The sequence below is a fragment of the Garra rufa genome, chromosome 4 (assembly GCF_049309525.1).
Source record: "Garra rufa chromosome 4, GarRuf1.0, whole genome shotgun sequence".
Taxonomy (NCBI): Eukaryota; Metazoa; Chordata; class Actinopteri; order Cypriniformes; family Cyprinidae; genus Garra; species Garra rufa.
The window spans coordinates 45,664,709-45,736,797 of record NC_133364.1 but is presented as its reverse complement, the minus strand read 5'-3'; the positions used below and the strand labels follow the sequence as shown (position 1 = coordinate 45,736,797).

The following is a 72,089-nucleotide window of genomic DNA, read 5'->3' as shown; positions in this document are numbered from 1 at the left end:
ACTGAGAATGAGTTGCTCTGGTGTGGTGGTATTTTACTGGACCTTGCTGATGAAAAATTACCCATGTTGCTTACCATTGAAGAGTACATTATGAAACCAAATGAGTAAAAGAGCTCAGGTGAGAACACAACACTCTCTAGTCATCTGTAAGTATTTGGCTTCTGTTACATTTCCTCCTATATTCCTGTGTTCACACTTTGGACCCCAGTTATTACTCCACACCTCCATATTTTATTTCCTATTTGATTGCAACTTAGAATCATCATGGCACAGCAAAGGCTTCTCTCTGGTGTTATTATGACTATGTCATACTGCTAACATAAAAATACAGATCTCTCATGTGTGAAACCTCATGTGGTATTTAAGTGCTGCTTTATTTATGAAACTCTTTCCGCAGTGACCACATTTAAACGGCTTCTCTCCAGTGTGAACCCTCATGTGTCTGTTAAGGTTTCCTTTTCGGTTGAAACTTCTTCCACATTGCTGGCAGGTGAAAGGCTTCTCTCCTGTGTGAACTCTCTTGTGGTCTTCAAAGTTTTGTTTATGATTAAACCCCTTTCCGCACTGAGGGCATGTGTAGGGTTGCTCTCCAGAGTGAATTCTCATGTGGTCTTCAAAGTGCCGTTTTTGACTAAAACTCTTTCCACACTCAGAGCATGTTTCTCTCTATGAGTTCTCATGTGGACTTCAAGGTTTTCATGTTGATCAAAAGTCTTTCCACACTGATCACACGTGTAAGACTGATCTCCATTGTGAATTCTCATGTGTCTGGTAAAGCTTTCTTTTTGAGTGAATCTTACTCCACACTGTTGGCAGGTGAAAAGGCTCTCTCCAGTGTGAACTGTCATGTGGCAATGAAGGTTTTCCTTCTGGTTAAAACCTCTTCCACACTGTTGGCAGGTGTAGGGCTTTTCTCCAGAGTGAACACTCATGTGTCTGTCAAGGTTTCCTTTTTGGTTAAAACTTCTTCCACATTGTTTGCAGGTGAAAGGTTTTTCTCCAGTGTGAATTCTTAAGTGTTCTCCAAAGCGTCCTTTATGATTAAACCTCTTCCCGCAGTGAGGGCATGAGTACACTGTAAAAAATTTCGTTTTTGAAAAATTGTGGAAACTGACAAATAAATATTGACTCAATTAATTCCCAGTCAGCAAATTTCCTCTGGGCCGGATCTGGCCCATACCAACAGCTAAAGTGTGGCCCAGATAAGTTTAGGTTCCCCAGCCCAAAACTGGTCCACATCTTTTTACCCAGAACCGAACCAAAACAGTGCCATAACCCAACCTAAAATGAGCCAAATCATGAAAACAGATGTGGCTGTTATATGGATCTTATGTGTTATTCTTATATGGCTGAGTTCTGTAAAGGGCAATGGCCCCTATGTGGACCACATGTGGCTGATAGATCAAAAGCCATAATTTAACCATATTTATGCCACACCTATTATTTATTTAAAATACACAGTAAATCTTAAACACGTATTAAACACAAAATTGATTCACAGACATTTTTAATATAATACAATTTTAATAACAGTCGTACAATACAGAACATAAAATGTGGTGTAAATGTCAAATGAGTAAATAAATGTACAATAATGGATACTTTTAGTAAGTCTCACCAGCCTTTCTTTCACAATCTGTCAGGAAAAAGGAGAGAAAAAAGATTATTAGCATATCATAATTAGTATTAGATATTATTTGAATATTAAAACAAGCCATGACATGAGTGCTCGCTGGTGGTAAAGGTAATCCTGTTTTATTAGCATTTTTCGACGGTATTCAAACTAATTGAGATTATGTGAGACGAAAGATACGTTAGTTTTTAAATCACGTTATAACTTGTAGAAAGGAGAAAGGATGATCGCATTCATGCGCTCTCCGCTTGTAACATTACTTACAGCTGTCTGTCACGTAACATCAAAGCGCGTCAAAAAGGCATTTATCGTTTAAATTTTCTGATATAATAGGCATAATTTTAAAGATGAGACTTATCGAAAATAACAAAACCCAAATCTTATCATGATTTCTGGACAGCAGGTATGTATAGTGACGTTTTATTCACGCATATGAATTCAGCACATGATCGTGGTCAAAACGAAACTGTGTTTGTTCGGTACACATACCTAAGCACACATTTTTTTTCTGTACGAATAAGCGTACCATTACATCCCTAGAAAACATTTAAAACACCAAAACTGCACTTACCTGAATAAGAGTGTGTCTGGGCAAAGGCTGTTGTAGACTCAGGAGCAGAGCGGGAAATAACGGACATATATTTTCAAATTTTCAGTAATCCACCAATAGGAATACAGGAAGAATGAATGAATGGGCTGACATTTGGACTGCCACAAACCAGCCACACATGACTATAGCAGGTTATGTGTGTTTTTCCAAGTAAAAGCCAAATGTTAACCATAAGTTAACATATTTCAGGATGTGCCATAGCCTAGCCAAATATGGCTCTTGTCTGTGTACTGTCATATGGGCCATATACCTTAATACAAAAAGTCACCCAAATGAAAATTCCCTCCAATTCTAAAGCCATTGCAAAACATATATGGTACAAGTTTGGCCCATATGTGCTCAGCCATGCCATACCTAGGCCAAACGTGACAGCTTTCAGCCACATTTGGCCCAAACGTTCTTGCTATCTGGGTTGCTTCCCAATAATTATCCCCAAACAAAATAATGCATTGAAGTAGAGGTCTGCGCGGGACTGCTTTTCTAGTCCCGCTCCCGCCCGCTCCCGCGAGGTTTTATTCCGCACCCACCCGCTCCCGCTATATATTCAGGCTTTGTTCACCCGCTGCCCGCTTAGAATAATTTTCTTCCCGACCCGACCGTTCCCGCTAAATTTAGTTCTCGTTTCCAGAATCTCACATTTAACCATTAGGAAACAATACCGGGTATATAAAACTTTTTTCGCAATACATCCATTATATTTCCATTTTCCACTTTTAAGACGTGGCTATTATAGCCCTTCATTTCAGCCAGTCATAGATCAAATGCGTTCTAAAATGATATTTCAGACATTCAATGGTGATAAAAAATGCAGTGCTGGTGGAAACACCAGACCAGGCTACCATGACTACCATGAACATGATCAAGAGCGGCTCGGACGGTCCTGTCTGCAGCATTGAGCGCATCTTCAGGGTTACGCGTTCAAGTGCACGCAATAGGATAAAGCTTGCCACAAAGCACCGGCAAAAATAATTACCATGACTGTGAAATATAGTAAGGAGATATTTTAATAATTTATAAACTGTTTTCTGAGTCAGTGATGATGAAGTTAACGATGCTCATTGCTCCTCATCCATCTCCTCATTGGACGCGTCTTTAAAGAAAAATGCATCTTTACAGATTAGCTACATAATAAAAGAGTTTTTGTTTTCGATTTGTTTTATTTCGTTAAGTACTAATTTAAAGCTTTCTACAAATATATTTATCATGTCTGACAAAAACAAAACAAAACAAAAAAACGGTTAAATAGTTTATACCTAAAAAGCGTTTTGGTTTTCACTCTCTGGAAATGCGCCTAATAGCGAACATTATTATTAGGCTATTATTTCAATATTATTTAAATCTATAGATTTTATTTTAGCCAATTCGTGATTTGAGAAGGCAAATTCAAACATAGAGTAGGTCAATTTACTGTCTCCCGCCGCCGCTTGAGTTACTTTAAGAAACTAAAAGCTTACATTTAACGAACAAAAAAATGCTCCAAACGTTTTTTTTTTTCCTTAATTAACTTAATAAAAAAGAAACAAAATTATAACCACTTTGTCATTTCATGCAAAACTGAACTATTTTAATTGCCATAACAGTAGTATAAGTTGTTTTAGCAAAGGGGAAAAAAGATGGGCTCGGGTCAGGAGTTAACAACCACACTGTTTGCGAAAAATCAGTCAGCATAACCTTATGAAGATTTTGGCAGTCCAAACATGGCTTTGCGCTCTGGAGTAATGTGATAAACTGATAAACAGTTGCCCACAGAAAAAACACCAGTAGTACCCTCACTTTCCGCGCCTATGAGACATTGCCAGTAAAATGCATGATTCTGAAAGCACCGGTCCATGAGTGTATAGCGAGTGCATAACAGTTTTGAGCGCAGAATGTAGCAGGTGCTCGATAAGAATGAGTAAAGCGCAGATTTGCTGTTCAGAAAAGACGTCGGGAACGGGATATTGTTACCGCCCGCTCCCGTTCAAATTACACCAGAGTTACCGACCGCAACCGCTTTTATTTGGAAATTTATTCCCGCGTCGCAAGAAATCTGGTCGGGTCCCGCGGTTCCCGCGGGAGAGCCGCGGTAATGCAGACCTCTAGCCCAAGGTTTTCGTAGGGCCGAAAAACCCGGGCCACTGGCCCCGAGGAAGCACCGACGAGGCACGATCAGGCCCCGGAAGTGACAGTGGAAACGCGACTGGCTCTGGAATGCACTAGCACGCCCGCTTTTGGCCCGACAGTGGAAACGCGGCTAATGACCCGAGAAGGAAGAGGAGAGGAGGAGGAGGAGGTGGAGGTGGCTGATACAGTGGGCTTTCTCATGTGATGAACATATAGCAGATGGTTATGTAGAGATGTTGTGTTGTAATGTTTTGCATCTCTACCTCTGCTTATCTTGGACTTGCAAAGCTTGCAAATGGCTTTGGATGGATCATTTTCAGAAACAGTGAAAGAGTTCCATACTGCAGAAGTGCTCTTGATCTTTAGTGGAGGAGGTCCTCCAACTCCAGATGCAATATTGGTCTCAGTAGGGGAAAGGTGGGTGCTACTGCCACTGTTTTCATTGTCACTGATTTGACCCTCACTGTCCTGCAAGGTTAAGCAAACTCTGACCGGTGGTGCAGTGTCAGCTGAAATACTCTCTGTATCACTCATTATTCTGTATCACTGATCATGAGAGAGAGAAGGGTGTGTGTGTGTGTGTAGCTTAATTTGTAATATTATTTATTCCACAACTACCTTTATTTTATTTTTGTATAAAATACAGCAAGAAAGTGTCACTCAGTGCGTGAAGCCAAAAAAACTGGTTTAAGCCAGCAGACGGTTTAAAAAAAAAAAAAAACTCAGATGAACGGCAGAGAGAGGGAGAGAGTGTGTGCGTGACTAATTAATTTGTAATACCACTACTTCCTTTATTTATTTATTTATGAAATACAGAAAGAAAGTGTCAGACACTCAGTGCATGAAGTAAAAAGAAATGGTCAGAGCCAGGCCAGCTGACGGTTTAAAAAAGAAAAAAAAAATTCCGACAGGCAGAGAGTCGCTTTTACCAAGCACCACGTCTGAACAAACCCCACTTTTACCAAAACTCTACTGGTTAAAAAGTAAGTACTACAAACAAACCATAACCAAAGTAAAAAACAAACCTGAAGCTGAAAGAAACCCTGAACGTTAACAGAAAAAAAACCTGCAAACCTGAGTGACTGAGGGAGAGAACGAGAGAGAGCGCGCTGTTCTCTTCTCTTCTCTACAAAAAAAAGCACAGAGCAAATTATTTTGACCTGTTTTATATTGACATACTGTCAGTTGCTCATAAAGTGACACCAAGACAATAATTTTACATAAACAAATAACAAGCAACATTCAGAAAAACTAAATAATTTTGAAATGGTCTCTTATTTTGTGACTTTGTGTATAATCAACACAAAGTAGTACATATGCATGAGTAGATATGTTACATAAACATGTTAAAACAATCATTACAAGATTACATTGGCATGGAAATAGATTATATAAAACACAGAACTCGTCAAAGATGTGTTTATTGTATCACAAAACCATTTATACATATAGAGTACATAATAGACCTATAAAGAAGCCAATCATTTATTCTATACAATCGTTTTGCTTTTTTATTGATCATATCTTTAAGTGTCAAATTAGTTGTTAGTTATGTAATGCAATATGACGTTTATTATTTGTATCTTGGTTTTGTAGTCAGCTATAGGACATTTTTCAAATATAAGCAGTTCAGTGTAGTGAAGCCTCTCACAGCATCCATTAAAAAAACAAACAAAAAAACAACAGCCTCTGGTTGACCAGTTTTTTTTCCAAGTTTTAACTCTTATACAATAAGAATATATATTTACCATATTGCCTAATCTTCATTTCCATCATTAATGTTTTGTTTGAATATCAGATATTCAATATAAAGATTGATTACATGAGATGTTGTTAACTTTGTTTTACTGTTGGGTAAATATCATATTCATGTATGTAAATGGGAAAAAAATGTAAGCCCTTCTTAAATGTAAGTTTGTAAAAATGTTTCAGAGTTTTAAGTATTTAAAAAATCTAAATAGAGAGTCTGAAACTCTTTGCCTCTCTGTCTCCAAATATTTATTATTGTAATATATCTTATTAGATATTTTTCTGTTGATTCCTGCTCTTTGTGTTTTTTTTCTTTTCCCTTATTCTTGCTTTAATGTTGTGTGTGTGTGTGTGTGTGTGAGATATATATATATATATATATATATATATATATAGTTGATTATTTATAGTATCAGTGATGGTTGTGCCTTAAGTTTTGTTCCCTGTCTTATGTACACTTTCGCAATAATAATAATAATAATAATAATAATAATAAAAGATTGATTACATACAGGAACTTTTTTTAAGAAAACACACGCAGCACACGTTGTGCTTGTCGTCACATATTCTGACCAATGAGAATAAAGTGTGTCGTCATCAAGGCTTTCGCAGACGATTTTAAGCAGCTGCAGCGCCTGACCTCTGCGACTGCTCTCGTTTTGCTCTCACGGTATTTTGATGGCACACGTGATCGAAAGGCAGCTGCAGCGCCGATCAAAGTCGGACAAATGATCTTACCAGAATGCATTGTTTTGTAAGGCGGCAGCCGATTTCTTGCGGCGCCGCATGAAGTCGAACGCACCTATACGCCTTATTCAGCCCGCCGCCATTTTGAATCGAAAACGAGGCTGTGAGGGATAGCAGTCCAGCAGCGCCCACTGTGGCATATTGTTGCGTACCGGGACGTAGATTGTTTAGTCATAAAAATAAAGAGAAAATATAATTTCACTAATTTCCACAGGACAAAGAACTTCAGAAAATGTGTATTATTAAAGTTCGACAGGACATAGGACCTAACTTTCAGGTAACAACATTGCATTTATTTAAGAAAATGACTGTGGAAACTAGACGGTTGGCTAATTGCTAATTTATAATGTGAGCATGTTTATCTTCCTTTAAAAGTTTATGCAGAGCTAAAATGTTATGTTTTACTACAACACCTAAACTAAATATCTACATTTTGTATAGATTACAAAGAACACAAGAGTGTGCTCCTAACATTTTACTCAGGATTGTTTTTCAAAAACACTGACTGGAATTAGGAAGCTTAAGGAGGGTTCAGCTCCGTCTGTGTTTACCTGAACTCAAAGACCTCACGAAAAGAAAACCTTGCGATCGTAAATGAAAAAGATATTATTTTTATGATGTTTTAAAAATTAACATGCTTAATAGTTTGTGTTAAGAGCCTGCAGTTAGATCGTAAGCCTCTTTCAGAGAACATGTTAAGTCATACAAAATACAGTGGGTAGAAAGTTTATTTTTATGCAAAGCGATCAAAAGATAACATTTATTAATTAGTTTGCCGTGTAGAGTTTGGGGTCAACCCCTTTTAAAATCGCAAAAAGATATTCAGAACATTATTTTTTGTTTCTGTTTTGCTTTAGACAAGGAAAACATCATGTTTATCGTAATTTCATAATAAAGGTCAGGAAGACGCTTATGACCTAGCTGCAGACTCTTAACACAAACCATTAAGCATTTTAATCTATATAACGTCATTTGACAAACTCTGTATAAGCGTTTAAAGGAAGATAAACATGCTCACATTAGAAATTAGCAGTCTTTCCACAGTAATTTTCTTAAATAAATGCAATATTGTTACCTGAAAGTTAGGTTATATGTCCTGTCGAACAATCCACGTTTTCTGGAGTTCTTTGTCCTGTGGAAAAATGTGAAATGACGTATTATTTTACGGTTATACAATCTACATACCGGTACGCAACAATACGCCACAGTGGGCACTGCTGGACTGCTATCCCTCACAGCCTCGTTTTCGATTCAAAATGGCGGCTGGCTGAATAAGGCGTATTGACTCGTATTACTCGTATGATAATCGTACTCGGCAAAAGTGCTTTATCCGTGCCGGATACTCGGCTGAAACGGCTCAACTCTACTAAAAAGCCTCAAACAGCATCTCAATGGCTTGTTGAAACTATGTTTTTTCTTAAATTGTGCATGAACAAAAGTAAATGCCAGCTAAATTAAATTGCTTTCTCATCACTTTATTGTGCACTTTTTGCACAACAATTTGCTTATTTTTACTGTGCGGACATTGTAAATAAAGCATGTGTTTTTCAAGGGTTTCTTGATTGCCACTTTGAAGAAAAAATTAACGAAGCATATTTTCAGACTCCCTTGAAAGAATTTTCCCGGTTTTGTTTCATATTCCTGTTTAATTGATCAAATCTTTTTTTTTTTTTAAGTATTGAAAATTGTCCTCGTTAAACTTGATTGACATGACAATAAAATTCTATCACATTATTTAGGCAGTTCAAATTTCGGGCTGGTATTTGTTGAAGTGGGTGGGTTTTGGTGAGCTTTTGGGCTGGAAATCATCAACCCGATCTGGAAACACTGATCTCAATCAGCCCCTAGTTCAGTGACAAAAGAGTTAATGGCCTGATTATTGTTCAAAACTCAAATTTGACCAATAAATATCTGTACAGAAAATAACAGTAGAGAAACATTTAATTATTATATTGCGTTTAATATCTTACATTTAGACACAGAAAACTGCTATTGTTAGTAAAAGTTCAGTATACACGTTTGTTTCTGTTGTTGTCGTTGTATTTCCAATGTTTTGAGCAGCAGATGTCGTCAGTGTGCGTTGATTCAAGCGATTCAAAACAGTGAATCATTTGTGAACTGGAGTTTTGAAAAGATCCGTGTTTATCATCTGATTCACCAAAGACGGACCGAAATGAGAATCACCTCTTCTGTTATTCGTGTAACCGAACGATCAATTACCTTTACAATGTTTGTATAAACTATAAAGTAGACTGACCGCGTCGTATCTGTTTAAACACTGTAAATGATTAAAACCACTAACCTTTTTTTTTATTAGCTCAAACAGACGCAGGAGCGCGGCGAGGGTCTATGACGTCACGGCACCAGATAAAATAAAAGTCCTGTTCACACGCCGCTGGCTGTGTCCAAATTCAGGGTCTGCATCCTCTTTAGGATCCTTCCTACCAGGTTGAAGGAGGAGGGGTCCTCCGAAGACCGCAAAACCTGGAAGTAGGTGTCAGTGAATTTGGACAGCCTACACTTCTTTCAGTTCCCTCCCTTCCCCATTGCTCATATCCTGTCGCCTAGCAACCATGACAGCGCTAAGCAAGAAGTAAGGTTATCTGTACGGCACAAAACAAAATAACTACTCTTTCATCCCTAAAAGCGTTAAAAACAGCTTCAATCACTAACAAGAAATTAGCTGTGTGTAAGGGGATATTCACACAGGCAGTAAAGAAGCTAGTTTACGAAAGTGATGTTTTTTAACATATATACATACAAATGTAAAAAAAAAAAAAAAACTTAATGCTAAAACCAAAGGCCTAACTAGACCACTGCTGTAAAAAAATATATTTTTGAAACGCCAGTTTTTTTTAAAACTTCCATCATTACTACCGCTTGCTTCGTCCGCCATTATTTGAAAATTCTGGAAGCGCTCTGCCGAAAGGAATTGTGGGATAGGTAGGACGGGAAAGGATCCACCAGACCCATCCTTCAAATTCGGGGAAAAGAAGGACGTATTTGTGGGCCGCATTTGAAGGATCCTATGAATTTGGACAGCCTTCGTTGCGGCGCTGTGACGTAACATCCTTCAAATGAGTCCTCCGAAGGATGTAGACCCTGAATTTGGACACAGCCGCTGTCTAATAAGTGCATAGATATGTACAAAAAACATTCAAGTAATAAAACTTCTCAGAGAATAATAGAAATACATATTCAATTTACTTTTTTCATCAGCATAACAGTACAGTGAGCAATAGTGGCTGACCTCATAAAGAAAAAAAAATACAACTTCTTTTTTGATATTTATTACTTAAAACATAGCAACGCTAAAAAAAAAAAAAAAAAAAAAAAATAAAAAAAACTACAGATATGTTGTTAGGGAAGCAGACTGACAAACAGGTGAGTGTAACAACAGGAAATGTTTATTAGTTTTAAGCGGAGCGGATGAAGATGACGTGCAGGACCGGGTAAGTTTTACTGTCCAGAATGTAGATGAGGTAGAGGATGACGATGAATGGGTGACGTGGGTTTTGTGTTTGTTTCCAGGAACGATCGTCGGAGGATGTCGAAGAGGCAGACTGGGTGAAGACTTATGGCACACACACACTGGATGCAGGTACTTGACTGACGAGACAGACTGACTGGAATGCAAGACAAGACAGGTAAGTAATTCACAGGTAAGTATTTTGTAGATCACCTCTAGAATCCACGAAGGAGTGTAGAGTAGTTCGCTTTCGCAGCAACGAGCCCGGACAATGGTGACTGTGTGTGTGTGCATTATGAAGGTGCCGTGATTGATGAAGTGCAGGTGCTGGTGATTAGAACTCAGGTGAATGTGATCGTTGGGTGAGTGAGGTGGAAGAACCTGGCCAATCCGTGACAAATGTCTTGCTTAACTAATATAAATTTCAAACATTAAAGACAAGTAAACGGACAGTAATACAATAAGAAATTATTAAATAAAATAGAAATTAAATAAAGAGTTTGTTTTTTTTAAATACAGGATTCAGGTACAAAAAAAGGATTAAACGTAAAAATAACATAAACTAGGGACAAAAAATACACCAACTGCACACCAATGATGTCTTGCTCCCTTCTCTCTTCCTATATTCGTTCATACTTCCTCTGGTCTTCTAGTTCAGAACTGCTTTATGTGCCTAGGTTTTGCTAATCTTCAATGGATGGCGGGTTTTTCTGTCACGGCACCCAAACTTTGGAACTCGCTTCCCTTGGCCCTCAGAACAGTTACCTCTTTCAGTGAATTTAAATCTAAACTTAAAACACACTTGTTTAATCAACACTATCACTAAATAGCATTGTGTATTTGTGTTATATGCAGTTGCATTATTTGTGACTGTATTGGGCGACTGTCCAAAGCCCATTTAATTGTTACTTTTTAATTGAATTGGTGTACCTTGGAAAGCTCCTTGAGCCTGAGAAAGGCATTGTATAAAATAAACAATTACTATCATTATTATAAGTGTGGGAGCCATTCATTACTTTTTGTTGTAGTGGTGGTGGTTCACGCTAGGTGGCAGTATTTTTATAAAGCCACAGGTGGTTGGGCGTGAGAAGGTGGATAGGGTGGTGGAGATCATACGATTTTTACTGCTAAACGCTAGTTTGCTGGTGGTGGACGAGCTCAAATACAATCCAAGTTCATGTATCATCTCATCTGAAATTTATATTAAACGGGAACTTCACCCATAAGACCATTGCGTGTTGTGGACATTATGATTCTTTGGAAATGGACAAACTAGTGAGTTATAATCAAGATCTAGCACCACCCACCCTGCCGATTGACTGAAAGAGGAACAGGCAATACAAAGGTAAAAATCGGATCTCGTTTGGAAATCGGATCTCGTTTGGATATCAGCGGACATATTTCGTTTGAATACTTTGGAAGTTGGATTGGAAACGGAGCTCGTGTGGATCCTTTGGAAGTTCATTAACAGGTGCACACGCTGTGAGTTGGATGGGCGAACTGTTTGGCATGTGCGAGGAGCCGCAGCAGTCAAAGCCGTCTAAAATCCTTGTGATAAGGTAGGAGAAATCTTTTTTATCTACTGGCAAAAGGCTTGGACGTTTCCTGATAAGCAGGCTACGATAACAGATGCCAGGAATGTTATTATAAAAGACGGAAAATTCAGTACGGCTCAATAACTTACTGCGAGCTCCAGTGAAATATAAATCTGCGTAAAACGACATGAACGCAATAAACGCTAAACTTGTGAGTATTATCTCTTAAAGCAAAAACGTTGAAAATGAGCGACGGACATAATAATGAAAACAAATCCATCGAGTCACAACGTGAATGTAACGAAAAAAGACCCAAAAAACCTACAGCTAAAGGAATCGCTCTGATAATTGAAAGACTTCAAAAGGAAAGGAGTGCAAGTTTTAAAAAGGCCAGCAAAATTAAGTCTGAAATTGTTATATATCTATCTTCTTTCGAAAATGCTTCTGAAAATGTGGATAATGTTCAACAAAACTTAAAAAGGTTCAAATCTCTGTGTCAAAATGCCTTTGATCTCCATAATACATTGCTCAATGAGTACTTTCTGCCTGAAGAGGAGCAGAAAAGACAGGAAACATGGTTTCAGTTAAAACGATCTGCTAATGATTCGTTTGTTGAAGAAGTGTACAAATGGTTGAGAGAACAAGGAGCTTCTTGTGATTGTGACGAGAAAGGTGATGATGGTGTTGCTTCTGTTGTTAAAAGTGATGTTGCTGCTAATGGGAGTAATGGCAATGTGGCACAGTCTACATGTCAAGATGACATTAAACCGGATGACAGCATTTCTAATGTGCCAAGTAAAAGATCAAGTAAAAGGAGCTATGTCAGTTCAAGTACATCTTCAGCTCGTTTAAAGGCAAAGGCTGAAAAGGCAGCTTTGATGGAACAGGCTGCTGCTCTGCAAAGAAAGCATCAGCTGGAAGAACAAGAGGAGAAACTCAGAATGGAAAGAGTTAAGCTTAGGAAAAGGAAGGAACAACTGGAACTTGATGCACAAATTGCTATGGCTGCTGCAAGGCTCTCAGTGCTAGAAGGCAGTGATGTGGGAAATGTTCCATTAGATGGAATGAATTCATATGCAAGCATGGCGCATGAGAGACAAAGTTCTAAACTTAATCCAAATGCTAATAAACATGTTCCTCAAAGCAGCGTTCAGCAATCTTCAAGTGCGCTACCCGTTTCCTCTGCATATGATGATAGCCTTTCTGCCAATATTCAGCGTTCAGAGGATCAAGTACAACATCATGGAACAACATCAATAAGAGATATCGCTTTAAATTTGCAGCCACAACCAATCAATGGAACAGACACTGCTATACCACATCGTCAGTCAACAAATGTTCTTGCATCTTCATCAGTATTGCCTGCTGGTTCAGTAGCAGCACAGGAACAGCAACTGCGTATATTTCAGCCTGTACAAAACACTTCAACAATGCAAAATAATGTTAACCAGGATGCTATGTGTGGAATTTTCCAGAAGCAAAATGAGATTACAGCGATGCTTGTGCAACAGCAAATGTCATCAAACCTGCCACAGAGAGATATGGACATTTTTGCTGGAGACCCATTGCAATTTCTTTCATTCATCAAAGCTTTTGAACATCATATTGAGGAAAAAACCAACAGTTACCAGGACTGTTTGTACTTTTTAGAGCAGTACACCAAAGGACAGCCTAAAGAGCTGGTACGAAGTTGTTTGCATATGGTGCCACAACAAGGATATCAAAGAGCAAAACGTCTTCTTAAAGAGCATTTTGGTAGTGAACAAAAAATTGCATCAGCTTATATGGACACAATTTTTGGATGGCCTGTTATTAAAACTGAAGATGTCCAGGCATTGCAAGAATTTGCTCTGTTCTTGAGAGGATGCTGTAACGTTATGGCTGAAATACAGTATATGGAGGAGTTGAATATCCCCTCAAACATGAAGCATGTGATAATGCGATGGCCTTATAAGTTAAGGGAAAGATGGAGGTCAACAGCCTGTGAACTTCAAGAGCGACGAGGCTTGAGAGCAACTTTTCCAGATATGGTGAACTTCTTGGAGAAGCAGGTTAAGATTTTGTCTCATCCACTTTTTGGCGATATTACAGACACACAACTGACTACTTCAAAGACCATTAATAAGAACAAACCACCGACAAGGAATACCATCAAAGGTAGTAGCTTTGCAACTTACACCTCAGCCACCATTCCTAATGAAGCTCTCAAGGCTACAATATGCAAGACATCTGGGCAGGTGGGTGCTTACAAGGAGTCAGGCTTGGATCTTTGTCTCTACTGTAAAAAGTCTCATCTGTTAGTTCAGTGTCCAGAGCTGATTAAAGTTTCTCAACGAGAAAAGATCGATTTCCTGGGAGGGAAGGGAGTTTGCTTTGGATGCTTGAAGGTGGGTCATATGAGCAAAGAATGTAGAAATCGTCTAACCTGTAATGAATGCAAATTAAAACATCCAACTATTCTGCATATTTACAGCAAGGAAATGGTAACTAAACCTCAAGAAAGGGAAATTAGTAATGCACTAGTGTCTTCACAGGCTTGTGGGTTTACTGGGGCCGGAGATCAGTGTTGTGCTCTCTCCATTGTACCTGTGCAAGTGAAATCCAAGAAAGGAGATAAAGTACTTAAGACATATGCCTTCTTGGACTCTGGAAGTACAGCAACATTTTGTACCAGTAGTCTTGTGAAGAAGTTGAATCTTCAAGGTAAGAAGACCAATATTTTACTACGTACTATGGGTCAAGAAAATGTTGTTGAAAGTCAAGTTGTTGCAGGATTGGAGTTGGCTAAGTTGGACGGCAGCCAGTTCTTTGCGTTACCAGAGGTGTATACACAAGAAGAAATTCCTGTGTCATTAAGTAACATTCCAGTCCAGCAAGATCTTGAAAATTGGGACTATTTGAGAGGTATTAAGATTCCTGAATTGGACGCCAATGTCGAAATCTTGATTGGAACTAATGCACCAAATTTAATTGAGCCCTGGGAGATTATTAACAGTCAAGGTGGTGGACCTTATGCCGTGAGGACCCTTTTGGGTTGGGTCGTTAACGGTCCATTAAGAAGCAAAGGTGGGTGTTGCAAGAGAAGCTGCTCAACCATTTATGCTAACAGGATATCTATCGCCAGATTGGAGGAACTGTTAATTTCTCAGTACAACCAAGACTTTAATGAGAAGTCGTTGGAGGAGAAACAGGAGATGTCAAGGGATGATTTGAGATTTATGGACATTCTTGAAAGGTCCACGCACTTACAAGAAGGACATTATTGCATGGATTTACCCTTCAAGACTGATAACGTCACCCTGCCAAATAATCGGTGCATAGTCGAACAGCGTCTTAATTGCCTGAAAAGGAAGTTTGAAAGAAACAAGTCCTATCAGGAAGAGTATACAATGTTTATCTCACATATGATTGACAGCAAATATGCTGAAGTGGTGCCTAAAGAACAGCTGGAATGTGAAAAAGGACATGTGTGGTACTTACCGCATCACGGGGTGTATCACCCGCGAAAGAAAACCTTGAGGGTAGTTTTCGATTGTGGAGCTGGATTTAAAGGAACATCTCTGAATTGTAATTTGTTACAAGGTCCTGACCTAACCAATTCACTTTTTGGTGTCTTAACAAGATTCAGACTGGAAAACATTGCTTTGATGACGGATGTCCAAGCTATGTTTCATCAAGTAAGAGTGTCAGAAAGACATGTGAATTTTCTTCGCTTTCTCTGGTGGCCGGAGGGAGATGTGACACAAAGCCCATTGGAACACAGAATGAAGGTACACCTCTTTGGAGCTGTCTCGTCTCCGAGTTGTGCAAGCTATGCTTTAAGGAAAACTGCAACAGATAATAAGGATGACTTTCAAGTTGAAGTGATTGAGACCATCTACAACAACTTTTACGTGGATGATTGTCTGAAGTCCTTGCCTTCAGAAGAGGAAGCTATGAAATTGGTTACAGAGCTGACCGAAGTATGCTCAAAAGGAGGTTTTCAGTTGCTCAAATGGACAAGCAACAGTCGGGCTGTGTTATCATCTATTCCTGAAACCAAGCGATCGAAACCAACTAGACAGCTGCACTTGGAACAGGATAGCTTACCCTTGGAGATGGCACTTGGATTGAATTGGTGTGTTGAAAGTGACACTTTCACATTTAAACATGCAGTGGAAAGGCGTCCACATACCAGACGTGGAATTCTATCAGTTGTCAGTTCCATCTACGATCCGTTGGGGTTCTTATCACCAGTCACCTTGCAGCCAAAGTTGCTTTTGCAAGAAATGTGTAAAAGAAAGATGTCTTGGGATGAGCCTATACCCCATACATTCATGCAACAATGGACTGGATGGCTGTTGGAGTTGGAGAAAGTATCACAGATTAAAGTAAGCCGCTGTATCAAGCCAGAAGGGTTTGGAAGACTGGCCAGTGCGCAACTTCATTTTGCAGATGCCAGTAGCTATGGTTATGGCACAGTATCCTATTTAAGGCTGACAAATCAAGATGATGAGGTGCATGTGACATTCATGTTGGGCAAGGCCAGGGTTGCACCGTTAAAACAAACTACCATCCCGCGTCTTGAACTTACAGCTGCTGTGCTGGCTGTTAAAGTTGACAGGATGTTGAGGAAGGAGCTGTCATTGCACTTGGAGGAGTCATGCTTCTGGACAGACAGTCAAACTGTGTTGAGATATATCAACAATGAGACGAAACGATTCCATACTTTCGTTGCTAACAGAGTGGCTGCAGTAAGGGAAGCAACAAATCTCAGTCAATGGAGGTACATCAGCTCTAAGAATAATCCTGCTGATGAAGCCTCCAGAGGCTTGAGTGTGGATGGGTTTTTTGCATGCAAGAGGTGGTTGGAGGGTCCTGACTTTTTGCAAAGACCAGAAATGTATTGGCCAAGATCGCTTGAGACACAGTCCATCTCTTTGGATGACCCAGAGGTCAAAAGAGACATCTTGGTGAATGTCATTTCACATGTTGAAGATGCAACCACTAAGCTAATGAATTATTTTTCTGAGTGGTCTAAGCTCAAGATCTCTGTTGCTTGGTTCCTGAAGTTCAAATCCATTCTGTTGGAACTGAGTAAAAAGAGGAAGGAGGTTATGGTTTCCTTAGGCCTATCTGTGGATCTGAAGAAGGTGGAAGCGAAGATGAGAGAAATTAGAACTGTAATTGTTAAGCAACCACTTTCTGTAAGTGATCTCCACAGGGCTGAAGATGCCATTGTCTGTTTTAGTCAGCAAGAAACATATAAAGAAGAGGTTTCAATGTTGAGAGCTGGAGCATCTGGTGTAAAGAAAGCAAGTAACATTTATAGATTGGATCCTGTATTGAAGGACGGTTTGTTGAGAGTAGGTGGAAGGCTCAGTCGTGCAGCTATGCCTGAGGAGCTTAAACATCCTGTGATTCTCTCTAAAGGTCAACATGTATCCAGTCTTATTTTGCGGTCCATACACCAACAGCTTGGACATGCTGGGAGAAATCACATGCTTTCAACCTTGCGAAGAAAGTATTGGATTACGAATGCCAATTCTGCTTGTCGGAGGATAATATCTGAGTGTGTGGTCTGTAGAAGGCATCGCAGACAGCCGAATGAACAAAAAATGGCGGACATGCCCAAAGAAAGAGTATCTCCAGATCTGCCGCCTTTTACAAATGTGGGGGTGGATTATTTTGGACCTATTGAGGTCAAGAGAGGACGTGCTATGGCCAAAAGGTATGGGGTTATCTTTACCTGTATGGCTAGTAGAGCCGTGCATTTGGAGGTGGCATATTCTTTAAGCACAGATTCTTGTATAAATGCTATTAGAAGATTTGTTTGTCGCAGAGGTCAAATTCAAAGCCTAAGATCAGACAATGGTACAAATTTCGTTGGAGCAGCACGAGAGTTGAAAGAAACCTTGGCGGCCATTGATCACAGTAAGATTCATGGTGTTCTTCTTAAAGCAGGCATTGACTGGATCTTTAACACTCCAGGTGCTTCACATCATGGTGGCGTTTGGGAACGTCTCATCAAGATGGTTAAACGAGTTCTGCATTCAGTTTTACAGCAACAGTCATTGGATGATGAAAGCCTTCTTACCATCTTATGTGAGATTGAAGCCATTCTTAATGACCGGCCTATAACCAAGGTATCTGATGACATTAATGATCTGGAAGCTCTTACTCCCAATCACATCCTTTTATTGAAAGGAAAACCTGTTCTAGCCCCTGGACTTTTTCAAGAAAGTGATCTTTACGTTAGAAGACGATGGAGGCAAGTTCAATATCTTTCGGATTTGTTCTGGAAAAGGTGGATCAGGGAGTACCTACCGCTGTTACAAGAACGGCAAAAGTGGACGAAGCCTAGAAGAAGTTTTGTGACAGGAGACATTGTCATTGTCATGGATCACAATACTCTTCGAGGATCATGGGTCATGGGAAGAGTAATAAGGACTTACCCAGACAAGAAAGGATTTGTACGTTCCGTACAGTTGAAGACTAAGACAGGGCAGGTGGAGCGCCCTATCTCCAAGCTTTTCCTGTTACAAGAAGCTGTGTGAAGTTCATAACTCAGTGTTGGTTAACACTGATCTAAAAAAAAGAAGAAGAATTGAAGAAATTAGTTTCATTTTGCTCCCTGTTTTCTTGTAGTTTAATTGGGCACACTCTCCCAATTAGGGGCCGGTGTGTGGGAGCCATTCATTACTTTTTGTTGTAGTGGTGGTGGTTCACGCTAGGTGGCAGTATTTTTATAAAGCCACAGGTGGTTGGGCGTGAGAAGGTGGATAGGGTGGTGGAGATCATACGATTTTTACTGCTAAACGCTAGTTTGCTGGTGGTGGACGAGCTCAAATACAATCCAAGTTCATGTATCATCTCATCTGAAATTTATATTAAACGGGAACTTCACCCATAAGACCATTGCGTGTTGTGGACATTATGATTCTTTGGAAATGGACAAACTAGTGAGTTATAATCAAGATCTAGCACCACCCACCCTGCCGATTGACTGAAAGAGGAACAGGCAATACAATAAGTCACATAGAGCAGGGATTCTCAACCGGTGGGCCTCAGAGATCCTCCAGGTGGGCCGCAAGATGGCTTAAAATTAATTAAAATTTTATCCTAAAATGGTCAAAGCGTGGCGTCTCTCATGTTCTGTTATTAATTGCTTTGGACTCGGCGCAGCAAGCCTCATCGCACTGTTAAATACAGACTGAACGGCGGCTCAAAACTTACAACCGCGGCATGCAAACGTCATCAAAGACCTGCAAGGGACGGATTTTTTAGTCCCGCTCCTGCAGAAATGTATGTTATTTTGTCCCACTCCCGCAAAAGCCCACATAAAAGTAACCTATACCAGGAAAAACGGGTCTCTACTTCATCTCTTTGCTGCATGAAACAAACCCTCGTCTTAATGTGAAGGTAAAGAAGATCAGAGTAATAGTAACAAACTTGCGCGTAATGTATGACACTCTTGTATATTGGAGTCTAGGCATGCAAAAGTCCGCTGTTAATTCACAAAGTAGTCATGCTTTCGGGGCTCTGATCCAAAGTATTTTTGTGTGAAAATTCTAAATATTTGCATAGTTGTCAAAATGAATGTCCTGTGAGTGTTTTATAAAGGATGCTCACCCATAGAGGTGGATCTTGTAAGGGTCAGAGGTGTTCATGCACATATGAGCTCTAGCATCAACAGATTTAGAATGTATTTGCTGTATTTTTCATTTGTATGTTTATTTTATAAAGGATACAAACAGTAGATATTCGGTCAGTCCAGTTCAGATGGACAGGTTCAGTGGTATTTTGGCATCTCCCTGTTGTTCTGTTTGGCAGGTTCACTTAATTAAAGGTGCAATGTGTAATATTTAAGAGGATCTCTAGACAGAAATTCAATATAGTATACATAACTATGTTTTCAGGGATGTATAAAGACCTTACTTAATGAACCATTATGTTATTATTACCCTAGAAATATCAGTGTTTATCTACATACACCGCGGGTCCCCTCACATGAAAGCCGACATTATGTTTCTACAGTAGCCCTAAGCGGACAAACTGCTCTACAGATCGCGTTTCATCACTGTTGTTCTAGCGGAAAAACACTGACACAATGATGAACACGTAACTGTAATATTCACAATAACATCGTCTTATTTAATTATTCAGTAAATATAATTACTTAATTTACGTTTTAAAAGAAACCTCATTACTCTTTGCTGTCTAAAACGACGACATCTTAATCCCGTGTGGGCCACCGTAGCTTCTGTAAAGGGAGGGGTGAGCGGTGGACGGGAGCCGTTGGTTGCAATCCACAACCTTGCCACTAGATGCCGCAAAAATCTACACACTGCACCTTTAAGAAAAAGTACTCTGTAGTTTAGAATGTCTGAATTAAAGAATTCAGGAGCTTTAAATCTGTATGTATGGATGGATATATATATATATATATATATATATATATATATGTGTGTGTGTGTGTGTGTGTGTGTGTGTGTGTGTTAAAAAAGTTAGAACTCAGCAGAGGGTTTTCTTTTAAATTCAGCTTTAATTTGAACTTTTTTAATTTTTTTTTTATAACATGCAGTAGAAGAATAAAAAGGCAAAAAAAATGTTTTGGTTAATCAAAAAGGTTTAAAAGTAAACACTTTTAGAGGAAATGTCAGGCATAGGGGGGCCTTGCAAAATTGACTTGAGAAAGAGGAGGGCCCCAGTGTAAAAAAGGTTGAGAACCCCTGAGCATAGATTAACATGGCAGAGGTAAAGCAGCTGCATCCTCCACCAAGTAATTACATCATATTATTATTACATAGTATAACATCATATTTGTTTCATTGCATCATACTGCATCGAATCGAAATCGGATTGCACTGCATCGTATTTAAACTTCATGTATATTTAATGTATCGTATCGTTGGCTATGCATCGAGATGCATATCGCATCGGCCTCAGTTATGGAGATGCACATCCCTAATAAACATGTGCAATATGTCTTCGTACAGATATTTTAAGGTTGATTATTATTATTTTTTTCAGACTTGTTGGAGTCACGGTCATTGTTTCTTGTCAAGATCAGTAATTTCCCAGCACCCGCTTCATTCTTTCCAATAGGGTTCCAGTTCATATTCAGCTGCAAAAACACACACTTTGAATGATTCTGTCTATGGCTTCGGCAGCAAGGGACGCACATGGCTGGTCACATCATTGAAGGAGAGCGGAATATAGCTGGGGACTTCTTCCCCATGGAAACACACAAGCTGGGCACCCTGACGATTGACTTTCTCGTAGAGGACCCAGACACCACCTTTCACTTTGTGGGAGGAAGCGACGTCGCTGAAATCGATGCTGTGAAGATTGGTTTCTTTCTGCAGGGTCACTTTCCTTCCTTGATAGTTGACGTGCTCAAACAACGTGATCTCATGGTTTCCCAGGTCATCTGTGATCATCCTGAGAGAAGAAAACCTTCCTTTGTCTTCAAGGGTGGCGTACTCTCCTTCCTCAAACACCCGCTGCTTTCCAGTGAAATTCTTCCCATAATATGCTACCCATGGTGCGCCGATGACTTTCATGGACGAGATGGCATTATTAAAGCCCTTTTCTTCTAAGTTGTGGACATCATTCTTGAATTCAGCTGTTCTGCCCCCAAAGGCTTCTTCATTAAAAACAATGATCTTGTTCATTTTGAATGATGACTGGAGGAGAGAGAGGCTGGAGAAGACAAGTGTTTCTGAAGGAGCTTCCTCAATCTACAAAGAAAATTGGGTCAGTATTTCATCACCCAAGATAAAAGCACAGTCATTTACAAGTATGTTGCCATTGAAAAAATATATAATATAATAATATATGAACACATATTTTCTCCACGCAAGTACATTGTATTTGTAATTCATTTCAAATGTATCACATTTTAAAGTTAGATTAAATGCAATAAGTCAAAATTAAAATTAAATATTCCCCTTTATACATTTTTAGTTGGGTTTTGATAAAAAGCGACTGCTAAATGAATAAATGTTAATGTAGAAAAATCAAACCTGAACAGATCTGGAAGCTGAAGATTTCTGCAAGATGATGTATCACAGGTGTGTCTTGTTCTCTTGAATTATTTTGCTGTAATCTTCTGTCACACTGCATTGCATTTAAATAGTGTAAGTGATATGCGAATGACAATAGACTTTGGTGATGTCAGATGTTTGCTCTTTTTCCAGTATATCACATGATTGTAAAGAAAGGAGAGGCTGTGGGGAGGGGGATATTCCTACACAATACTCAAAAGAGCGATCTGCTGAGTAGGCTAATGGGTGTATGCCCAAATAAGCGCTCACTCTTCAACTATGCTGGGCAAATTTATGCAGACTTACAACAAATCGAGGGCCTGACAGGAAATAATTATATGGAATCCAAATATATTAATGTGACCAAAGGTGGCATATCATTTTTGCGCATCATGTTTCGATTTGGCAACCACATGCACTTTGTATAAAGAGAACAATGGCTTGACAGAAAGCGTGGTAGCATTGGAAAAGCATGTTTTACTCCATTTACCCCATAAACAGCTTTGGTGCGATGGACTGATGAAAGGTCGAATGAAAATGCATTTGATATGATATTTCATATCAAGAGTGGAAATTACTGATAGACCATGTTGAAGGATTATGCTGCTAAACAGACAATGAGCTCATTAACAAATATCTTGTAAGATGTGTTCTCTTTATACAAAGTGCATGTGGTCGCCAAATCGAAACCTGATGCGCAAAAATGATATGCCACCATTAATATATTTGGATTTCATATAAATATTTCCTGTCAGGCCCTCGATATGCTGTAAGTCTGCATAAATTTGCCCAGCATAATTGAAGAGTGAGTGCTTATTTGGGCATACACCCATTAGCCTACTCAGCAGATCACTCTTTTGAGTATTGTGTAGGAATATCCCCCTCCCCACAGCCTCTCCTTTCTTTACAATCATGTGATATACAGGAAAAAGAGCAAACATCTGACATCACCAAAGTCTATTGTCAGTCGCATATCTTGCATAGCATTACTTACACTATTTAAATGCAATGCAGTGTGATATAAAAAATAATTACAAGAGAACAAGACACACCTGTTATACATCATCTTGCAGAAATCTTCAGCTTCCGGATCTGTTCAGGTTTGATTTTTCTACATTAACATTTATTCATTTAGCAGATGAGCACAAGATGCCAGATCTATACGGTAATCATTTTCATTCCCTAGAAATCCTTTTTATCCCATATATTGTGAATAATAAATACAAACAAAACTTTTTTGGAATAACCCACTTCCACTTTACAGGTGGATAGTTACTCGAGTTAAATGGATAGCGAAAATAAGATTAATCTGGCTAAACATCCCAACAACGATTTGCAGATCATGCAGGCTATATTGCGTTAGGACCATATCTGTACGTCTATACGATCTCTATATGTAGATAATATGCAGTTCAAAATTGAAATAAGAGGTTCAGGAAATCGACATAAGAACCTTACATGTAACCTTCATTTCATATTCATTTCATATTAGGGATGTCACAATACTCAATATAATATTGAACCGTTCGGTACGACATCCACGGTTCAATACGCGCTTGTGAATTGCGGTTTTTCGGTTTTGCATCTAAATATCTTCCTTTTTTTTCTCTTGGAATTTGCTGTATGTTTGCCTACGATTTCATGTGCTGAAATGAGAAAACGCGTCCCCTCTTTGAAAAAAAATAACGCAACACGCAGAGCATCTTCCATTCTAATGACATGCAATGATAAGCCTTTCTAAACCTGTTGTCCAACAAAAGTTATAAAAACAAGTCACAAAAACATTATAACTTGTTTTTAATTCACAACATCAGTCGAGTGTTTGAAATAACTTCCTTATGTTGTGATCTGATGTGGATTCTCATCACAGAATGAGGCAGATGCTAAATTCTAAACTCATATTCAATGTATGTCGAATAGCAATGGCTTATGAAAATACCCGAGATGGCTTGAAGAACACAGATAAACCATATATTATTGCAGACGAGTGTTTATTGTCCTTAGATTTCATCATTCAAAACGTTTACCGTTATTTCTTGTTTTTAATAAGTTACAGCAATAGCGATGCTTTTATCCATATTAGAGAAGCTGGAACGGAACGTTATTAGCGCTACTTCTTTGATGCATATCACATGTTTTTTTTATGCACAAGGGCGCCCTCTGGCATCCAGTATGAATGAAACCCATTCTATTTTGCGTAAAAATCAAAAAAATTATACCTCTCTCAAAAGAAAAATTAAACTGACACATACTAAACCACACTTTATCTAGTGTGCAGATGTTTACAGGAGTATTTTGTTAATTTGTTCCAAAAAAACCCACAATGAAGTGGCAAGATATCAGAACCGAACCGAACCGAACCGAAAACCGTGGTTAAAAACCGAGGTACGTATTGAACCGTGGACTAACTGTATTGTTGCATCCCTAATATATATATATGGGTGATTCTTAGACTATGGGCACTTTTATGTACTTTGGTCATATTTTTAAAAATACATACAATTTTGGACAAATTCCTCTTTATTTGTCAAGCTAACAATAAAACCAACCTAAAAATTTTTTACTACCTTTCTATTATGATTTTTTCATACTTTTCAACCTTCTTATAGGTGTCAAAATCAGTGTTTTCTCCTTGTCGCACACCCAGACTTTTAAACTTCAACAATGATAATAGAGTTTAAAAATATGACTTATCTGGTAACTATTAATGTACCTGAATTAAGCACTAGTAAAATAATTAAAATACATTATAGTGTTTAATGTGAGACCTCTATCAATATTTCTTTTTATACAAAATATAGCTGTCGCACAGTATTGGTGTCATTTCCACCACAGCACTGTAATGTATCTTTAAAAAGTTTGTGTGAAAGATTTTTTAGGTGGTTTCAATGGAAATGTTCAGGGACATCAGAGCACATGTTGGACATGGAGGGAATTTAAATTTTCATCAACAACAAATGAAGAAAAATCAAAGTAAATATTGCTTGATCAGTGAATATATTTATTCTACGTCATTTCCACCACATACTGTACCATCAAGGGTGTTATTAAAAAGCTAAAAATTTTAAGTTAAATAAGAGTATTTTACATACACAAAATGCTAAGTAATAATTCAAAGCCAGTCAGTGAAGCTATCTTCCATTTTTTCACAAAAAACTACAGAAATGTCATTTCCACCACAGTCATTTCCACCACACTGCCCTCTGTGGTGGAAATGACATTTATGGTTACAAAGTACAATTTTTATGGATTGTGAAAATAGATTTGCATGATCTGCAAATGTTTCAATCCAGAAACAGTCATGTTCCAGCATAGGGATCAATCTTTTCTATATTTACCTTAATTTCTTGTCATTTCCACAATACGCTGTCATTTCCACCACCACCATGTCATTTCCACCACACACACATTTTTTAAAAATATTTAAAAGGTTCTTATCACACATTAAAAAATTATCCACAATTTATGAACCATGCTCTACTTAATATAAAAACCAAAGTTATTCTATTTTTTAAATAACAGCTGTATATTGAGATGCACATTTGTTCATTGCAGGTCAAAAATAAAAAGTAAAATATTAACTATTTCTCTTGTAATCTAAGTTTGTCCTCTTACAGACCTTAAAACTAGACAAATTATTTAAACTTATGAGACTGTTATGTGACTTTTGAACAAATTTTTTTTCTTCAAATTCTCAAGGCTAAAAGTGCACCTAGTTGAAGAAACGCCCATATATAGTGTTGGGAGTAACGAATTACAAAAGTAAAAATATTACAGTAGTTTATTACTTTTTGCTGTAACGCGGTAATATAAGGAATTACTAATACGCCTTGGGTAATACTATTACTCGTGCCAATCTCAGTAACACAAGTTAAAACAACATATTTTAACTCAAAATTACTTTGTGAATTAAATTTTGCTTCAACTACAAATACCACAGTAAAACTATGGTTACTGAGGTAAAACCATGGTAAATGTTGTGGTTGTTGTGCTTCAACTACAAATACCACAGTAAAACTAACTAATTTGAACTCACACGCTTTCATTTTAACACATGACGCAGAAGCACCAAAATAAAAATAAAAAAATGATCTCATTACAAAAGAAAAGATTGTTGCCTTTCTTACCTGTTTGAAGGTGTATATGCATCAAGTGAACGGAGCAAACCGAGCCTCGCTGGTGACGTCACTGCCGTAGAAGATGCTGCGTGCTATTTGTACGCATCTGCTCTCCACAGAAGTTAATGGGAAGGATTGGCGTATCGTATGCACGCGAAATTGGACTTTGGCGTATATATTACACGCAATTGGAAAGTGTAAAGCCATGTTATTTATAAGCAAATTGATGAGAACGGGTTGATAATTTCTAGTTAACGTGTTCAAATGTATTAAGATAACATTGACCAAACAAAAAGGTGAATAAAAAAATCTAGATGCTGGCAAAATTTGGTTCAACCACTCAATGTTTTTTTTCTCTGGCCCAGCCTGATCAAAAGGAGCCCAGTTGGATGGAAACATGCCCAATCTGGCAACACCGTTCCTGGATATCAAAACTTCATGATAAAATGCTAAAGCAAAGAAAAATGTTGTCGTTTTTGTTAACACTTTACAATAAGGTTCATTCGTTAACTCCTTTAGTTATGAACTATGAATGAACAATACTTCTACAGCATTTATTAGTCTTCCTTAATGTGTTAATTTCAACATTTACTAATGCATCATTAAAAAAGTTGTGTTTATTATAGGGCTGTCCCCGAATAGTCGAAGATTTGATGCATCGATATGTGGAGCCTGATTCGACCACCGATCTCACAGTCGAATCTTCGCGGGTGAAACGAGCATCATACCATTTTGGCAATATGGAGGTGCTCAATGTCTAATTGCACTCAGAACTACTGGTTTTGTACGGTTATATTAAGTTATATACAGCCTTTGATTATTATAATGCAGTAAAAACAAAAGTGAAAAGAAAGAAGCGTTCAATAAATATTTTTAACGTGTTTGTGGATAAATACAACCACCCCTGTGACAGATTTAATTTTCACTTGCCCTGATCCATGACGAGATGAGGACCATCTTGACGGCAGGGATTAGGTGGCGATCACACCGAACGCGTTTTTGCTGTTGGAGGCGCCTCTTTTGAATGGTTTTCTGTTGGCAGTGAGCGTTCTGCGCTCTGTTTATGTGCCCCCGGCGCCTCGCGTTTCCGCCGCCTGCTGCACCTCGCGTTTTTGCAGGAGCGCTCTGAGCGCATGGAGTTGAAAAAAAAAAATCAACTCTGAGCGGAAAAACGCCCATCGTTATTCGCGTTCTTTTCCATTGTCCAATCGAATGAAATGAGGTTAAAGAGTTAACTAAAGTTCGGGAGCAGGGCCACGCCTCAACCAATCAGTCTGTTCCCCGTCAGCTATTTATGCAGAACTGACCTTCTCTGAACCGTTTGTCTCAGTTTCTCGTTCGATTCCTCACCATGGATCCCGAGCTGCAGATCAACCCCTCTGGCTCAGACGACGACCTATTTGGAAATAAGTCTCCTCTGCCCAGAAAACCTTCTCAACAATCCTCACACAGCCATTCCTCACGCAGTCAACCTTCCGCATTGGCTGCGTCGGCTGCGTTCCGCCGTTCAAATTCCCCAAACAAGCGAGCGTTCCCACACAAGTTCACTATCCGAGGTTTCTCCAACCCCGACTCGATCACGCTCTCCACCGCACACAAGATCTTCTATCCGGGATCGCCATAGATCCCACAGGCACGGAAGCCGTCGCGATTGCTCATCTCACCATCAGAGCCAACATCCATCCACCGGCAGTCCTCGCACTCGTGGTAAGTCTCCCGGACGGGAGAGTAACATCAAGCAATGGACCGTGGCTCGTCTCCAGCGCGCTCTTAAGGATAAGGGCATACATTTCAGCTGCACGGATAATAAATCACGACTATTTCAACTTTACACAGCATCTACGATCACTCCTGTAAACGTAAACTCAGAACGCTCAACTCTTCCGGTATTCCCACGGAACCCACCTAGCGTCACTCGTGACGTCATCGCCCAGACTCGTCAACGCCCTCAGCACGTAGCATCTGCGCCATCTAGCGGCGACCAGACGCAAATGCCACAAACAATGGTTCCTTCAACCTCAGAACCCTTAAATCGGGTTTCCTCAAGGAATCCTTACTTCCTTACACATGACGCCACCGCACAGCCTCATCAACGGCCTCAGCTAGCAGCATCTGTGCCACCCAGTGGCAGTCAAACGCAAATGCCACAAACAACGGCTCCTTCCACCTTCGAATTATCCCAGATAATTTCATCCTTTTTCTCATCCTTATGTTCACAACCATCCCCAAATCCTAACACTTATTCATCCTTCCATCCCACCATCCATTCCTCTACCCTTCCTTCAGCCGTTACCAACACAACGGCTTCTGCTACATCTGGTTCTTCTCTAACTAACCCAAACCTTGTTCCTCATGCAGCAAACTCCGGAATCATCCCCACCAGTGGATCTTATGCAGCAAACCCCGTATTTATTCCTGCCATTGGATCTTACGCAGCAAACCAAGTCCTCAACGCAGCGAACCCTGGAATGTTTCCTGCCAGCTGATCTTTTCAATCTCCTCCTATTCCTTCTGCTTTTCCATCTAATCTATCCCTTTATCCCTCCCCCACCTACCCTATCCCCTCCCCTCCCCAATACCCCCAAATCACGCAATTTAACAGCAGCCATTATACCCTGGCCACTGCAATACCTCCTCATCGGCCAGCTTCATCAGTCCTTCGACCATCCCCCGTCTCTCCAGCCTTACGCCTGCAAATCCTTTCCGGTAACTACATAGATCTAGCCCACCTTCTCCAGCCATCTCTCATAAATATCAGTCAGCCCAGAGAACTGCAAACCAGCCTTGGCATCATGCAGCTTAGCCACACAATAAATTCTCGTTCTAAAGACCTCACCCCTACCGAATTAGCCCTCGCCTTCTCAATTTATAGAGACATAATTTGTTCAGTCTATCCAGACAGAAGGACCGAGCTAGACGACTATCTTTCTATCATTCTAGACATGGCTGTACGCTTTGGAGGGACTGGCTTTTATAACTACCATGTTCTTTTCACCACTCAAGCAGCAGGTCGGTTACAGCAGTTTAACCAAGGGACATACTGGGGCACCCTTGATGCCGAACTTTATTGTCGCATCTTTGCAGCCCGTACTTCAGTCTCCTGCGAGCTTTGTGGAGCCCCATCTCACCCTGCCTCCATGTGCACAGTCATCACTTCCCTTAACCCACAGCCGTCTTCTTCACGCAAACCAACCGTGTTTAATAGATTGTCTTCAGCAGCACCACCTCCTCCTATAATTCCTAAGCCCCTCGACATACATCCCACAGTCAACGTCCCAATTCCCAAAAGTATAGATAAAAGAGGACGGCCGATTCTATACCAAGGAGGCAGAATGGTATGCAATAATTTCAACCATCTCGGCTGTTCCCTTTCCAACTGCAGACTCTTACACGTCTGCTCCTTCTGCGGCGGCGCCCACGCTAGGAATTCCTGCCCTCACAACCCAACCACTCTACCCGAATGACTACTAAAGTTTCTCGGCACACCAGTTAAGGTAAAAGCCCTAGCCACTGTTTTATTAGACCACCCTGACAGAGAGTTTGTAGACTTCATTATTAGCGGATTCAACAATGGTTTTCATCCAGGTATTGCAATAAAGCCAGACACTTCTCACATCTCCCACAACCTTCAGTCCGCTCTCTCGGAGCCAGACATCGTTGACGCATTAATAGAAAAAGAAGTCCAAGAAGGATTTATGATAGGCCCATTCAAAGCACCTCCTTTTTCCCCATTTAGAATCAGTCCCATCGGCATCGCCACCAGAAAATACTCTGGGAAAAAGAGATTAATAATCGACCTTTCTTCCCCTCATGGAACATCCATTCCCAGCATTAATAGCATCATTCCAGCCCCAGACTTCTCCATGAAATACGCATCCATCGACCAAGCAATCACTCTTATTTGTAGGGCAGGCCACGGAGCATGGCTCTCAAAAGCGGATATCACCAGTGCTTTCAAAGTTATGCCCATCCATCCGGATTTCTGGTGCTTTTTTGGGATATCCTGGAAAGGAGCTTACTATTTCGCAGTACGCCTTACTTTCGGCTGTAAAAGCAGCCCCAAGATCTTCGACTCCCTCTCAGAGGCCTTGTGTTGGATTCTCATCGATAATCACAAACTTTCCTATTGTTACGTGACGTGCTGGTTTGACGAGACGGGAAGCAGGATTCCAACAATAATGACTTTAATTAACTTCTTGAAATGAACAAGAGACATCCACACACAAGGTAAACATTATAAATGACCGACAAAGGACTAAACTCAAAGACAGACTTATAAAGGGGAACTAATCAAGAAACACAGGTGATACAGATGACACTAACGAAGACTAATCATAGGGCTAAACCAAATCAACACAGAGACCGGGGAAAACCAGAAGGGAGAAACCAAATGACAAACAGTGCAAAACAAAGGCAAAAGGCATAAAACATCAGGTGACATGTAACATTACCTCCCCCTCCCGGTAGGCGCGTCTCGCGCCGTGACGGAAACACCGGGGAGGGAGGGCGGGCGCCCTGGAGGCCGACACGGAACCAGGATAGTCTAGGCGGGGAGAGCCTCCAGGGCGGATTAGGGATGCAGGGCAGGTCAGGGGGGTCAGGTGGCCAAGGCCGGACAGTTAGTTCAGGTGGCCATGGTGGGTCAGGTGGCCAAGGCCGGACAGTTAGTTCAGGTGGCCATGGTGGGTCAGGAGGCCATGGCCGGACAGACAGTTCGGGTGGCCATGGTGGGTCAGGAGGCCATGGCCGGACAGACAGTTCGGGTGGCCATGGTGGGTCAGGAGGCCATGGCCGGACAGACAGTTCGGGTGGCCATGGTGGGTCAGGAGGCCATGGCCGGACAGACAGTTCGGGTGGCCATGGTGGGTCAGGAGGCCATGGCCGGACAGACAGTTCGGGTGGCCATGGTGGGTCAGGAGACCATGGCCATGTAGACAGTTCAGGCAGCCATGGTGGGTCAGGAGGCCATGGCCGGACAAACAGTTCGGGTGGCCATGGTGGGTCAGGAGACCATGACCATGTAGATAGTTCAGGCAGCCATGGTGGGTCAGGAAACCATGGCCGTGTAGACAGTTCAAGCGGCCATGGCAGGACAGCCCTCGTGGCCTTGGCCTCAACCTTCGGCCAGGCCACGTTGGCTAAGGGCCTGTAGCCCCCCCCCAAAATTTTCTTGGGGAAATTTGCTGGTTCATACGGGGGTTCTAGAGGAAGCTCTGGAAGAGTCGGCTCTGGCGGGAGCTCTGGAAGATCCGTCACTGGAGGACACTCTGGCAGGCTGGACTGGGCCAGCAGAGGCTCTGGAAGACTGGACGTAACCAGCGGAGGCTCTGGAAGACTGGACGTAACCAGCGGAGGCTCAGGAAGGCTGGGCGTAACCAGCGAAGGTTCTAGAAGGCTGGACTGGGCCAGCGGAGGCTCTGGAAGACTGGACGGGACCAGCTGAGACTCTGGACGGCAGAACAGGACCAGTGGAGATTCTGGCGAGAGGATTGGGGCCGTGAACTCCATAGGCAGAGGCATATCCATAATGTCTATATCGTCCTCTTTGGCCGGGCACTCCGAAGCATCGACCATCTTGGCCGGGAGATCGGGAGCTGCCGTCATTTGGGCCGGGAAATCAGGGGCTGTGGCCATCTCGGCCAGGAAATCAGGAATTGTGGCCTCTTCGGACAGGAAATCAGGAAATTCGGCCATCTCAGCCGGGAAATCAGGAAATTCGGCCATCTCGGCCGGGAAATCAGGAAATTCGGCCATCTCGGCCGGGAAATCAGGAGTTGTGGCCATCTGGGCCGGGAGATCAGGATTTGTAGCCATTTCGACCGGGAAATCAGGAATTTGGGCCATCTCGGCCGGGAACTCAGGAGCGCTGGCCATCTTGGCCGGGAAATCAGGAACATCAGCCATCTCGGCCGGGAGATCAGGAACTGTGGCCAGCGGTATTGGGCTGAGGAAGGCTATGGAGCTCTGGAGGATCGCTGGGTGTTCAGGGTGAGGCAGGCGGTCTGAACTGTTGGATCGGTATGCAGAGGCTCTTGGCATTGGGTGAGCTGGTGCGATGGGATGTGTTTCTGAGGGGGTTGGACGTTGTATCGGACTGTCATTCTTTATTAGTTCTATCTCAAAATTGGAGCAGTTATAATAGAGAATGGTATTGACCAATTCGACAAACGGGACATCATAACCAGAGAGATCGCAACGAATTGTTTCTTCGTCCAACCCCAACAGAAACACAAAGCCGAAGGAAGCGTCGGACCAGCTCACCTGATGGTAAAGCTCAAGGAAATCCTCTACATACCGCTCCAACTCCCGACCGCTCTGCCTCAAGCTCCACAGCCGTTCCTCAGCACTACGGTTTTGGTCGGTCATTCTGTTACGTGACGTGCTGGTTTGACGAGACGGGAAGCAGGATTCCAACAATAATGACTTTAATTAACTTCTTGAAATGAACAAGAGACATCCACACACAAGGTAAACATTATAAATGACCGACAAAGGACTAAACTCAAAGACAGACTTATAAAGGGGAACTAATCAAGAAACACAGGTGATACAGATGACACTAACGAAGACTAATCATAGGGCTAAACCAAATCAACACAGAGACCGGGGAAAACCAGAAGGGAGAAACCAAATGACAAACAGTGCAAAACAAAGGCAAAAGGCATAAAACATCAGGTGACATGTAACACCTATGTCCTTCACCTTCTCGACGACTTTCTTATCGTTACACCTCCATCCACACCTCCTCACTTAGGATTGTCTACTCTCGTCAAAGTCTTTTCTGAACTGGGCGTCCCTCTTTCAAAAGAGAAAACTCTAGGGCCATGCACTTCCATAGAGTTTCTAGGCATCACCCTAGACTCCATCACTTTCCAAGCATCTCTGCCTCTTGAGAAATTACAACGCATGTCATTGCTCCTTTCAAACTATCTTCTAGCAGATAGGTGCACAAAGCAACAGCTATTATCCCTCCTAGGCCACCTTAACTACGCCATCAGAATAATTCCCCAAGGGAAATCTTTTCTTTCCCACCTACTATCAAAAGTAGCAACAATCCCCTCCCTTCACGATAAGGTCACCCTGGATGATGGCTGTAAGATGGAAATGCGCCTCTGGCATCAATTCCTGTCTTCTTGGAACGGCATATCCTTCTTTTATAATGACTACGTTACACAGCCAGAAGACATTCAGCTGTATACAGACGCAGCACCATCCGCCGGCTTCGGCGGATACTACAACGGCCGTTGGTTCGCTTCCAAATGGCCCCCTGAGTTTAGCCATCTTGTTCAGCATTCAGACTCGCCCTCGTCCGCTCTTCACAAAATGTATCCCGTCATTATAGCAGCCATCCTTTGGGGGCATGAATGGTCCAAACACACCATACTTATTCACTCGGACAACTCAGCAGTAGTTGACATCATAAATAAAGGCAGATCTCGTTCTCCCGCTATCATGCAGTTCGTCCGCAGGCTGACGCTAATATCTGCTCAAAACCAGTTCCTAATCCGAGCCGCTCACATTCCGGGGTACCATAATAGTATAGCTGATTCCTTGTCTCGCCTTTCTTTTTAGAAGTTCAGGATCTTGGCTCCAGAGTCAGAGGTCCATCCCACGCCAGTCCCACCGTTTTCTGCCACCGTCTTCAACTAAATTCAAATCTAGAAGACCTCTCACAGGCTTTGCGTGAAGCCATCCTCAACGGCCTTGCCCATAGTACTCTCTCGGCATACCTAACCGGCTGGAACTGTTTTAAGGCTTACCACTCCTTTTACCGAATTCCATTTCCTCTTATGGATGTTTGGTCCATCTGCAACTTTGTCACGCATGCTCATTCCAATCTAAAAATCAGAGTCTCCACTAGGGGTGGGAAAAAAAATCGATATTGCAATATATTGTTGTGCTCTCTGTCGCAATAAATAATCGATACACTAACGGCCAATATCGATATTTTATTACAACACAAAATGATTAATTTACCCGTTGTCACTGTCACTACCCAATATCTACCATTCTGTTCGCGGGGGGCGTGGTTCGAGTAAATAGGGGTAGAGTGGCAGAAGCAGCGGCCAGTGAAGAACACAAGTTATCTAACAACAACAGAGAAGAAGCGCAGAAAAAGTGAAGTGAGAAAAATGGCGGAAAATAACGAAAAACAAACAAAGACGCCCCCGCTAGTTGAGCATGCTGATCAGTTACGCCTGTTTCACACATACTCCGTCTGCAGTGCTTATGCGTTGAGTATTTTTTTTCCGCACCCATGTTAACGGATTAGAGCGTTCACACTGCACGCGGTTGCTGTCCGGCAGTACGTCCCAGAAGCGGTGTGCAAGTGCATTGAATAATACGTTGTTTATAAAACGTGTTCTGTGTGAAAGCAAAACGAGTCCGTGCTGCTTCTGCATCGCACACGGACTATATACGCACTGCAGACGGAGTATGTGTGAAACAGGCGTTAGTGTTCCTCAAGAAGAATATGTCTTGATGTGACCACTGTCCAGGTTAACATAAAGCACTTTACAGTAACTTACTACTGACGTTTCAGTATCACGGTTTACACATGTTAGTTAATGTTTATGTTGTTTTTTTAATGTTCAGGCACTTTTATCTGTCTAGCTGTACAGCGTTTACATTTAAGACCAGGAGGCAGTGAGTTATTATGCAAATGCATATTTCTTTGCACAGTGTTGAAAATGTTGTCATTAATAAATGCTTAAGATTTCCTTATTATGGGTATTTTTTTCTTTTTCAGTCACATATATCGTGATATATCGTTGATGAAATTTCTTCCAATATATTGAATATCGTAGATATCGCGAATCGTGATATTATCGATATCGTGGGCCACATATCGTCACAGAATTGAATCGTGAGTTACCTGTATCGTCCCACCCCTAGTCTCCACTATTCAGACTTATTTGTCTGGAATCAACTTCATCCACAAACTGGCAATTGGTGAGCAATGCCGCTCAATTTCCCATTCCCACGTTTCTAATGCTCATTAAAGGTCTTCGGAAACAAGAACCAGCCACTATAGCTAGACGCCTACCATTAACATCCGATCTTCTGAGCCAATGTATTCATACGTTACGCTCAGGCTACATGAGCCCGACGATAGACCGTACATTAGAATGCATGTTTCTCCTCGCATTCTTCGGCTTCCTGAGGTGCTCAGAACTAGCCCCTTCGACTTCTGTATTCAATCCTGCCGTCCATCCCAGCCTCTCGGATATCTCCGCTCATACCCCAGATTCACTCATCTACACTCTCAAGAAAAGCAAAACAGATCAACTTGGAGAGTCATTTCCTATTTACATCTTTCGTCTCAACTCCTTCATCAGCCCTTATGAGCCGCTCTCGGAATACGTTCGTTACAGATACGCCAATAATTCTTCCCCTGAAGAACCTCTCTTTCTCACAGAAAACAGAAAATTGGCTACAAGATCCTGGTTTAACAAGCACTTCCAAAAGCTTCTTAGCATCTCTGGCATATCTCCTAAACATTACTCTTTACATTCTTTCCGGATTGGAGCAGCCACTACTGCCGCCAGCGCAGGCGTTTCGGACGAAACCATACAAGTTATGGGTCACAGGTCGTCCGAAGCATACCGACTCTATATCCATAACAATCTTAACGATCTCCTCCAAGCTCATGCCCACATTAGCTCGATCAAATCTTTGGGGGTCTTCTAATAACTCTACATACGATCTACAGAGACGAAGCCCCCACTCTGAGTCTCCCTGGACAAGACTCCCCGATCAGCCAATTCAGAGAATCCTTACGACCTTTCTATTCCTATTTCCTTCATGTCGTCTTAATTAATAAAGTGTCAAATGCATAGTTGTGGCGTGGTCCTTGATAGTGAATGGAGAGGCGGGTCTTCTGTTGTGGTGACGAAAGTTTACCGTCGCTTAAAAAGTCCGGAGACTGCAAGAAATGGAGGAGAAACCTTTGGTGTCTATCGTGGGTAACCAGGAGCTGTATTATTTAGGGTTTCTGCTAATATGACAGTTTACTTAACAGCAAAAAACTACGATTTTAGCGCGTTCGCGCTATAATCCTTTGATTTGACTGACAGGACAGCTGTTTTGGTCGTTGCTTAGTAAAAAAGGCAGTGCTGTGAGCCTCGCGTTTTTAGAACTAAAAGATGCGTTCTGTGTTTTTATTTAAACCTAAATAAGTTTGTCTGTCAGTTGGCAGGCAGTTTTGGTCGCTTTATTAAAAGTTGTTGCTGTGTGCAGTGTGTAAAATAAAATAAAAAATTGTTTTACCCTCCTGCTGACTATAGTGTCGTGCCCCTCCCAACCCATTCACACACACACATAGGCCTAGATCAGGGATTCTCAACCGGTGGGCCGCGGCCCACTAGTGGGCCTCAGTGATCCTCCAGGTGGGCCGCGAGATGGCTAAAAATTAATTTAAATATTATCCTAAAATGATCAAAGCACGCCTCTTTCGTGTTCTGTGATGGATTGCTTTGGACTCGGCGCAGTCATCGCACTGTTAAATATAGACTGAACGGCGGCTCAAAACTTCTAACTGATGCACGCAAGCGTCATTAGATAGCTCCCCTCATTTAATAATCACTCCGCTCATTATTTTCCGCTCCCGCTCCACTCTTCGCATTGCTTGTGAATAAGTGTTGTTCACCTAAAAATATTCAGTATCTAGAAGGAACAAACTAATTCCTTTTGAACTATAATTTACCGCTCATGTCTATTGCTGCCCGTCATCATAACCTTCACATTCTTTCTGATTTGCGTGATCCATCTCTATCAAGCTAAATATGTTTAACATGTGAATTCTTGCTTAATATGCAGTAATATTACGGACAGTTGGCGTGAATTGTTCTCATGATGGAGCGCGACTTTTAAAAAATCCGCTCCTCCCTCCATTCAGAATCACACCGCTCCACTCCGTGCTCCGCTCACATACTCTGCAAGGGACGGATTTTTTTAGTCCCGCGCCCGCCGGCTCCTGCAGAAATCAATGTAGGGATGAGCGGGGCACAACCTAATGCGGGGTTAATTGTAACACACGTGGTTTAAATATTTCCACACATGCTAGCATAACCAAATTTACGGTGTTTACTAGTTGCCATAGCAACACTATGCAGAGAAAAAAAGAGCGCCAGAATTCAAAAGCCTTTTGAAGATATCGCTGAATATTTATTTTACCATAGTAAAAGTACATTTCTGGCTGAAGTAAACTTTTCGTTTCAGTTTTTAATATTCATTTAAAATTAGACAAATCTGCTATTATTTTAATCTCCAATTTGTTATTTATCAGTTTAGATGGTTTATTAATGCTTCGCAAACCAGCAGAAGACACTAACCTGTTTTAAACTCCAGTCGCGCAGCTGGGGAAAGATGTAACACTGTGTTACAATATTCCCCGCTGTTATTAAACTATGCTATTCTGTGACATTAGCGGTGCAGTTTACACGATTTACTACTAAGGATTTTGATAAGATACCTCAAGAAACAGGTGAATAAAGGCTGACAATCAATGTTTAATGTTCAGAAGTTATTATTTCAAGTCATGTAAAGCATTTTGGCTGGTTTATGTGTCTGGTGTTCTATGAGAGCTGTGTGTGGAGGAGTGGAGTGTTCTTCTGAATGTCTAAATGTGTTTCATCTATCTGTCCACATTGTTTTGAACTACTGCACAGCTGTGTGTTGCGATCAAAGCCGTTCAAAGCATTGTTGCGATGTATTCATTTTCAAACTCCAAAATTCGATTATTATTTTTTTTTTTAAAACGTCATTACTTCATTTGAAAAAGTTAACATGTATTTTACTGACAAAATATTTTAGTTTGTTGTGTATATTTATTTAATTCGATCAGATAACATTTTAAGCTGTCATATGGTCGTGTTACAATGTGCCCCTCAGATGTTACACCCCACCTACGGGGCATGTTGTCACGTTTCACTTCCTTTCTTTTGAGGCAAATAACGAAAAACGTATACATTGTAAATATGAAACAAAGCGATATATTTGTACTAGACAAGTGTGAAAATAACGTGGATAAAAAATTGTACTCTGAACCCCACGTGGATTTACATAAACCGCGAAATTCAAAAAGTGTTAGGTTGTGCCCCGCTCTCCCCTATGTTATTTCGTCCGGCTCCGCCCGCCACATTCATGTTTTGTCCCCCACTCCCGCCAGCAAAAGCCCGCATAAAAGTAACCTATACCCCGTGGGAAAACAGGTCTCTACTTCATCTCTTGGCTGCATGAAACAAATCCTTGTGCTAATGTGAAGGTATTCCGCTATTGATTCACAAACTATTCATGGTTTCGGGGGTCTGATCCTTATATTTTTGTGTGAAATTTCAAAATATTTGCATAGTTGTCAAAATGAATGTCTTGTGAGTGTTTTATTATGAATGCTCACCCATAGAGGTGGATCTTGTAAAGGGTCAGTGGTGTTTATGCACATATAAGCACCAGCATCAACAGATTCAGAATGGATTTGCTGTATTTTTCATTTGTATGTATATTTTATAATGGATGCAAACAGTAGATATTCAGTCAGTCCAGTTCAAATGGACAGGTTTAGTGAGTGGAATTTTGGCATCTCCCTGTTGTTCTGTTTGGCAGGTTCACTTACTTAAGAAAAAGTACTCTGAAGTTGTAAAGAATGTCTGAATTAAAGAATACAGGAGCTTTAAACCTGTATATGTATATATATGTTAAAAAGTTAGAACTGAGCAGAGGGTTTTCTTTTAAATTCAGCTTTAATTTAAAGTTTGTTTGTTTGAGTTTTTTTATAACATGCAGTAGAATAAGGCAAAAAAAATGTTTTGGTTATTAAAAAAAGGTTTAAAAAAAAATGAAATGAGAAAATGTCAGGCATAGGAGGGCCTTGCGAAATTGACCCGAGAAGGAGGTGGGCCCCGGCGCAAAAAAGGTTGAGAACCCCTGGCCTAGTGTCATGATCGGAGCTGTGGGTCTCCCCTCAGCCTCCTGAGGTCGCCGTTCACACTGCACTTCTGATAACATTCACCTGTCCTTGTCGTTAACACTGATTACTCACATCTGTTCACTATTATCCGGTCTTTAAATACTCTCACATTTCTCTCCTGCTTCATGTCTGCATTGTCTTCTGTCTTGTGTGTTATGTTTTGTTCTGCAATCCCTAGCCTTTGACCGTGTTCTTGATTTTGTTATTTTGTGTTTCAGTTTATGTTCAGTTTGTGCCGTGTTGGCCTTTTGGTTTATGTTTACTTGTGTTTTGTTTGATTAAAATATCCTTCCCCTGCATTTGGACCCAGACCTCCTTTGTCTCACGTGACAGAATGCAGACATCACCTATGGGTCCAGCGGGGAGTAATTTTTTTTTCTCACTGAGGAGGCGGCGGCTTTTGAGGCGGCGTCGGCCGCTCGATTCGAGGAGGTGATATACCTCCAACTGGCCGAGATGGAAGCATGCAGGGCTGAAACGGCGCGACTGCGTTCCCGCTTCGCGGTTGGAGCGGAATGGCTTTTTGGTGGGAAGGCGGAAGGGTCCGTTGTCTCCGCTCCTGTGACCGCACCTTCTGTTCCTGACGCGGCGGCTTCCGCTATCTCCCTTTCTGACGCGGCGGCGTCCGCTATCTCCGTGCCTGACGCGGCGGCGTCCGCTATCTCCGTGCCTGACGCGGCGGCGTCCGCTATCTCCCTTCCTGACGCGGCGGCGTCCGCTATCTCCGTGCCTGACGCGGCGGCGTCCGCTATCTCCGTGCCTGACGCGGCGGCGTCCGCTATCTCCGTGCCTGACGCGGCGGCGTCCGCTATCTCCGTGCCTGACGCGGCGGCGTCCGCTATCTCCCTTCCTGACGCGGCGGCGTCCGCTATCTCCGTGCCTGACGCGGCGGCGTCCGCTATCTCCGTGCCTGACGCGGCGGCGTCCGCTATCTCCGTGCCTGACGCGGCGGCGTCCGCTATCTCGGTGCCTGACGCGGCAGCGTCCGCTATCTCGGTGCCTGACGCGGCGGCGTCCGCTATCTCCGTGCCTGACGCGGCGGCGTCCGCTATCTCCGTGCCTGACGCGGCGGCGTCCGCTATCTCCGTGCCTGACGCGGCGGCGTCCGCTAACTCCCTTCCTGGCGCGGCGGCGTCCGCTATCTCCGTGCCTGACGCGGCGGCGTCCGCTAACTCCCTTCCTGGCGCGGCGGCGTCCGCTATCTCCGTGCCTGGCGCGGCGGCGTCCGATGTCTCCGTGCCTGACGCGGCGGCGTCCGCTATCTCCGTGCCTGACGTGGCGGTGTCCGCTATTGGGCCTGACGCGCCGTTACACGGGCCTGGCCCGCCATCCCTCCCCCTGACTTGCCTTCCTCCGTGCCTCCTCCCTCCAGACTTAGGGAACGTCTGGGAGCCGTTCCGTGGGGAGGGGGTACTGTCATGATCGGAGCTGTGGGTCTCCCCTCAGCCTCCTGAGGTCGCCGTTCACACTGCACTTCTGATAACATTCACCTGTCCTTGTCGTTAACACTGATTACTCACATCTGTTCACTATTATCCGGTCTTTAAATACTCTCACATTTCTCTCCTGCTTCATGTCTGCATTGTCTTCTGTCTTGTGTGTTATGTTTTGTTCTGCAATCCCTAGCCTTTGACCGTGTTCTTGATTTTGTTATTTTGTGTTTCAGTTTATGTTCAGTTTGTGCCGTGTTGGCCTTTTGGTTTATGTTTACTTGTGTTTTGTTTGATTAAAATATCCTTCCCCTGCATTTGGACCCAGACCTCCTTTGTCTCACGTGACACCTAGATGATTCGACTATCGGTCGACTATAGAAAGATTCGAAAATTCTGATTCGACTATGAAAATTCATAGTCGGGGACAGCCCTAGTTTATTAACATTAGTTAAAGCACTGTGAATTAACATGAGCTAACAATGAACAACTCTATTTTTATTAACTAACATTAACATTTACCAATGGAACCTTATTGTAAAGTGTTACCTAGTTTTTTTGTAGTATATTTCAAATAGTTATTAATCATTTACTAATGATATGATTATTTCATGATTTACAAAAAGATTTTTGGATGTTTAAATTATTAGTTTATTATAAACAAAAGTCCCACTTAAGTGGTTTAAAAAAAATCACTGAGAATTTTGACTTATTGCATTTATTCTAAATTTAAAATGTGAAACATTTGAAATGAATTACAAATACAATGTACTTACGTGGAGAAAATATGTGTTCATTTAAAGGAACACTCCACTTTTTTTGGAAATTTGCTCATTCTCCAATTTCCCCAGAGTTAATAAGTTGAATTTTACCGTTTTGAAATCCAATCAGCCGTTCTCCTGTTCTGGCGATATCACTTTTAGCATAGCTTAGCATAGATCATTGAATCCTATTATACCAATAGCATCGCGTTCAAATTTGTCCTATTTAAAACTTGACTCTTCTGTAGTTATATCGTGTACTATGACTGGTGGAAATGCAAAGCTTCAATTTTCTAAGCCGATAAGATTAGGAACTACACTCCCATTCCGGCGTAATAGTCAAGGAAGTCTCCTGCCGTAATAAGGCTGATGCAGGAGCAGTAATACCACGCAGCTCCTGTGCAAATGCTTAACTAGCTGGGAACTCATTTCTGATAATACTCCGCCTGCTTCGGCCATATTACGGCAGCAAACTTCCTTGACTATTACGCCAGAATGGAAGTATAGTTCCTAATCTTATCAGCCTAGAAACTCGCAGCTTTGCATTTCCACCGGTCTTAGTACACGATATAACTACAGAAGAGTCAAGTTTAAAATACAACAAATATGGAAACTCGTTGGTCATTTTTGAACGTGATGCTATTGGTCTAATAGGATTCAATGATCTATGCTAAGCTATGCTAAAAGTGATATCGCCAGAACAGGAGAAAGGCTGATTGGATTTCAAAACGGTAAAAATCAACTTATTAACTCAGGGGGAGTGGAGTGTTCCTTTAAAGTATATTATTATATTATATATTTTTTCAATGGCAACTTACTTGTAAATGACTGTGCTTTTATCTTGGGGGATGAAATACTGACCCAATTTTCTTTGTACATTTCTTTGTAGATTACTTGGAAAAAGAAAGTGACATTTGTTTTTCATTGAAAATTGAAAAGAAACTCATATTCTTGAGAGACTCCACCTGGTTAACTGGAAAAAGGGTATGAGGATAAGATATTTCATAACTTCGTCAACATCCTTTTTGGTAGTTTTGTGCTTTAAAAGGCAACTCTGTGCACCAAGTCACTCACATTCTCTGTTCCCAGCAGATCTGCAGGAAGCTCCTTCAGAAACACTTGTCTTCTCCAGCCTCTCTCTCCTCCAGTCATCATTCAAAATGAACAAGATCATTATATTTAGTGAAGAAGCCTTTAGGGGCAGAACAGCTGAATTCAAGAATGATGTCCACAACTTAGAAGAAAATGCCTTCAATAAGGGGCGTCGCACCCGTTTTCGCGGTGAGAGGGTTCAACACCCACACTTTTTCTACAGTTTTCCCGCAGTTTTGAATAAACGCCTTTGCATTCGCTCCTCCGTTTCTCTGGCCGCTAGTAATGTGTCGTTCGCGAACGAGCCGGCTCTAAGATCCGATTCTTTGTAGCGAACGAGAAGAGGCGACCAAAGACTATAGAATACCAAAGACATGTCACTCGTGTAGTTTTGAATGGGGAAAAATGCAACGGTCATCATGGCCGCGAAGCTCCGCCTTCTTAGTGAAAGAGCCAATCGTTGATTAGTAAAGTCAGCGCGTCACTGCAGCTGCAGTTTGAAGTCCTGGTTGCTATAGAAACAGTCGGCGCTCTAAGATGTGCGTTCAGTACTGCGCATGCGCACTGGCTCATCTAGCCAGAAAAATAAGCTTTTTTTTTTACGCTATTAAAGCACAAGGAACTATATTTATTAAGGCAGTTCTTGTTGGAATTCTTTGGAGATTTCAAATATGAAATTTAATCGTATGTTTGGTGAACAGTTTTGGAGAATTTGATGTTTCCCCATTCAAAGAGATAGAAGCTGCATTTGGATGGCCGAGAGGCGTTTCAAAAATGGCCGCTGAGTGACATGACTTGTCTTAAAAGAACTTTGAGCCAACTCCCGTTGGGGAGAGCCGGATCTTCTGCCGTAAGTAGGGGCGGGGCTTCATTGGGAGAAAGTGAAAAAATGAGTGAAAAACGAAAAAGCAGCAGCATCTGTATTTCAGAGATGTTGATTGAAATTGAAATTCAATTAAATTCAAATTCAATTCAATGTTTTTTAATGAAAATAAGGAATTAAAAAGTTGCTTACCAATACACAAAACATTCACAACTGATAAATTGGGCTAAAATAGAAGGGAGAGTGATACTAGAGTGATACTAAATAAAGAGCCATTTGGGAGCCGAATCTTTGAAAAGAGCCGAACTTCACATCACTACTGGCCGATCTGTGTCTACGCTCGCTTCAGCTCTTCTCTCCCCTCCCTCTCAAACATGACACCGGCTGCTGATTGGCTGTTCTGCCTTAAGTCTTGCCTGTCTTGGTGTGTTAGATTTATCGGTCGCTCGTGCAGAGGAGGCGGGAACTTATTGTTATGATTATTTACATCTCCGTTTTCCAGGTACATTGAATTTTTATGCTTTTGAGGTTTTAAAATAAGCTTGATATATGTTTGGGAAGATGTTCTGTTTATGTTTTGTTGACATGTCGAATGTTTTGTGTATTATATTTCGTTTTTTAGGCTAATGGCAATTGCTAATTGGGACAGTGTTCAGTAGCTAACTTAGCTAAACTCGGTTATGTGTGTGGCATGCATTGCATAAAATAACTGTTTGTCTCTTGTAAGGAGATCAGAAAGAGCACTTCTGGTTCTTTTAAATGAGATATAGTTGGTCATATATTATTTGGTCAGTTGTTGTTGTTGTTGCTTGCATTTATATATGCACATAGTTAATATTTTTGTTCTGATTGTATGAAATGTTGTCTGTATATTTGGAGTAACAAACTAATTTCTCCCTGAGATTATTTAAGCATGTCTGATTCTAAATCTTTAGCAAGCCTTGCAAGTGTGTTCTGAGTGTGTTTTAGTATCACTCTAGTATCACTATTACTCATTTAAATTGAAAGCTTTTTATAACTTGTATGTTAATACCTTTTGTACCCTTCTGTCATTGCATTCATAATTTTTATTGTTAACAATCAAACCACATTCATCCCCCACACTTTTGAAAAGCTTGCTACTCTCCTGGCTTCAATGATGTCATCTCGTCCGTGAAAGTCGTCGGCGCACCATGGGTAGCATATTATGGGAAGAATTTCACTGGAAAGCAGCGGTTGTTTGAGGAAGGAGAGTACGCCACCCTTGAAGACAAAGGAAGGTTTTCTTCTCTCAGGATGATCACAGATGACCTGGAAAACCCTAAGATCACGTTGTTTGAGCACGTCAACTATCAAGGAAGGAAAGTGATCCTGCACGAAGAAACCAATCTTCACAACATCGATTTCAGCAACGTCGCTTCCTCCCACAAAGTGAAAGGTGGTGTCTGGGTCCTCTACGAGCACATCAATCGTCAGGGTGCCCAGCTTGTGTGTTTCCCTGGGGAAAAAGTCCCTAGCTATATTCCGCTCTCCTTCAATGATGTGGTCAGCTATGTGCGTCCCTTGCTGCCGAAGCCATAGACAGCATCATTCAAAGTGTGTGTTTTTGCAGCTGAATATGAACTGGAACCTTATTGGAAAGAATGAAGCGGGTGCTGGGAAATGACTGATCTTGACAAGAAACAATGACCGTGACTCCAACAAGTCTGAAAAAAAAAATAATAATCAACCTTAAAATATCTGTACGAAGACATATTGCACATGTTTATTAGGGATGTGCATCTCCATAACTGAGGCCGATGCGATATGCATCTCGATGCATAGCCAACGATACGATACATTAAATATACATGAAGTTTAAATACGATGCAGTGCAATCCGATTTCGATTCGATGCAGTATGATGCAATGAAACAAATATGATGTTATACTATGTAATAATAATATGATGTAATTACTTGGTGGAGGATGCAGCTGCTTTACCTCTGCCATGTTAATCTATGCTCAGGGGTTCTCAACCTTTTTTACACTGGGGCCCTCCTCTTTCTTGAGTCAATTTTGCAAGGCCCCCCTGTGCCTGACATTTCCTCTAAAAGTGTTTACTTTTAAACCTTTTTGATTAACCAAAACATTTGTTTTGCATTTTTATTCTTCTACTGCATGTTATAAAAAACCTTAAACAAAGTTCAAATTAAAGCTGAATTTAAAAGACAACCCTCTGCTGAGTTCTAACTTTTTTCACACACACACACACACACACACACACACACACACACACACACACACACACACACACGTATTACATATATATATATATATATATATATATATATATATATATATATATATATATGAAATGAATTAACTATTTTGTTGTCTGATTAGGCACAGGAAAAGGAGTAAGCAGACAGTCATCACAAACTATTTATTCTGAGCTCTTAGATTTCCTAGTTTCTATGAAAGAAATAGGTTCACATGATGTTTGTCATCATTGGGTGATGTGTTAGAGTTCTGATTGAGGAAACGGTTACTATGCAGCAGGACAGTAAAACTAGAAAGGTTTCTGTCAGGTTAAGCGTCACACACACACACACACACACACACACACACACACACACACACATTTCTAGTCCTGACCTGATGAATTTACAGTTAAAGGAGTGGTTCTCTTTCAGAACAACAATTTACAGATAATTACAGATAATTTGAGATAAACATTTCTGTAAATTTCTGTAAATTAAATGGTGCCCCAATATTTTTTGTCTACCGAAACCTTCGGTCATTTTCTTAGAAAAATATATTTTTATATACCTTTTAAGCACTGAAACCCGTCCAGCACTAGCGTTGTAATGCGCGTTCACGCCTCTTCTCAGCAGTTGGAAATGGCTGGCATTTTCCACACTTGCACCACCATCTCGTCTCGTTTGAACGCGGTCTGCCCGAGGCTTGTGCCGCCGCCGCAGTATTCTCTCTCTGACAGAGTTCATCGTCTGTGTATTCCGGCTCAAAAAGGTAGGGATCTGTAAAAAACTCCATCTCATGTGCTCCTCCAGCTGCAAAGTCATCCGACATCATTGTACTTTATGTTGTACCTTGTTGCTAAAGAGTATTTGATTGCGTTGCACTTACTTCTCTCTTCTCAAGTTCGCTTTGTCAACACTGGGTTTGTAGATTCACATACGTCATGTGTGACCTTTCGACGTGAGTACGTAGAGTCGCAAACGTGCATTACACCCAGTGTTTACAAAGGGTTCGCTGCGTTACGGTGCACAGTGGATGTAGTACGTAGAGGCATGAATGCACATCACAGCCCTAGTGCTGGACGAGTTTCAGTGCTTAAAAGGTATATAAAAATATATTTTTCTAAGAAAATGACAGGACGTTTCAGTAGACAAGACCCTTCGTCGGCTGGGATCGTTTACAGCCATTTGAAGCCACATTTAAACTGCATTTAAACAGCATTTTGAAGATTCAAAACTCGGGGCACCATTTAAGTCCATTATATGGAGAAATTTCCAGAAATGTTTATCTCAAAAAAAAAATTTTCTTGACAACTGAAGAAAAAAAGACATAAACATCTTGGATGACAAGAGGGTGAGTAGATTATCTCTAAATTGTTGTTCTGAAAGTGGACTACTCCTTTAAGTTCACACACACACACACACACACACACACACACACACACACACACACACACACACACACACACACACACACACACACAAACACACACACACACAAACAGAAAACATAACTTAACACTAAGGAAACTACACTTGACCTCATAACCTGCAGACCAGTCCTAGAATTACAAAGACTTTACCTAGATATCACACCTATGATTGCAAGATATCTGTTAAAAATCACTACATTTGGAAAGGATCTGCTGTGTACAAACATCTGAAAACGTCTTTAAAGGAACACTCCACTTTTTTTGGAAATAGGCTCATTCTCCAACTCCCCCCGAGTTAATAAGTTGAGTTTTACCGTTTTGAAATCTATTCAGCCGTTCTCCTGTTCTGGCGATATCACTTTTAGCATAGCTTAGCATAGATCATTGAATCCTATTAGACCAGTAGCATCACGTTCAAAAATGACCAACGAGTTTCGATATTTGTCCTATTTAAAACTTGACTCTTCTGTAGTTCTATCGTGTACTAAGACAAGTGGAAATGCAAAGCTTCAATTTTCTAGGCTGATAAGATTAGGAACTACACTCCCATTCCGGCGTAATAGTCAAGGAAGTTTGCTGCCGTAATAAGGCTGAAGCAGGAGCAGTAATACCACGCAGCACATGTGCAAATGCTAAACTAGCTGGGAACTCATTTCTGATAATACTCCGCCTGCTTCGGCCATATTACGGCAGCAAACTTCCTGGACTATTACGCCGGAATGGGAGTGTAGTTCCTAATCTTATCGGCCTAGAAAATCGCAGCTTTGCATTTCCACCGGTCTTAGTACACAATATAACTACAGAAGAGTCAAGTTTTAAATACAAGAAATATGGAAACTCGTTGGTCATTTTTGAATGCGATGCTATTGGTCTAATAGGATTCAATGATCTATGCTGAGCTATGCTAAAAGTGATATCGCCAGAACAGGAGAACATCTGAATGGATTTCAAAACAGTAAAACCCAACTTATTAACTCGGGAGGAGTTGGAGAATGAGCCTATTTCCAAAAAAAGTGGAGTGTTCCTTTAAGAAGGCAGTTTCACATACACTTTCAATCATAAAAGTCTTAAAGACATATCATCTTACTGATTGTGTTTTTAATGACTTTGCAAAAGAGGAGAAATTTTAATAAATAAATAAATATAACAAGAAATTGATTATTCACATAAGTAAAACAAGTAGAATCGTGTTGTAAATGTACATTAATTGAACAAAAAATTTAAATATAAAAAATTATAGATTTGATACTAATAATTGTGGAAATGCATTATCATATGCATATAATAGATATCAGTGTGTAAACGGGACTTTTATTTTGCTGTGGTGATGTGTCATAAAGCTGCGCCTGCTCCTGCATCTGTTGTGATTCGGTTGAAGGTTTGTGGTTTTAAAGTTTTTAAATCAATGCAAACTGTTCTGTCCACTTAAACGTTTTACAAGCTATGAAAAATAGATGAATCAAGCTTAAATATAACGCTGTAATGCTTTAACATTATTTTGTGAGTAAAAAACATCCTCATATTAATAACAGAAAATGTGCGTCTCATTTCGCTCCCTGTAAGTTATGTGAATCAATACATCGTTCAAGTTCAGGAAAGGAGTGAGATAAACTAATAATCCGAGTCATCTGAACAGAATCATTCGTAAAATGATTCAGTGATTCGAATCAGCTCATGCTGACGACAAACGAGAACAAACACAAACCTGTATTGACTACTTTTCCAAACCAACTGAAAATGTTTTCATGAAAGTGTGATCTATATATTATATATTATGAACAAATAATTGAATATCAATATAAACTAATACTATTAACTTTATGTATAATTTGTAATATATATTTTAATCAGGTCATTGTAGTCCAATGTAAAATTAAAAATGAATTATTGTTAACTATAACGTTGTAATGCTTTATTTAGTGTTACTTTAATAAAACGTTATTCTTTAGTAACAGAGAAGGTGCGTTTTATTTCGCTCCCTATATCATGAATCAATCGTGTGATAAGAAGTGATGAGAGAAACTGAGAATCCGAATCATTTGAATCAAATCATTTGTGAAATGATTCAGTGATTCGAAACGCTCGATTCAGCGGCACGCGGACTACAAACTACAAAAGACAACAACAAACACAAACGAGTGAATGACAACCGAGAATGATTTCATTCAAGTGTATTATATTAGATATGAAAAAATGATTGAACACCAAATGTAAATATAAAATAGCCTACCTAAATTTTAACCTTTCTGTGTAATTTGTATATATTTTATACAAGTTATATGTATATTAACTCTGACTGTCTTACTAGTGCATTGACTACTGAACTAGGAGCAGATTGAGACACACACACAGAGATTTACCTTGCATATATTTTTCTGTTAATTATTCTCATCTTAAACAGGACAAAGTGTTCAAACACACAGAAAAACTCCTGGACAATCAACAGAGATCCATGTGACACAATATTATGAAGATGGCGTTAATTAAAGAGGAGAGTGAAGACATGAAAATTGAAGAAACATTCAGAGTCAAACATGAATATACTGAAGAACAAACAAAGATGGAGTTTATTAAAGATGAGCATGAAGACATGAAGATTGAAGAAGCATTTAGAGTCAAACATGAAGATACTGAGGAACAAACAGGTTGGTTTTTATTCTCTAAATTGAACTTATAACAGAAATCAATGATATTTGCAATAGCCAAAATACATTGTATGGGTCAAAATTATTGATTTTTCTTTTATGCTGAAAATCATTAGGAAATTAAGTAAAGATCATGTTCCATGAAGAAATAAATTTCCTACTATAAATATATCAAAATGTAATTTTTGATTAGTACTATGCATTGTTAGGACCTTTATTTGGACAACGTTAAAGGTGATTTTCTCAGTATTTTGATTTTTTTCCACCCTCAGATTCCAGATTTTCAAATAGATGTATCTCGGCCAAATATTGTCCTATCCTAACAAACCACATATCAACAGAAAGCTTATTTATTGAGCTTTCATATGATGTATTTTCATTAATTTAAATTTCATATTTAACCTTATGACTGGTTTTGTGGTAACTGTTTTCTGTAACTGTAAACGTCTAATATTAAAACCATTTCTAGCAGCACTTTGGCCAATTTTGCAGAAGTACTAAGAAAATAATTTATTTTGCACAAGGCAAACCTTGTAAACACTTAGGCTACACCTAAATGAATCCACACACAATTGAAAACAGACTTTTTTTCTTCTCCATCCACACCAGCGTTTTTAAGCATTTTCATCCACAGAAAACATACAATTTGCCGTGCTGTGCATACGTGAAACCTCATAAAAGCTCACTGAGACTATACAAATAGAACACATGATACTTTTTCATGCAATTCTCCTAGTAAGATCATTGAATTTGCCATTTTTTGTAGAACAAGACAATGTAGGACACACAGAAAAACAGTAAAAAATAGGAGAAAACAGTGCTGTGAATATAAAGCAAGTCCGACAATAAAACCAACAAACAAAAAATAAGCCAAAACAAAAGCAAACATTGAAGTTAAATTCTGATGAAATTACAATCTTTGTGTGCCTTTTGTCAGGACTGAACTTGGTAAAACTTCTTTTAAATATGCCACCACTTCGGACTGGAATTTTCTCCAAAAGGAGATAAAGTTACAGAACTTGGTGTCATATAATAATTTTAATTCTTTATTGTGTAATTTAGAGAGAAACCAAATTGTGTGTGATTGTTTTTAATGTTTTTGTTGATTTCTTTGTAATGTTTGTTGTAACTCTGTTGTTAAATGGCTGCCTACCTTGGCCAGGACACTCCTGGAAAAGAGATTTTAATCTCAGTGAGTTTTCTTTCCTGGTTGAATAAAGGTAAATTAAATGAATGAAATGTGAGGTGTAAGATTGTAATGTATAAGTTGTACAGCTCTATGTATTGTGTGTGTATACAGGAAAATGAGAAAAAAAGGATAAAAAGAAGGAACAACATATATTAAATAACCAGGTAAAGAGAGGAAAAGAAGAAAATTATTCACATAATATCAATATAATCGAGTAAATAAATGGATGAGCACTGTTCAGGAGGCATCAGAGTGGAGCAGTAGGTTATACTTACTCCAAGGTACTGTATTTTAACATTTAACAGTATTAATCAGTGGTTCTCAAACTGGGGTACGTGAGGTGATGGAGGGGTTATGAAAAACAAAAGGCTGCATTCATTCAATTCTTCCCCAACTTAAGGTTAAGGTGATGAGTTGGCTTCAGTTGGGCTCAGGTTGTTGTTCTGTGGTGTTTCCCATACATTGATTTATTTGTGGCGACTCAACACAATATCAAAACTGACTGCCACAAATAGATTTTCCAAAAGGCTTTGACTTTGTTGGACAAACATGAGTACTGTACATGTTCAATCTTTTTATATCACTGCATCTCTGAAGGAAACCTTCAGAAGGTTCAGAACCATCTTCAGAAAATTTTCAATAAAATGAATGTCTGCATGTAATTCCTGATAAAGCTATCAGTCTCGGATGGAGCATGTGAGTTCTCTCAATCTGAGAGCCAAGGACTCTGCTCTCTTCTCTCTGTGCGCAGTCATATCTAGAGATGCACCGATTACAACTTTCTTGGCCATTTCTGATTACCGATTTTTCAGTAAGTGTGACCTGCCGTTTGCCGTTTTGCTGATTCCGATTTTTTTATTAAAGAACTGTAATGAAAGCATACAGAAATATTTTCTTTAATTCAATTATTTATTTATTTTTAATAGAAGAAATAAATAAACATTACAGGATAAAATAACTTTAACAAAATAAAGTGCTCTGCGTCTTGAAAATGTTAGAAATAAAATATAACATAGTAGGCTTACTAACAAAATTCTACTTCTCTTCAATGAATTTTATTATGGAAGAATTTTTTAAACATTAATTACAGGATTGTCTCACAACAATAACTTAAATAACAAAAAGGGCACTGTATTCAAACAGGAAGAAATAACAATGCTATTACTTGATGCTATTACTAACTAAATGCTATTACTTGAGCATTAATGGCAATTTTCTTGATAAAAAGAAGCATTTCTGCCTTGTCACCAAGTAATCCAGCAGTACACTTCTTATCGTTCATGCGCCACCGCATACAGTCTTCACACACAGATGAAACTTACTAGAGAAAAGTGTGACGTAAATGTATGTGTAAATAAATACAATTTAACATCACGTCTCGCGCGCTTTAATGACCTTCAAATGGAACATATAAGCTCGCTGCGAACTATTGGTTTGAAGCGAGTGTATATGTTCCCATTTGAAACTGTGTGTTAATATGCTGCATGCGGTGGGGTAGCACAAATAAGTGAACAAATGTTCTGAACGGATTTCCCCTGCTCAGTGAGCAGGGAGCCATGAACACTGTGCAGGGATCATATCAAACGGAACACAGTTCATTCACGGAGCTTACTTCTAACGAGCTGGTTATCTGAACTGGTGTGTTAACTAAGAGAGACATGCAAAATATGCAGAGCAGGGGGCGCGACTTCTGGAATTGAGAACCACTCACATGTCCAGCCAACCTAAACAAGTGCTCACTTACCAAAAAACCAACAGAAAGCATAGCTGATATTAAAAACTGAAAGGCGAGTAATTTCTTAAAAAACAAAGGTGTTAATTATTGGACCTAAAACCTCCACATGTAATAACCTAAAACACTGTATAATACTAGACAGCTTCTCTGTCAATTCATCGTCATCAGTTAGGAACCTAGGTGTGCTATTTGATAGCAATCTTTCCTTCGAAAGACACATTTCTAGTGTTTGCTAAACTGCATTTTTCCATCTGAAAAACATATCGAAATTACGACCTATGCTGTCAGATTCAAATGCAGAAACGTTAATTCATGCGTTCATAACCTCAAGGATAGATTATTGTAATGCTTTATTGGGTGGTTGTTCTGCACCATAGACTGTAAAAAAAGATGGATGACACATCTCTGCTTCATTTCACTATAGAAAACTGAAGCTAATGCGTCTCAATATGGCTGCTGCCATCTTGGGGGAAATGACGTAATTTGGAGCCAGAGTCTACGCAGTAGAGATTCGTTTGGAGCCAGAGTCTTCGCAGTAGTGTCGCGATGCGGAACCGCGGTATCAAAGTCCTGCCCAAACTCCCGCAGTCTCAATCGCAAGATCACAGTCATGACACCACACCCCGTTTTTATAGCATTAAATAACTACCTAAAAGCGAACTTATTAGAAAAATGAACACCTGAACATGAATAAACAGTATAAGAACTACCTCAAGATGGAAACCATCTTTGGAAAAAAAATATTTGAAGTGTAATTCGATTATTTATTTTGGCTCACGTCCCATTAGATTACATGGAGAGGGCGGGGGTTTATGACCTATACTGCAGCCGGCCACCAGGGGGGCGATTGGAAACTTTTGGCTTTACTTTTCGGGACTCGTACGGCACACTTGTTCTGCATGCTTAAAGGGATAGTTCACCCAAAAATGAAAATCTGATGTGTATCTGCTTACCCCCAGGGCATCCAAGATGTAGGTGACTTTGATTCCTCAGCAGAATACATTAACGTCCTAAGACACGAAACGATCGGTTTTTGTGAGAAAATGAACAGTATTTATATCATTTTTTACCTTTGATACACAGCCACGTCCATCTGTCCTGAGCACGAGCTTATCATCCGGCTCGTGACATGTGAACGCGCTCTGGCGTAGTATAAGCAAACGCCGGAAGCGATCTGTCGCATGAATACAACACTCATTGTTTACACAGTGCACAGAGATTGTAGTTATAGCAGCTAATCTAAATGGTAATTACTTGCGCTGATCCTGATTGTTCAAACCGATTTAAAGCTAAAAGATTACGTTTGCTTGTGCATACTCATCCGGGACTTTTCACTGATTTCCCTTTACGGCGTTTGCGTATACTACGCCAGACTGCACCGGTTTTCGTTAAAAATCTTTGTTTGTGTTTTTCTGAGGAAACAAAGTCACCTACATCTTGGATGCCCTGGGGGTAAGCAGATAAACATCACATTTTCATTTTTGGGTGAACTATCCCTTTAATGACTGTTTTTCACCATTTCCCATCCTCTGACAGTCAGTTTTGTTTTTTTCCATCAAAACTGAAATTTCCTGGCTTTTTTCATGATAACTGAGGTCTAGGGGCTATGTAACTACCATATAAGTTTCAAAACAGTCAGTCCACAGCAAACTGCACACAGCCTGCTTAAAGTAGCTGTTCCTTTAGTCACCACCTCGAGCACCAACCACCGTCCCACTCTTCTTTTGTCAAAACACTGACAACATCGCGTCCATTGCTGAGCAACAACAACAACACATAAACAAAGTCGAGAAAATGCTGTTCAGTCGATAGATGTCGAAACTACATCATTGCACAGGCTTCCGAAAAACAATAATAGAAAAGACCAGTGGCACGTCAACTTCAGCCTCTTTCACACAGCGATTCCACAAAATACATGGATAATGTGTCCCATGATTTGTTTTGTAATTGTTTAATTTGGTTCATTTAGTTCACACACATTTTTTTCGGAATCTGTGCGTGCTTTACACACAATCCGTAAAGATCCCGTAAAGACATGTGGCATTTGGATGTGAGATAACATGCGACATGTACGTTTCACTAAACTCAAACTAACCTGACGAACAATCTGTGCTTCAGCGCTGATAGTGAGGAGCTCCCTGATCGCTGCTTCATTCCACTTTGCACATATTTTTTCGTTATGAAGAGTCACACGATAACTTGCATCACCACTACAACACTGCCTTTACAAAGCAACAGTTATGTAGTTTTCTACATTCGGTGTTTGAAAAAGAAAATACATTAATTATCATTCTGAAACATCCTGTTGAGTATTACCAAGCCACAGCAGGCTACACCATACATGACTGTAGTTATCTGTGGTTGGCCTGGCCGTGCGTCACTCAGAAAACAACAGGCCAATCAGAAGAGAGGCTAATGAATATTAATTAGAGAGGCCAAAATCGATCTTTTCTTGACAGAGCTCCTAAAAAATTGTGATGGGAAGTTCGGATCATTTTACCGACTCGGATCTTTGAGTCTCGTTCAGCAAAATGAATGAATCTTTTTTCGAGTCATTTCGTTCATTTTACCAAAATATAATTAAAAAGCTACGTGTTACTTCCATAACACATGTAATGCTTGTACAAACGTTGATTACACTAAACAAGACAAAACTATAATACTATTAGAAAAAGAAAAGTTTAATTCATTGTTTACCTGGGTCTTCAGTCTATGATTAGCTCCCTCACCTCTATCTGTACAGGTTTGAGTCGTGCGTTCATCATGTGACAACCCAAACGCTTTACCTATGCTGCCTGAGCCGGAAACAGAATGGATTAGTTCATCTCTCGAGTCTTCGGGTTTGAGTCGTTCGTTCATCACGTGACAGCCCCATACGCTTAACCTATGCTGCCTGAGCCGGAAACAGAATTGATTAGTTCATTTCTCGAGTCTTCGGGTTTGAGTCGTTCGTTCATAGTTGCGCAATTGCGCATGCGTGACTGAACGAATCACTCCCGGAGACGACTCAATCTTCCCGAGTCACATTAAAGATTCGTTCAAAATGAACGAATCATTCAAGAACGACCCATCACTACTAAAAAAGGAGCTGCAAAAATATATTGAAATCGATTTTGGCACTTAGACTGCAAATATATATTCCTAGGACATCAACAACTAAAATAAAGCTCCAGAAATGTGTACAATATGAGATCTTTAATAAAACCCTGATATAAGATCTAGCATACATGCATTACATATCTACATGTTTTGATGGTAATTGCTTTGTGCCATTAAACTGGGGTTAACTTTTATCTTTTTGTTTTTCCACCTTAGACCGAACAGCGCTGAAAGAGGAGAGAGAAGATCTGAATGAAACTGAAGAGAAATATCAGTTTGAGAATCTTCATGATTTCATATCTGGAGAAAAATCTTTTTGTTCCTTAGAGTCTGAAAAGACGTCTAAACAAAAAAGTGCTCAAAAGACAGAAACGATGAGTAGTTTCAATTGTTGTCAGTGTGGAAAGAGTTTCAAACAACAAAGATACCTTAAAAGGCACATGAGAATTCACACTGGAGAGAAGCCTTACACCTGCAAACAGTGTGGAAAAAGTTTCATTCGTAAAGGCTGCCTTAACATTCACATGAGAGTTCACACTGAAGAGAAACCTTACACATGCAACCAGTGTGGAAAGAGTTTCACTCGTAAAGGATGTCTTAACATTCACATGAGTGTTCACACTGGAGAGAAACCTTACACATGCAAACAGTGTGGAAAGAGTTTCAGACAAAAAGGAAACCTTGACAGGCACATAAAGATTCACAATAAAGAGAAGCCTAACAGATCCCTTTAGCATGGACAGTATTTTAAACAAAATGTCTAGAACGGATAGTTCCGGTCCTTGATTCTGATTGGCCACAATCAGAGCTGTTGTAAATTACTCTACAAATATACACCTCTTTGTTTCTCGGCAACCAAAATTAAAGTAAAGGTCAAAAGTTTATATTCCCCTTTCAGAATCTGCAAAATGTTCCCTTGTCAAAACAATCCTAAAGAATTTCAATAAGAATCCTATACAGGGCTCCTACAATGGTATCAATTCTAATTCATATTTTAGAACACTGTGTTTTGTCCATGGTACACTTTACCATGTCAGCTAGCTGTATTGTGTTGGACTGAGCTTAATGCAGAAACATGCAAGGAATAATCTGGACTATGGACAAAGTGTTTGCTCTGTCTACGATTTAAGAACTTCACATTTGAATATCATAAATTGAAGGGAGAGCTCACAGGAAGTGCACTGTTTTTTGATTGAAGCACAATAAAGGACACTGTTAGCATTTTAACATCAGTGAATGGGTTTAATTTGCGCACATCAGTTACTTGCTCACTTCTACCACCAACATTGGCAGCTTTGTGGAAGGCTGTAATAATCATTTTTTGGAATCATTCCTAAAGGATTGTATTAGACGACAAGGCTGGACATTATATCGAATGATATTGTGAGGCGCGTTTAGTCAATGAAGCCGGTGCTTTGATTAGTATGCTTCTCAAAATACTGTCTATTTCTATAGCAAGTGGAGCTTCTAAAGGCAGCTGGGATGACTTGATTAATTCTCCATGTTGAGCGTTACACTTTCTCCCAAGCATAAGTAATAGGAGTGCAACATTTTCCTGTATCTAGAGTCTTTGTTTCACCATTTTCTTCTTCTCAATCTGCTTTTAATATTACTCCCTTAATCTCTCTTCTCTCTTACATTTCCTCCATCTCAAGTGCATGAAACTTTCTCTTCTCTGCCTGTTTCTTTACCCTTTGCCTGTTTATTATTTTTTGTCACTTTGTCTCTCTCTTCCTCAACAGGCCTCTTTGGTTCTACAGAACATATTAAAATATTAGACAAACATTTAAGTATGGGTGCTTGCCAATGCATCTTACAAAATATTTTTTTGTGGCCTCATTTGCCCTTTGTAACAGTTACACAGCAGCATTGACTAGTTTGTGTGAATTTAATGGCAAGGTATGTAAAAAGAAAGCATAGTGTTATAAATGTACATTTTAAAATAGAGAAAAATAAAATATTTACAATGCTAATAACTTACAAAATGCATCATAATATGGGTACTATATTGGTCCGTGTACGTTTTATTCATTTCATATTCAATTTGAAACGAAATAAGCAGAAATAAGAAAACAGCTCATTTATTCGTTTTTTCATTTGTTCACAAAACGAAAAAACGAGATTTCGGCTCTATTTTTTGTTTTTTTTTTATTCACGGGTAGAAAACGGATAAACGACTTTAAAATTCGTTTTTCACATGTGGGCGGTCGCCAGACGCCCCTTTACGCCGATTGGTCAACCGAATCTGGACCGGTGACGCCATCCATTGTTCGTTCAACAAAATAAAAGACTATTATTTATTTATTTTCATTCTTTTGCAGTCTTTAAAACAACAAACATACAAGTACAATAACATTAATTACATCAAAATATAATACAATATAACTAAAAACATTGTAATAATAATAAAATTGGAAAAGCAATTAGAAAATCACATGTACACAAGAAATATAAATAGTGTAAATTATTGAAACAATAGATTTACGGCTTTAAAATAATTTACAGCTTGTGTCGCATTATTTCTTGATTCTTTTAAGGATTGCATACCTGGCTGTTTCTATTAAAATGAGAGTCAACAAGATGATAGTCCTCTGACTGGGCTTTCTTGTGTTCAATCTAACTCGTTTCACAAATATTTATTTCACAAATACTAATCTGCATCCAGCATGTTTTATTTTGCTGAATGATTTTAAATCTGAGTATCTGCGGTACAGACAGCGCAAAGAAGAACAGATCAGTGTTCAGTCAAGTGTGTAAATGCACAGCAGTCATAACTTTTCTTTTAGACATGCTCAGTTTGGACAAGCGATGATAAGTGCAAATAAGCTAATATCAACATTTTATTTAAGCATCAAGGTTGTGCACTTATAATAACTTAAATCCTGGCGAAATGAAACGTTCTCGTGGCTATGATATACAATAAAAATTAAATTCTCCACCCTCCTTACGTAAATTTGCATTACAGTATTTGCACTTACCATCGCTTGTCCAAAACTGAGTATAGCCTAATGTCTAAAAGAAAAGGTATGACTGCTGGGCATTTACACACTTGACTGAATATCTGTGCAGATTCTCAGATTATAAACCATACGCAGCAAAATAAAACATGCAGGGTGCAGATTAATAGCTATGAAATAAATATTTCTGTGAAACGAGTTAGGTTGAACAGAAGAAAGCCGTAATTTTATTGAAAAAAAAATCTTATTTTTACATCTTACAATAAACAACGTTACACAAGCTTTAAATTATTTGAAAGCTTAAAATGTTTTGTTTGAATAATTTGTAACTATTTGTACACATATGCACATGTGATTTTCTTATTGCTTTTTCTATTTTTATTATTTTTAAGTGTCTTATTTTATTATATTTTGATGCAATTAATGTTATTGCCCTTGTATGTTCGTTGTTTTAAAGACTGCAATTAGAATGAAAATAAAGAATGAAAATAAATAAACAATGGTCTTTTATTTTGTTGAACGAACAATGGAAGGCGTCACCGGTCCAGATTCGGTTGACCAATCGACGTAAGGGGCGTCTCGTGACCGCCCACATGTGGAAATCGAATTTTGAAGTCGTTAATAAAAAAAAAAACGAAAAATTGAGCCGAAATCTTGTTTTTTCGTTTTGTGAACAAATGAAAAAACAAATTAATGAGCCGTTTTCTTATTTCTGCTTATTTAGTTTCAAATTGAAAATGAAATGAATAAAGCGTACGCGGACCTATATTCTATATAAAACATTTCTATTATGTGTGTTTGTGATTCTAGAGAAGAGTGCACGAATGGGACTTTTATTTTGGTCTGGTGATGTGACGTCGTAAAGATGCGCTGAGCTCCTCATCTGTTGTGATTCACCTGAAGAAAGGTTTGTGGGTTTAAAGTTTTTAAATCAATGCACACTGTTAAATCAATGAATGCCTTTACATTTACGAGCTATGTAAAGTTAAAAAATGCATTATTGTTAAATATAACGTTGTAATGCTTTATTTAGTGTTGCTTAAATAAAACGTTAGCCTTTAGTAACAGAGAAGGTGCGTTCCGTTTCGCTCTCTATATCATGAATCAATCGTGTGATGATGAAAAGTGACGAGAAAGAGGCTGCGTCCGAAATCGCCTACTTCTCTACTATTTAGTAGGGAAAAGCAGTAGGCGAGCAAATAAGTATGTCCGAATCCTAAGTATTTATAAAAGAGTAGGCGAGAATTAGTAGGCGAATGCACTACTTCTCGCGAGATTCGGGTGTACGTCTACTTAAAGTGCGTCCGAATATGCCTACTTAACTACTATATAGTAGGAAAAAAAGAGTACGTGAAGAAAGAAGTACGTCCGAAACCTCAGTATTCACAAAAGAGTAGGCGAGAAATCCCCGGATGTCCTACTGCTTCAGCCCAGATCCTGAAGTCTTCATCGATGGATACTTTTCAATCCCAGGAGTCCACAGGAAGCCAAAACGTCATCATCGAACGTGATTGAGAACCACGGCGAGGGTGTTTACAAATGTGAGTATTACAACTAGGGATGTGCATATCGATCCTAAAGTATCGATATATCGATACTGATGCGAGTATCGAAAGTATCGATACTCAAATTGAAAATATCGATACTAAGGTGTGTTTTATTTACCAGTGATTTTGTTTATTTAACAAAAAGCCAGGAGTACAATGTGCATTGAATTGGATGCATAACCTATGTTAGAGAATAACTGTTCACGATATAACACTTTTCCTACTCATCTGAACGCACGCAAATGATGCAAGACAGAACCAATCAATCACAGAGAGCATTCACTCCCTTTAGACAGTGCATTCAAACAGGGCTGTACGTATTTTCTAAAAGTATCATAAGAAATCATTGATGCTTTTGGGAACGACAGCCCTGAACAATGCTTATCAGAGGACAGAAAATAAAAACCTGTTTGAGCTATTTCTCAATAAACAAACTGAAATTGTAGCTTACATAATTTGCATTTCACAAGCGCAATTACATTTCTTTAAATTAACACTTAAAGTTCATTGATCATGTTTTGTAGTAATATTAATATAAATTATACACTGGCAGAATAAAAATGTTGTATTTTATGTGTGCAACAGCCTGTCACTGGCAGCCCCTTATGAAACCAAGTATTGTAGTTACCACTAAAGTAAACATATTTTAACCACGTGTAGAAAATAAAATTTAATTAGTTGCATATTAAATGTTAAAATGCATTTCAAATATAAAGTGTAAAAGGTTATAAAAAAGGGCATAATTACATATTTTACTCTTATTAATTTAATAAATGTAATAATTTAAAAATTACGTTTAGAAGTATCGTATCGGTATCGATATCGATGATACTGGCCATAAAAATATCGGTATCGTATCGAAAACAAAATAAGCAGTATCGCCCATCCCTAATTACAACCAAAACACGGTTCCCTGTCTTAAAAATCATATTTGTTGAGCTACTTTATCGTAAACTGTTGATTTGCATAAGGTGCCAAGATGTTATACAGTATGCTATAGTTAGTATATTTGTGATTTCGCTGTTAAAACATGTTTTATGACGTATAGCGAACAGGTAGCACACGCACGTCTTTAAAAGCGGATAACATTTTTATTGGAAATGTTGATGTGTTAAAACAACAGTATAGTAATAAGATTATAAGGAATTCTCTTCGGTCTGTATCTTTACCTGCAGCAAGATTTTTCTGGTCTTCTTTATTTGGTAATATCTCTTGGGTTAAAGCATGGAATCTGTCAAATAAGTTTTGTATAAATAACAAAATTAAGGAAGTGTCTTACAAAATACTTCATAGAATTTATCCTGCCAAGCATGTTTTGGAAAGATTTAAGCTTAATATTTCATATACCTGTGAATTTTGCGGTCAAGAAAAAGAAACAATTTTGCATCTTTTTTTTCATTGTATTTATTCAAGATTATTTTGGAAAGATATGGAATTCTATATTAACAGAAAAATGGAATGTATGATAGAAATTTGTATATTTGATGTGCTTTTTTATACAGAAAATGAAAGATTGAATTGTAAAGAACAACATATTATACATTTGTTTATTTTATTAGGAAAATTCCATATACATAAGAAAAAGTGGGCTCAGTGTAAACCAAATTTTTCTCATTTTATTAACGACTTTAAATTGTATGTAAATCTCTTGGAACAAACAAAAAACAAAAAAGCACTGAAAACATGTAATGCTCTAAAATCATTGAAGTTTATGTAATGTTACTTCTTTCTTTTTTTTTTCTTTTTTTCTTTCTTTTTTGTTTCTTCTTTTTCTCTGGCAGCTAATGTTAATTTGATGTATGTAATACCTCTTGTTCTTGTGGCATTGAACCAACAATAAAAAAAAAAAAAAAAAAAGTCTTTAAAAGCGGATTTACATAAAACATATACATTTTAAAGACGTTTAATAAATGTCTATTTATCAAATGACAGGAAAATGTTCTAGACTAGAGCAACACAAAACATCTGAGTGAGTGATGGACGTTATGTGAGAATTCACTGTCACTGCTTTACATTAATGTAAGTAATGTAAATAAACACATATACATATAGTAGGCCTAACTGAACTTCAAACTCATTTCAAACAGAGCTATAACAGAACTTTTCTGATTCTTGATTTATGTGACTTTGTTGCAGATGTTTTGTGGTGGAGCAGGACCTGAAAGGAAAGGTGACTGCAGCATTTTTGGGGAAAAGTAAAATCCGAAACTTAATATAAAGATTGATCATTTTGTAACTTCCAATACAGAGATCTAATGACACTGTGCTGTTAAAATGACAGTTTTTGTATTATATTTGTGCATCTTTGTATGATCTGAAATGTCTGCAGACTGGTGTGTGCAGTGACAAAGGAGAAATCCACAGCAGCATCCTCGAAATGAGACCCTCCATCACTCCACCTGCCCTTTGTTTCATCTGGACCAGATGTTGCTGCGGTCTCTTCATCAAAAAGACTAGAAGACCAATATGTTTAATAAAGCTTTGTTCCATGTGTATTTATTTATGTTCATGGTTACTTTTATTATTTTACTAATTTATTCATGTTTCCTGATGTTGTCAGTAAATAAAATATAACATTTTCATAAGCCTATGCATTTATTCATTACTTCATTGAAAACAACAACAACATTATGCTTGTTTAACTAAAAATATCATTAATTATTAGTCAGCATTTATCATTATTATTGTTGGTACGTGTTGGAGTGGGCTAGCAATGCATTCTAAAGTTATTTTAATTTCTAAATAGTAATACTTAAATTTTCCGAGTGTAAAATCAACAGTCTTCTCCAAAGGTAAGATCTTTGAGCAACTGATCGACGTATCTTTTGTGCAGATGTTGTAAACATGGAGGAGAGCGTACTGGGTAGGGTTGTCGTGTTACTGATGCCATGAGGGGTCGCTGTCGCTCAAATTTTTGTATTATTATTACTGCAGAATTTATAATTCCATACAAACTAAGGGAAAGACTTAAGTATCTTTAACAAAGAACAATCATGACAGAAAACATAACTATAAAAGGTTTGCGTACATAGTACAAGATTAGATACAGAAAAAAAATATTAAATATTTGAATATTCATAAAATCGCAATGAATTAAAAATTGCCTTTGTTTTTGTTATTTATTTATTATTATTTTAAGTTTCAGGGAAGAAAGGACAGAGAAATTCAGCAAGAAAAAGGAAAACAAATCAGATCTAAGCTAGTTTTGCACAATTTTGCCCATTAACATATTCAAGACAACAAATTTGGGGGTTTTAGTCATTTTAGTATTGTTAAAAATATAAAAACTTCAATCAATCCAAAATAAGCAAATTTCATCAACATCAAAATGTTTACAGATAGATGAATTAAATCGGTCGCTCATATCATTTCATGTTGCGCTTGTTATAACGTCATAGGTCACATGATAACGTCAACATGGCGGAACGCATCCATACTCAACGAGATTTGGCTGTTGAGTAGGTACTCTTTTAGCGTTCGTTAAGTAAGTACTTATTGAAATTAAGTACCTACTCATTGAGTAGGCGATTTCGGACGCAGCCAGACTCAAAATCTGAATCATTTGAATCAAATCATTTGGGAAATGATTCAGTGATTCGATTCAGCGGCACGCGGACTACAAACGACAACAACAAACACAAACGAGTGAAATCACAACCGAGGATTATTTCATGAACTTGAAATATATTAGATATAAACAAATAATTGAATACCAAATGTAAATAAAAAAATAGCCTACCTAAATTTGAAACTTGTGTAATTTGTATGTATTTTATACATGTTGTATTACCTCTGACTGTCTTTCTAGTGCACTGACTACTGAACTAGGAGCTGATTGAGACACACACAGAGATTTACTTTGCATATATTTTTCTTTTAATTATTCTCATATTTAAACAGGACAAAGTGTTCAAACACACAGAAAAACTCCTGCAGAATCAACAGAGATCCATGTGACACACTAAAGATGGTGTTTATTAAAGAGGAGAGTGAAGACATGAAGATTGAAGAAACATTCAGAGTCAAACATGAAGATACTGAGGAACAAACAAAGATGGGGTTTATTAAAGATGAGCATGAAGATATGAAGATTGAAGAAGCATTCAGAGTCAAACATGAAGATACTGAGGAACAAATTGGTTTGTATTCTCTAAGTTGAATTTATTACAGAAATGAATGATATTTATGAATAATGTCACACGAGTGTAGAAATGTCATTTGACAGAAGTGTAGCTGAGAAATTGTCCATTTGTTATTATGATGTCATGCATTTAAGTTGTAACAATAATATGGAATTAGCCAAAAAATATATATATATACATATATATATTAGGGGTGGCGCCGAACCCGAATACGGTATTCGGAAAGGCACAAATAGCGTGTTTTTTATGAATACTTAATTGGAACAAATACTTTAAAAAATAGTTGTATTCGGGAACAAGAAAAAAGCTGCGTTTCCTCATGAGACCGCAGTCAGTGTATGCCCGCATGAGTGAGTGAGTGACATTCAGGAGTCGGGGGGTGGGGGTAAAAGAGGTGACTGACACAGTGCTATTGTGTTTTTCAGTCGGGCTACCAAAATGTTTGACCGGGCTGCCCGACGGTCTATCGTAAAGTAAAGAGCTCCTGCAGATCCTTAAAAACTCAAGAACTTAGTTGCATCAAATTTAAGGCCATAAAAAGTTTTAAATATGTTAAATAGTATAAGTAACGTCTTAATTATAATTTAAGAGGTCTTACAGTTGAGGACGGAAAGACGAGAATCACGATAGGGCTGGATTAAACTTCAAAAGGCAATGATGTCATTGAAGAAATATGCACGATGCACTTCAAAGACAAAATGTGGCACGGATGTCTTTATATGAATGTTTCTGAAGGGATCCGACTGTCCTCAGAAACGTGTCGTTGGCATTTTCATTTCATACCTGATAAAACGTACTCGGTTACTAACGTAACCTCGGTTCTCTCAGAGAGGGAACGAGTACTGCGTAAGTATCTTACGCTTGGGGGAAAATCCTTTCCACGAGAGATATTGAAGCCAAAAAAATAATCCTTAATTTTGTATTCATGTAAAACACGTTGCCGCAGTGTGCAGACATAGGCGAGGCGGCTCGCGTGCCTATTGGCTGCTCTGCTGCAACTGCAGCACCTATCGAGTGAGGCTTGGCGCGGTGCCAGCTCCAATGAGGGCATTTTGCGCCCAAAGTGGCGTGATCCAAGCCTATAAATATCGCTCGAAGGTAGCTACACACTGGTTTTTTCATCATAAAAGCGCCCAGAGCACGCGCTTGCACGGCAAGATACGCAGTACTCGTTCCCTCTCTGAGAGAACCGAGGTTACGTTAGTAACCGAGTACGTCTCTTACGAGAGGTCTCTCGTACTGCGTAAGTATCTTACGCTTGGGGACCCCATGTAAAACGCTGTGCATGCCAGGATCTGATACCATAGACCCAAGGGCAATAGCCCGGGGTTCATATAGTGCTTGAACGTGCTTGAACGAATAAAGGGCTTAGGACCCTAGTAACACTGGCTCCTAGTGTATCCGGGCAGGTAAACGACCTGGATAAACTTGGAAAATGGGTCTAGATATCTGTTAATATCTAGACCGATAACAACTTGGCCTTTAGGGCGGGAACCTCCAAGTTGCAGAATCTTATGAATGTAGACGGAGAGGCCCAGCCCGCCGCAGTACAAATGTCTTGTAAGTTGATCCCACTCGACCAAGCCCACGACGAGGCCACGCCCCTCGTGGAATGTGCTCTGACACCCAGCGGGCATCGCATGCCCTTGGACTCGTATGCCAGTGCAATAGCATCCACTATCCATCTGGATAAACTCTGTTTTGACGCAGCCATTCCTTTAGAATGCCCGTAAAACGAGACAAACAGCTGTTCTGTCTGCCTAAAAGCAGACGTGCGAGACACATAGACTCTTAGCGCTCTAACTGGACATAAGAGTCTCGCCTCAGCCTCTTCATTCACAACCGGTAGAGCAGACAGGGCGATGACCTGTGCTCGAAACGGTGTGTTAATAGACTTTGGCACATATCCATGCTTGGGTTTGAGTATAACTTTAGAGTCATTAGGTCCAAACTCCATACATGTCGCGCCCACAGAGAGTGCGTGCAAATCTCCCACGCGCTTCACTGAAGCGAGCGCTAGGAGAAATATAGTCTTAAGAGACAGATATTTTAAATCAGCTGCCTGTAGTGGTTCGAATGGTCCGCTCTTCATAGCGTCCAGCACCACAGAAAGGTCCCACGTTGGGACTGAAGGCGGTCTGGGTGGATTTAATCTCTTAGCTCCTCTAAGGAAGCGGATGATTAAATCGTTCCTCCCTATTGACTGACCTAGCGTTGTCCTTGAGAACGCTGCTACAGCCGCCACATAAACTTTGAGCGTGGACGGGGACCTGCCCTTGTCCAGCAGCTCTTGTAGGAAGGAAAGTACATCTGTCACTCCACAGTCGGTGGGCGAAGATCCGCGGGCTGCGCACCAGTCCGAAAATATCGACCATTTCGAGGAATAGAGCCGTCTAGTAGATGGAGCTCTAGCCTGTGTGATCGTTGATATCACTCCTGTGGGGAATTCATCATATATTCCCTGGTGACCCATACATGAAGGGACCACAGCTCGGGGTGAGGGTGCCAAATCGAGCCGCCTGCCTGCGAGAGGAGGTCTCTCCTCACTGGTATTGGCCACGGTGCGATGCTCGTCATCTGCATCAGTGCTGGGAACCAGGGCTGGTTTTCCCAAAACGGCGCTATTAGCAGTATTGCACACCCCTCCTCCTTCACCCTCTCTATCACCTGAGGTAGGAGAGAGACGGGGGAAAAGCGTAAAGAGGACGCCGGGGCCACACATGGGCTAGCGCGTCCTTGGCTTTGGAAAAGAATTCTAGACAATGAGCGTTGTCCTGAGATGCAAATAGATCTATCTCCGCTCTGCCGAATACCCTCCATAATAGCTGCACCGTTTGAGGGTGCAGCGACCATTCGCCCGCCGGAACATTGTTCCTGGACAGTCTGTCTGGTCCCACATTTAGGGTCCCCCGCACGTGCGCTGCCCTCAGCGAGCGCAGGTTGCGATGAGCCCATACCAGAAGGCGTTCTGCAAGTGCATGTAGTTTTCTGGACCTGAGACCGCCCTGGCGATTTATGTAAGCCACTACCGATATGTTGTCGGAGCGGACTAATACATGACTTCCCTTCAATAAGGGAAGAAAATATGTCAGCGCATTCTCCACTGCCATCATTTCGAGGCAGTTGATATGCAGTGATTTCTCGTGTTCTGACCACTGGCCGAACGACGGTCTGCCGTCTAGCAGCGCTCCCCATCCCGAGGTGGACGTGTCCGTGGACACTACTTTCACCTTCGAGGGTCTCTCTAGAGTGACACCTGTTTGGTACCAGCCGGCTGCTCTCCACGGCATCAGGGCTGTAACGCATCTCTGATTGATCGTGAGACGGAGTCGACCGGACGCCCACGCTCGGCGCGGCACTCGCGCTTTCAGCCAGAACTGCAGTGGGCGCATGCAGAGCATCCCTATCTGTAGAACTGATGATGCTGAGGCCATAAGACCTAACACTCTTTGAAAGGTCTTGAGCGGGGCAGACGTGCTGCAGCAGAGCGCGCTGTCACTGACTGTCATTGACTGCGAATCCAGTTCTATGCCCAGGAAGGAGATATTCTGGCTGGGGTTTAGCGAGCTTTTCTCCCAATTGACTTTTAAACCCAAATTCTCGAGGTGATCGAGTAACATGGTCGTATGCTTCCTGAGCATTGAGCGAGATTGCGCTAAAATCAGCCAATCGTCCAAATAATTCAGTATTCGCACTCCCTTCAGTCTGAGCAGAGCGAGCGCTGCGTCCATGCACTTCGTAAACGTACGGGGTGCTAGGGACAAACCGAATGGCAGGACTGTGTACTGATAAGCTTGGCCCTCGAAGGCGAATCTCAAAAATCGCCTGTGACGCGACGCTATCTGTATTTGAAAATATGCGTCTTTCAGATCCACTGACACAAACCAGTCTCCTCGGCACACTTGTGCGAGGATTTTCTTGGTCGTGAGCATTCTGAACTTTCGCTTCACCAGCGCTTTGTTCAGTTGTCTTAGATCTAGTATGGGCCTGACTCCCCCGTCTTTTTTCGGTATCAGGAAGTATTTGCTGTATAGCCCTCTTTCGCTCTGACCTTGAGACAGGGGTTCTATGACTCCTTTGCTCAATAATATGTGTTCTCTTCGGCTCGTAGCAGGTGTGCTGCATCTGCCTGTATAGTGGTCTCGACGCGCGCCGTGTAACGGTGAGGGCGCTGTCGAAACTGGAGCGAATAGCCTCTTTTTATGATGTCCAGCACCCATTGTGAAACCCACGGGAGCTTTTCCCATGCATTTGCATGTAATGCAAGGGGGTGGGTGCGAAGCGCGCTCCGATCTGTTAATAACGGGGCCGCTTCGGTGCGTTTTGACGCACAAGTGTCTGTGACATGCGAGGCTCGGGTACGCTGACCGCGGGGACTGCTATCTTTGTGTGTATATGTGGTTGCGTGGTAACGGGCACATTAAACACTCAATGCAGCTTTTAGCCGCGTAGACGGGACGTCGTCCGGTTTCGTTTTAACAGAAACCGTAAGACCTGCCTGATATGATATGTGTGGGCACTTTAGGGTGGGCACATATATCACATGTGAAGCGCAGTCGATTTGGGTCGACTTTATGTGTGCGGGGTTTGTATGACAGGATGTGCTTATGTATAGTGATGGGCACTGGGCAGTGGGCATGCGTGCTACACACAAAACACCTTCGGCTGCGGCCGGAACACCCGAAAATACACTCTTTTGAGGATTTATTTGGATAGCCGTGAGAACGGCTTTTGAGTGCAGACAGGCAGGCTGCAGCGCCGGCCTGATGACTGCGGATGATGCTGGAACAGCCACATTTCTTGGAGCTGAGCGAGCGAATACTTTCGGTGGGAGTCTGGCAGCCGCGGGACTCGCGCACCGGCGTTTTCCTAGCTGTACTAGGCCTGCTTCGGAGGGTTAGGTTTCAGCTCAACCCTGGGTCTCTGAGCGCACGCTCCGTGGCGGCGGCCTGCAGAGCGGGAATGAGGTCTCGCTCCCTGCTCCTGGTGGCGTTGTGAGACGGCTGCAGCGGGCTGAGGCTGGGGTCTGGAGCTCTGCGCTGGCGGCTTTGGGCGACCGGTAGAGCTAGACTGCTTCAGCAGGAAGTGCTTCATCGCCTGAGAGGTCTTCTGAACTTCTGCAAACCGCTCAGTGAAGTCCTTCAACGACGTGCCGAACAGACCAGCCGTGGAAAACGGCGCATCAAGAAAAGCTGTACGCTCGGACTCCGCCATCTCTGAGAGCGTGAGCCACAAGTGCCTTTCTGCAACCGTCAGCGCCGCCATGTTGCGTCCTATGGCCTGAGCTGCCGATTTGGTGGCACGGAGTGCGAGGTCCGTGGCGCTCCTCAAATCAGGCATGCAGATCGCGTCAGGGCCTTCCTCTTCCAGCTTTTGGAGAAGGTCTGCCTGGAAGATCTGCAGCGTGGCCATGGTGTGCAGCGCTGAGGCGGCCTGTCCCGCAGCTGCGAAAGCTCGGTGGAGCAGGCTCGACGTCTGTCTGCAGGCCTTAGACGGCAGCGCCGGCTTAGCACGCCGTCCAGCTGAGGGCGGGCATAAGTGGGCCGCGATCGCTTCTTCCACCGGAGGTATCGCTAGGTATCCTCTACTCTCGGCGCCGTCCACTACAGAGAACGCCGGGGAGGAGGATGGGCACACTCTCGCTGAGTAGGGGGCGCTCCAAGACTTTGCGAGCTCCTGGTGAAGCTCCGGAAGGAAAGGGGCCATCCAGCCGGTTGTGAGCAGGCTGCTCAGGTGAGGATCACTCCAGGCCCAGGCTCGCCGTGGCTTGGGTTAAAATCCTCATGAGCTCTGACTCAATAGAGGCTCTCGCGCTGGGTGGGGCGCGGGCAGGGGGGGGCGATGTCCGCAGAGCTCGCCCAGTCCTCGCTGCCTGACGCTGCCAGCGAACAAGAGTCCTCCTCCTCCTCCATCCCACTCCCCTCGACAGCGACGTCGGCGGGCGCAGCGGCTGACAGCGGCTGCTCCAAATCCGGCACTGAGAAGGTGAGTGTAGGTGAAGCTAGCAGGCGCACCGGCGAGCTTTGACGGCTGGAGGATGATTCCGGGAGCCTCTGGGCACGGCGCTTTTTATGGCGCGGCGCCGCATCAGGCATAGGAGCGGGCTGCGAGAAGAAGGCCAAGCGAGTCCTCAGAGTCGCCATGGCCAGTGACTCGCAATGAGGGCAACCTCCCTCGGCAAGCGCCATCGCAGCATGCTCCTCCCCCAGGCAGGAAACGCACACAGCGTGGCGGTCCCTGTCACTGAGTGCGACTCCGCACGAGTCGCAGGATGGCATCTTTAAAAAGACGCTAGCTCTTTTAGAGTAAATAGGCTTTAGAAAAGGATATAGTCGCCGGAAAGCACAGCAGGAAGGCAGCGTAGCCAGCAGCTTCAGACTCGTCCCGCTGATGTACTTCCAGTCGACGGCGGCTTCTTCTCCAGCTCCAGCGATGCGAAGGCGTCGCGTGAAGGATGAAAAAATCAGTGTGTAGCTACCTTCGAGCGATATTTATAGGCTTGGATCACGCCACTTTGGGCGGGAGATGACGTATTAGGCGCGAAATGCCCTCATTGGAGCTGGCACCGCGCCAAGCCTCACTCGATAGGTGCTGCAGTTGCAGCAGAGCAGCCAATAGGCACGCGAGCCGCCTCGCCTATGTCTGCACACTGCGGCAACGCGTTTTACATGAATACAAAATTAAGGATAATTTTTTGGCTTCAATATCTCTCGCGGAAAGGATTTTCCCCCAAGCGTAAGATACTTACGCAGTACGAGAGACCTCTCGTAAGAGAACTGCGTTAATACGGCTTTGTGTACAGCTGTTACTATGGAAACCGTAATATTTCAGCGCTCCTAAAGCGCCCCCTCGTGACAGACAATGAATTTTTATTTCCACATTTTTTCAGCTGTTTATGGTCAAATTATTGCAATTATCGACCCATGTTTTTATGCAGCAAACACAGAGTTGTAAATGTAAAAAGTTAAGGTGCCTTCTAAAAATGTAAACAAGTACAGTAATATTTATGTTTTAAATAAATGTAATAAACTATATACTCAATTTATCCCTTTTAATGGTATAAAGGATGATTTGCCGTAGTGTAAGATATTGTGTTTTTGTGCGAAACTACTGTATCTGAATTTTAAATCATGCCATTTTATAGCTTAATATTCTACTTTACATTGTCCAATCCCATTAGGCTACTGTTTATTTTACTTGTGCAGAACTTAAAAAGGGTCATGAATTGCTTTAAATTAATATTTAAAAATTCTGCAGATACACTAAATGAAATAAATATAATAAAAATAAATTTACTTCCTTGATATTTGTTTATATTTGTGTATTAAAAACGTTTTTGATTAGACTCCTATCTGATTTTCTATATTAAAAAAAAAGGTATTTTTTTTATTTGGGCTAGTTAAATTAATTTTCGGGCTGCCAAAATCTGAAGAGTACATGCACAAAGGGCTACCAGAAATTTAGAAATTTTGCGAGCCCTGGTACAGGAATAACTATTTTTAAATAAATTTAATAGAAGAGCAACTGCAAGCGATTTTTAATGCTGGAAATCCATTTATGCTTTGCTGAAACTTCCGAGTCTTCGAGATCAGGTCATGGTTGTTTAGCAACGGCAGACGCCACGGGAAAGAAGTTCTTTCAGAAGAAGAACAGTTCTTTGAAGTATTATTTGTTTTTATTCTGTCTGTTCAGTGTCCTCCAACAAGGACGGGTGGTGGTGGGGTTCATAATGTTCACAATGGTATTTTATTAGTTGTTGGTTTAACCATGGATCAGGTAATGGCTGTTATGTTATTTTCTTTTCAATGACGTTCCTTGTTACATAATTATTATAATGGATATAATTAAAGAATACTAACACTATAACGTAAATTAGAAGTGTAACGCACAAAAAAAACCCCAGGATTTTTACACCTATTTTGAATTTTACTCGAATACAAATACAAATACAAATACTTTTCCCCCCTCAACAAATACAAATACAGATACAAATACTGGCTGCTTTGCACACCCCTAATATATATATATATATATATATATATAATTTTATTTATTTTTT

General features: G+C 40.5%; 2 protein-coding genes across 3 annotated transcripts; one reads left to right on the top strand and one right to left on the bottom strand.

Moving 5' to 3' along the window:
* Positions 1–20,350: 20,350 nt before the first annotated feature.
* Positions 20,351–21,983, bottom strand: LOC141333680 (epidermal differentiation-specific protein-like). The gene is made up of 2 exons (XM_073838765.1): positions 21,854–21,983; positions 20,351–21,568 (listed from the first exon to the last, which is right to left on the bottom strand). Exon 2 carries the CDS (start codon positions 21,500–21,502, stop codon positions 20,984–20,986), a length of 519 nt encoding a protein of 172 aa, XP_073694866.1. The 5' UTR covers positions 21,503–21,568; positions 21,854–21,983; the 3' UTR covers positions 20,351–20,983.
* Positions 21,984–22,909: 926 nt separating this feature from the next.
* On the top strand, positions 22,910–45,257 carry LOC141333559 (epidermal differentiation-specific protein-like). 2 transcript variants are annotated; one of them, XM_073838599.1, is made up of 4 exons: positions 22,910–22,974; positions 42,040–42,134; positions 42,243–42,431; positions 44,180–45,257. In XM_073838599.1, the coding sequence occupies exons 3-4, from the start codon at positions 42,311–42,313 to the stop codon at positions 44,623–44,625; spliced, it is 567 nt and encodes a 188-aa protein (XP_073694700.1). In that variant the 5' UTR covers positions 22,910–22,974; positions 42,040–42,134; positions 42,243–42,310; the 3' UTR covers positions 44,626–45,257. The 2 variants fall into 2 exon arrangements, with proteins under 2 accessions (XP_073694700.1, XP_073694701.1); XM_073838600.1 differs by having other exon boundaries at positions 42,240–42,431.
* The last annotated feature ends 26,832 nt before the right edge of the window (positions 45,258–72,089 follow it).

What these genes read in the sequence shown, in the direction of transcription:
- LOC141333559 (XM_073838599.1), top strand. Translation starts at nt 42,311, where the DNA reads ATGAACAAGATCATTATATTTAGTGAAGAAGCCTTTAGGGGCAGAACA. An exon ending in GCGTCGCACCCGTTTTCGCG is followed by an intron (nt 42,432 to 44,179) that starts GTGAGAGGGTTC and finishes ACTTTTGAAAAG; the next exon opens with CTTGCTACTCTCCTGGCTTC.
- LOC141333680 (XM_073838765.1), bottom strand. Translation starts at nt 21,502, where the DNA reads ATGAACAAGATCATTGTTTTTAATGAAGAAGCCTTTGGGGGCAGAACA.